Here is a 71,529-nt window from a genome sequence, read left to right on the forward strand (position 1 = left end):
ATCATGTTTTACCTACTTCATATAATGCTTGTTTTCTTAATCATTTGCCTATACATGTTTGTTCTACATCATTCAAATGCTCATTGTTTGAGCTTTGGCATAACAGACTAATCCTTCTAATTGAAGGATGTTGTTTGTGAATAATTTTGTTCCAAATATGTTTGTTTCATAGAATCCTTGTATGATTTGTCCCTTAGCTAAACTGAAAAAGTTGTCTTTCCCTCATACTGCTCTATTTGATCTTGTACAGTGTGATGTTTGAGGACTATATTTTGTGTCTACTGTTAAAAGTTACAGATATTTTTTAACTATTGTTGATGGCTCATCATGTGCTACATGGGTTTATCTTATTAAAAATAAATCTGAGGTTCCTCTTCTTATTAAAAAAGATTTTCAAGATGATCAAAAATCAATTTCATGTTAAAATAAAAACATTTCACACCAATCATAAAACAGAGTTTTCACTTTCTCAAAAAAAAAAAAAAAAATTCATTCTAAAGGAATTATACACCAACACAACTGTGTTGAAACTTCATAATAGAATTCTATTATGGAGAAAGAAAAAACCAGCACATACTTAATATAGCCTGAACCTTAATTTTTCAATCTCACTTGCTCATTCAATTTTGGGTTATCTATATTATGAATAGGTTACCTACTCCTCTCTTTAAACATAAGTCTCCTTTTGAGATTTTGTTTAGAACATCTCCAACCTATATTCATTTAAGGACCTTTGGTTGTTTATGTTTTGCTTCTACTTCACAAAGATCTTGGACCAAATTTGATCCTAGAGCTCGTACTTATGTTTTCATTGGATACCCTTTTGGAATCAAAGGATATAAACTCCTTGATCTTAAAACAAATCAATGTTTTAATCAAAGGATACCATTTTTCACAAACATGTTTTTCCTTTCATTTCTAAAAAATTTTTACCTATCTCTTCTACAAATCTTCTCTTTCCTTGTACATCTTCAACATTAGATTCATTTTCTCATGTGCCTTCAACAGTGCCCTCCTCTATTGATTCTTCTGCTACTTCACTTGATCATTTATCATTAGTTTCCTCCACCTTTATTCCTTCTACTACTAAAAATTTTGCAAGTAACCAGGAGCTCTTATGATTCTATTGGATCTTCAAGGGGTTAGGATTATTGGGGAAGTTGGATATCTCATCAGTTTCTCCACCAGGTTTTTTTTCTTCCCCTTCTCTATCACACACCAAATATGATATCTCATAATTTTTTTCTTATGCTGTCTTTTTTTTGCTCATAAATCATTACTAATAATACATGGACTGTTATTTCATTACTTCCTGATAAAAATCCATACGTTGTAAATGGGTCTACAAAATTAAGCATTGTGCTGATGGTTCAATAGAAAAATACAAGGTAAGGTTAGTTGATAAGGGTTATACCCAACCAGAAAATTTGGATTATTCTGAGTCCTTCTCTCTAGTAGCTAAAATGGCTATTGTTCAAACTTTACTAGTTATTGCTGCTATCAAAGATGAGCATCTTACCTAACTTGATGTTAATAATGTAGTTTTGTATGGGAATTTATCTAAAGAAGTGTATATGAAGTTCCCTCCTAGTTTCATGTTAAAGGGGGGTCCAGGGTTTGTAAGCTCAACAAATCTCTTTATGGTCTGAAACAAACTTCCAACAATGGTTTTCTAAGTTCTCATCTTCTATTCTTGACTTGGGCTTTGTACAACCCAAAGCTGATTATTCTCTTTTCACCAAGTCCTCAGATTCTTCTTTCATTGCCCTTCTTGTTTATGTTAATGATATTCTCATAGCTAGTAATGATGTGAATTCTATGGAGCACTTGAAGTCATTGCTTGATGATAAATTCAAACTTAAGGACCTTAGCCAGATCAAATATTTTCTTGGTTTGAAAGTGGCTAGATCTCCTGCAGGTATTTCTTTATGCCAAAGAAAGTATTCTTTAGAAATCCTTCAAGATGCTAGTTTGCTTGCTTCTAAACCAGCCTCTTTTCCAATGGAGCAGATTATTAAATTAGGTAAAAAAAGAGTTTTACTCCCTAATCCAAGTATCTATCGTAGAGTTATTGGGAAACTTTTTCACCTTACATTGACTCAACCAGATCTATCTTACTCAGTGCATAGACTCAAACAGTACATGGCTTAGCCTGGGCAGCCTCATCATACAACAACTTATAGAGTTTTGCAATATATTAAGAGTACCCCTGGTCATGGTCTCTTTTTTCTAGCTACTAACTCTTTGTCCCTTAAAACCTTTGCAAATTCAAATTGTGCTTCTTGTCTTGATAGTCGTCGTTTTACCAATCGTTATTGTATTTTTTTTTTAGGATTCTTTAGTTTCCTTGAAGACCACAAAACAATCCATTGTTTCTCATTCTTCAGCAAAAGCTGAATATCGTTCAATGGCATCCACCACTTGTGAAATCAGTTGATTTCTTACCCTTCTTTCTATCTTTGGCATATCACATTCTAATTAATAGTGTTCAACTTTTTTATGATAGTAAGGATGCTTTACACATTGCTGTCAACCCTATTTTTCATGAACGGACAAAACATATATATTGAAATAGACTACCACTTCATCCTTGACAAAATCCAAGCTGGGATCATCAAAACTTTCCATTTAGCTTGTCATCATCAACTTGTTGATGTTTTAACCAAAACCCTTGGTCACCAACAGTTTTAGAATTTAGTCATCAAGATGTGAGTTCATTTGATGTACTCTCTATCTTGAAGGGAGGTATCACATATATATTTTATAGTTTTAATACACGTGTCATGTAACTTGTAGTGATTTCATTTGTACAAGTGTTTTTCTATTATTTGTCGTATAAGTGTAGTGATGTTTATTTGTACATATCAGTATAAATAGTGCTTCTCTTATTTTCACTTGTAATTGATCATTCCGACTCTTCATTTCAGATCAATAAGATTTTTCCTTTTTCTTCTCAAACCTTCGAGACTCTTCTTCTCCCTTTAGGGTTCTGCCTCTTCAGTTACTCTAGAGTTTCGTTCGTTACAGTTACAAATAAATTTCAAAGATATTGTGTGGATGGAAGATAATAATTCATCAGTGTAAAGGTGAACCCTTTACTCGATGAGCCTTGCAAGCGATCCTTGCTTTGATGTTCAGATATGGTTGCAGTACTTCGAAAACACAGCAGAAAGAAATGGTGTAGTAGTAGCTAGTGGTCTGTGATCTTTGGGGATGTAGTAGTACGAGCGAATCCACTGCTGGGGCTTAGAATATAAACTGCAATTAATGACTTTATGAGCTAGCGTTGCTAAAAACGCATATAAAACACTGATGCTGAAGGCTGAAGCAGCAGCAATAAACAAATTAGCACTGCAGCATCGCATCACCATGATGAGTAGAGCTGAATTATTAACTATTGGCATTATCTTTATAATATATGCACATATCATATTGGAGCTGTTCTGCTATCACAATACCCGGCAATGTTGTTTTTTTTGTCTCTTTCATCAAAGCAGATTCTAGTGGCCACCATCATTATTCCACTAAACCTATTCACCATTTGCTGGGTTCAATATAGTTCTGTAAAGTTGTTTATATATGTAGTCCATTTTGATAAACTATCAATATTCTTGTCCCAATTTGAAGGCTACAAGTGAGTAATACAGATACATGAACTAAATACTACATTTATTCAACACGTAACACTTTCCAAAAAGTCTATACAATAACAATAAAGAATAATGATACGTATAGTCGTGGAGTGTGCAAGTATTGTGCAATCGTTTTGAAAAATAATAAGGTCTATTATTAAAAAATTATTTTTTTCATGTGAGTCTTGTATTTACTTATTTTTTTTAAAGAAATTACACGATGCTTGCATATTCCATGATTGCAAATATCATTTCTCAAAAGTAAATGTTTTAAAACCTACTAATTTTATGACGTGTCTCTCTCTCTCAATTGAAACCTTCAAATTTCACATAAAAATTTGAAAAGTGCTTAATACGAATATTTTAAACGGTTAAAAAAGGAAAATCAATCATCTTTGAGACTCTTTCTATAATATAGATTATGGTTGAAACGTAAGCACAGGGATATTAAATATTGGGAAAAAAAATAGTAAATAAGTGATGTCATCTCTAAATTGCTTGCACATAATATAATGCTTCTCTTCAGTTCTACTTTTTTAGCCTGAAGTAAGCGACATTAGATGATGTCCAAACAAGGAGGAAGAAGAGGACATGAGATATATTCAATATTAATTACATGCAAGGATTATATTATACACAGCAAGGATGTCGACTCTTCTAAAAAACCAGAAAAAAAGGTTACAGAATTAAAAATTTCTCATGAAACTGAAGATACTTCCAATATATATTAATTGCACAATGCAAGATAGGGGACTTTCTGCAGTACTATTCTTCATCGTAACATGGATTTCATCCAAATCCCAACTGAGAATATTATTGACATAGGATTCCAGTTTAATTGCATGGCTGCGAGTTAGGTAAACTCCATTAATCAATGTTCAGCGCCAGGAAAAAAGAAAAATAAAAATGGTCAGAATTCTGCTGTGTATGGTAGTAATTTTTACCCTTTTTTTTGTACATTCTATTGATTGATTTGTTAAAATAATTATTTTATATTAAAAGAATAAAATAGTCAATCACATTAATAAAATATATAAAAATAATTATATATAAAAATTAATAATTTAATTATTATTTTAAATTCTAAAAGTCCTTAAAATCCCATTAATTTGAAGCATGAATATTGGCATTTCAAATCTACCTGCAATAAAGTTCCTTAAATCCCAAATTGAAAGGCTCCCAATAAATAGAGGTAGATCTGAGGACCAATTAGTAGTGGATGGTCCCTGTGTGACAAAAAAGGATGTGAACTTTATGTGCAATCCAAGGGTCCCATATCCATACATCAACCCCATGATCTCACATCAATCAACAAAAAACTCCAAATGAATTAAATGGCAAAGTCTATTCCAAGCTGACACTGCCACAGATTCCCCACCTCTTCTTTATTCCTCTTAAGAAAGCGAAAATTTGTAGAACAAAGACCGAAATAAAGAGAAATTAAAAAAAAAAATTATAATATTGTTAAGCTGAAGATGATGATCGTCATTGGTAATGTTTTTTGTTTTTATTTTCAAGACAAAGGCAGCTGTCACTAGATTTTGTAAGTACGTACAAGTTTCCAAGCTGGTTAATGATCCAGAGTTGTGAAAGCTAGGCAAAGTGTCAAAAGAAATGGCCGGTACCAATTCTCCTGATGATCTATCTGTAGTTTGGCCTACAACCACGATTGTGTGTCCTCGACCAGCTTCTAAGTGCAGGGACTATAGACATTTAAAATGGATCTCCTTGGGTAGTTTGAAATTAAAAGGATATATCTCGTACATCAGTATGCTTGGTGCTTGGTATTGGATTTTATAGGGATATATAATTGTATCACCCATGTACCAATGTAGTCGATCGATGCCAAGTTCTCTCGAATGGAAGAGGTTGTTCATGTCGGTGATGATATTTATGTACTTTTAGGTGAATTTGTTGGGATATTTTCATAATATTTTTCTTTATTACATGAGCGATAAAAATAGTCGTACGTGCAGATATGCTCGGTCTATTTGATTCAAGCAAATTGTTAAAAGTTGAAAATGTTACAGTGAAGTCTTGAAATGATTGTGCCAAGTTCTCTCTAAAGAACACTCACTGGAGAGGCAAGAAGCTCATAAATTACTTGGGGAACAATGGGAAGAGCTTCTATTTAACCTTCCTCTTCTTATGAGTTCAAGTTTTTAGAACAATAGATAATTTCACATATTATAAGAGCGGCAAAGGTTCTAAATTCAAATCCTTAGACCCACTTCTTGAATGAAAATTTAACGTTTCCATCAGTTTAGCTTCAAAAAAATCTAATTGCACACACCAATAATTCTAAGATCACATTTTTGTCTATAACCCTCTAAAGTAATAGGTTATATATATGTATATACTAGTTGCTTGGGTATTATCTGGAATGATCATGTGGTGCATAGACTTCGGCATACATATATAATAGACATGCACGATGCACAATCAACCATATATGTCTGAAGGAAAGGGATCAAGAACAAAGAAAGGTAGTTTGTTCATGTCAATACCATCGATCTGAAAGGACCAGAGTCAGAGCTTCGCTCATTTCCATTGCCATCCACACAATACATACTTAAGCCCTTTATACAAATTTACACAGATTTATCTCTGCATTATTAAGGTGTACCGCGCTCTTTGATAATTAATTAAGGGGAAAATGGAGAGAGAGAGAGAGAGAGAGAGAGAGAGAGAGAGAGAGAGAGAGAGAGAGACGTTAATTAATTCGATGTCTCACTGTGCATAACTTTATAGCTCACACAGTTTCACCAATCCTTTTTTATTTTTTTTAATTTATTTTTTATTTATTTGTCTTTAATAAGCAGCAGCAGCAGCCACAGTTTCACTTTTACTCGACGCCTCAGTGGATGATGCCGTGGATGGCGATGCGTGGTGGCTTTTTTTTTCTTGATGCCAGGCAACGTTTCAGTTCTCTTTTCTCTCATCTTGCTTCATCTGTTGCTCCCTGCACTCTAAACTACAAAACGCTGTATCCCCCCTGGAATTATTATTCACCCAGACAATCCATCATTAAAATAATGAAACCATCACGAACCATAATTATATAACTCTTGCAAAAAATTAACAACTCGATCTCAGAGACAGCGAGAGAGAGAGAGAGGACTCCAAGGAAAAACAAAACTGTAAGATTCGAGAAACGTGAGCAGCTAGCAACGGGTGATGCTATAATTGTTGGGTTTATAACAATTTGGCTAGTTTCTGGATCTGATACACATATATAATAAAGATTCCGGTCATGGAATTACTATGTGTACGTGTGTATGTGTGTGATACAATAAATGCAATTTACCGGAGTTCATATTCTTATTTTCACAACCTACTGCACAAGATTCTCGCCTATTGCTGTTAATTTGCACGTATCATATCAGAAGAAAATATTGGACAAAGCCAAGAGAATTTTAAGTGCTGGATTGTTGAAGAAACAAACACCACAACCCTGAACACAGAAACGCCTTGACAATATCCGAACCACAACACAGATGGTTTCTTTTAAAAAACTTTAAAACCACAAACAATGCCAAAATCAAACCCAGAACGGTAGAGAACCCCGATAACGCTTGCTAAAGGAAAAAAGGAGAAGTCATTTGTCTAGTGCTTGCCTGCCTGCCTGTGAGTGAGCGTGAGACGGAGAGAAACAGAGAGAATTAGGGTCAGTACCTATACATGTAGATGTCTCGGCCAGGTGCGAGGCGTTTTTTACAGAGGCCACATGTATGCAGAAAGTGGGCAGTCTCCATGAAATGGTCAGCAGTACCGGAGGTACTTCCAAGCTGGGTTGATCTGGGAGAGTTCACCGTCGCCAAGAAACGTTGGTCGACGTATCCTCCATTTGGAACCAAGTTCATGGTCTGAGCCACCGCCGGCGCTTCTCCAATCGCTGTTGCATGAGGATCATTTACGGGGTTTTGAAGATCAGAATCCGGAGCTTCAAAGACGCTAGGATCCACGTTGATCCCGGTCATGCTTGTTGTTCTTCTTACAGGAGGGCGTGGACGCTTCCCCAGCAACATCTTTTTCTCTCTTATGCACAAAGAGAGACACACACAAAGCACAGAGACGATCGAAGGGAGTGAGCTTCCGAGAGCAAGAGAGGAGTTGATAATGGAAGGTGGGCGTGAAGATAAAGGGGATGTGAAGAGGCTGAGAGCCGATCTGAGCCGTTGCTCGCAGGCACCAAGTACAGGAAGTCCACGTCATTCTTCTGTACCTTTTTAATGCTCTTATTGTCTCTTTTTGTTTTAATAATTTTTTTCCCCCCGGTTTACTTTTCTTCCTCTTGCACACTAGTTAGAGGAGATCCAGTGTTCTGGCTTCTGATTTTAAGCCCTGCAATCTAAATTTCGATACGAGTTCAATGATTTGATGACAAGAACGAGATAAAAATCTGTTGTTTAGGCAATTATTATACTGGTGAATGAATCTCGGATACTTAGATCATTGTCTCACTCTTTGGCAAATTTTGTCCCAATTCAACACTCATGTGAAAATCATATCTAGTACTTTGGCAAATTCCATTATAATTAAGTTCGATAATGTTAATTATAACAATAAGTAAACCACCTTCCATGTTCAAAGTGTTCGATAAATATAGATATTAACCTCTTCTTATTAATTTAAATTGTTGTGATAAGTAATGATTTTATATAATATCAGTAGAATGAGAATAAAAATTCTGAGTTTAAATCTTGATTATATATTTTATTTATTTAATTAAATATTCTAAATATTGTGCCCATTTATTAAATCGGAATCTAACCTATAAGTGAGAATAAATGTTAAGATAAATATAAAAGAAGTGAAATAGCTACAAAGCGATTTCACGAAATACAAACTTATAAATTGACGTGATTTAATATAATATTGATTTACAATTAAAATAATTTTATAATCTAATGTATCACAATAAGTTACATCAATTTATAAATTTATTTTTATAAAATCTTGCATAGTTAAAGTATTTCTCTAATTATAAATATTAAAATCTGCATCTTTTCTTTACCCTATACTCCTCTACTAGATGACCAACTAGGGTGTTGGTTTTCGAAGTACTCTCCTGTAAAGCAAGTCTCATAGATCAGTCGTGATCACTTCGGGTCTAATTACCAACTGATGGGGTTTAGTGCATGGTAAAAGATTAACAAAAATAAAATAAAAATATCTTATAGATAATGATGAAGTTAGGGTGGAGTACACAGTTTCCCAATGATGTAAGGTTTATTAATTATTTTTTCTGCTATAATAAAAAAATGCATACATATATATATTAAACTATTTTTTTTCCATTGAGATTTGGTTCATTTGTTTAGGGTACTTTTACCAATCAAGTCTTATGAATGACATCCTCCAAAACCGGAGGTTGTAGGGTTTGATTAATTGAAAGAAAGAGTACTATGGTAGGTGCAGTATAAAGATAGTGCATGTGAAAGACTAAAACCTAAGAGCCATCAAACATGGGTTGAACCTAGCTATACACACACACACACACGGTGGCCCTGCCACTGTATTTGAGTGGACACTGGTTGGACAGGCGCTCGCAGCCATGAGAAGAGCCCCAACAACACCTTTTCTCTTTAGCCAATGTCATATTATCTTTACTCCATGCTCTGTGTCCTCTTGTCTTCCAAACTCTCGGGGCAGTTTCACGGTAAAAGAGTATCAATGGTTGTTTGAGAAATATTTTAACTATAAAATAATTATACAAAAATAATTTATAAGTCTTGATGTGGTATATCAAATTGTAAAGTTACTTTTATTATAAAATAAATCTAACGAACCTCACGTCAATTTATAAATTTAATTTTATGTAATCTTTTTATATCTGTAACATTTTAAGTATTTTTCACTGAATTTGAGAAAATTTGTATTCATTGGTGCAAACCCAATGAAAATAGCATGGTGTTTTGGCATTTCTGATTAAAAAAGTACCTCTTTCTGTCTTCTTTATCGTCTCAATTTGACACACCAACTCACATTAAAAACACCTCCATTCTTTCTCTCTTAGATTTTATTAATTTCTATTTGTTAAACTTTCTATTATCAATTGTGATAAAGTCTATAATGAATAATTGGAGAGGACATAATATATGTGGAGGTCCAAGTGGATCTAGGCCATTAGCCAGCCTCGCGGCCCATCTCAGTGAACAAGCTCTAATCCATTTCGGGAGCTCGGCCCGTTTTCAATACCGACGAGATAACCATCTGAAAGTAACATTGGATAAAAGCGGTTATCATTTGAATTAAAGTCTCTTTTTATTATAAAATATATTTAATAAATAATCTTAAGTCACACAAATTTATAATTTATTTATAAAAGTTTTATTAGGCCTGTTCACCCGACCCGGAAAGCAACATCCCGACCCGACCCAACCCGAAAAATACAACCTTCCGATGAAGGGGGCTTCCGAACCGGTGAGCTTAACATATTAACTGAACTGGAAAATTTTGGAAATTAACCGATTAACCGGGAAAAACTCAGAAATAGAAGAAGAAGAAGGAAAGACTACTCGGGTTCTCTAGATCCGAAGCGAAAGCAATCCACTCGCCATCCGGTGACCAACTACACATCGTATCTCTCCAGGGACCCTCTATTAGCCTGTAGATCGCACGTCGATCTCCTTCATCGGAGTATATAATGTACAGGTTCTTGGAACCTATACAACCCAAACAGAACACAATCCATTTGTTGTCGTTGGCTCAAGCATCATTTGGGGGGCTTTTTTTTAAGAACCTATACAGAAATGAAAGTCAAAGCCAAAAATAGAGGCCAGTTTCAGAATGAAAGATATAATAGAGGGAGGAAACACAAATCAACCGAACAGAACACAAGTAGAACAAAAAGCAGAGGAAATAATGGAGTAGAGAAAAAAGAAGCTCTCTCACTTACTTATGAAAGAACAAATCTTGCTTGAAAAAATTTGCTCGCCGGCGAGTAGGGCAGGAAGGTTAGAAGTGCTAATAGACAAAGAGAGAGACGAGAGAGTGTCTGTGCTTGGAGAGTGGAACTAGGAAGAAATGAAATTAAAGAAAATGACGTTTTAGTCGCACATATTGGTTAACGAGTATTAACTGAATTATTTTGGATAATAATCGACAGACTTCTGTTCCTCACCCGTTTTAATCGGTTCGGTTCATTTGAAAAATTCGGGCCGGGTCAGGTATGCAGTTTAAATTTACAGCCCTAAGTCTTATATTAACCTACCACATATCTTATTTGAAGAGTCTTAGCATAAGTGAAAATGCAAAGATAAAGGAGGGGGAAAAAAAATGACATTCACTTAGAAAAAGACAAGGGATAAACTGGTAATTAACCTGGTGGCTGCTTTTGATAATTTATTTTCTAAATTTTTTTATACATTTATTTATTTATTTTTAAAAGTGGTATACATTTCAGTAACAATTATGTGCACTTGGTCAATTCAGGGGTCCCTGTTGGGCCCATGTTCCATAGTTCTTCCTAATAATTCAAAATATAGTAAAGCAAACCAATCGAGCATGTAGGACCCTCAGATGCACCCACCAACATCGAGATCCAAATCATATTTACAATCTCCTCGCGCGTTAAGGAACGTTTGGGTAACTAGACACTTCTTCTCAAATATTTTTTAATTATATTTTTAATTTTTTTTAATTTCAAATTTTCAATTTTTATATCTAACTATTATCTATTTACTATAGTTTTTTAAAATTCTAAATTAACACAAAATTTAATGTAATTTTTTCAAATTTCAAAATAAAAATATTATACTTTATAATATTTTTATTTAATATTTTCTCTTTTTTTATAAAAATTTAATCAAAAAATTTAATTTAAAATATTTTATTATTATTTATAAAATGATAAAATATTCCAAATATAAAATGGAGGCCAATGTGACACTCTTCAATATCCTTTCTACAAATCAATATTTTTATTTTTTATATAAATAATATATTAATAATGGTAAACGAAAAAGACAGACGGGTTTTAAAAGAGACATTTGGACAGAGCGGCCTTTAATTATTGTTTAATTAGTTATTGGCTTATTCTTTTAGTTGATACACTTCTGTCCTATCATTTTCATTACGTAGTTAAGCTTAATATTAATTATTAATTAATGAAAATGACTAATAAAGAATTTTCCGAATCCTAAGCATATCTTCAAATGATCCTTATAATGATGATTCTTTCAAATTTTTATCAAAATTTAAGGTCTCCTTTGTATAGACACTTCAATTAGATAAAATATTTTTATTTAAAATTAAATAAAATATTTATTATAATATAATTTTTTAATATTAATTTTATTTTAAAATTTGAAAAAGTTGAATTATTTATAATATTTTATGTGTAAATTTTAAAAAATTATAATAATTATATAAAATGAGATGAGATGAAATGAAAGGAAATACGTAAGTCTTACTGTATTTAAAATAATATTATATTTCTCATTTTTTGTATCTATCTTCTAGTACTACTTATTTTCAAGTTTGAAAACATCAAATTTACATAAAAACTCAAAGAGAATCAAAATATTAGGTCTCAAAATTAATGAGTAGAGTTTTTTTCTTTTTTTTTAAACTGGGAAGCATATGGAAGGAATAAAGGTGATTATATATCTAGTTTGAATATAATTTTACTTAACATTTCACGCACCATGTATTACATATTTTTTCTTTTTTTTTTTCTTTTTTTAGTAAATATATAATATATAGATGATGAGTAAAATAAGTATTCAATTAGTTTAGTAAAAATAAAATTAAAATAATATAAATTAAAATTAAAATATATATAATATATAATGTGAGACGGTAAATAACAAAGCCAATAGCTCCCACCTCGTTCATGTGAGACACCTGAGGCCACGTATAGATCCATGTACAAATGTCTGTGGTGATGAGTTTATAAAGGGATGACCTCATCATGCATCATGTTGGCTGCATGAAAAACACAACGTACAATCTCTTTTTCCGAGTCGTTGGAGGGATGTTTGAGCTGTGCAGTGTATAAATATTGTGTAGTTTAAAAAAAATATATATGAAATATATATTAAAAAAATTAATTTTTAAATATTAGATATCATTTTAAAAAAAAAAATAGATAATATTTATATAATACACGACTGTATCTAATATCGTCTATTATTATTGCAGCCTCTGCTTGCTCATTGAGTCATTAATATACATACATGATAAGAGAGAGAAAGAGGAAGGTGTCAACACTCTGCATAAAATTAAAGCTAAATTTTTATGTACACCAGGTGTTTGGTCGAAGATTCAGAGGAGCAAGGTATTTTGATTTTAGTGAGCTGCAATAATTGGTGTTTCCTACCACCTTAAAAGCAGAGATAGAGGAGAGGGGCCCCCGCTGATGGCTCTATAAACGACACTACTACAGTCCCTCGTCCCATCGATTCCGATTTTCCACTGCATATTTTATGGGCAAAACTGAAGGCAGGCACATCATGCACTCATCAGACATATCATTGGGTGGCAATTACATGGTCTGCGTCATCAAATTTATATATATACATATATATATATATATACAAATTAACGAATGATGTTACTCATTATTTTTTTATTATTTTTTAATTATATAACGTGATATTAAATAATTAAAAATTATTTATTATATTTCACATGTACACTTATCATTTAATGCCATATCATAATAAAATAAGAAAATGATAAAAAAATAATGATAAATAGATTTTTTTATATTTCAATACATGGTATTTTACCTTTTCTTAGAGATTGAGGAAAAGAAATAATTTTCATTTGGATACTGAGGTGATTTTAGATGATTTGAGTTGACATGTAAATAATAGTATTTTGTAAGTTTTATTAAAATATATTTAAAAATAAATCGGTTGAGATGTGTGTTTGAATGTAAATAATAATCATCTGCCTTGTTTGATTATATATATGAAATGAGATAAAAGTTAAAAGTTAAATAAAATATTGTTAAAATATAATTTTTTAATATTATTTTTGTTCAAGTAGCTCTATAGCCACAGACGTGCCAAATGCAAAAAAATTTGTTTTTTTAATGTATTTTTTAAATATTTTTGAATATTTAAAAAAATAAAAAAGTCACAATATTATTAAAAAACACTACTTTAATCACTTTAAAAAAATGGAGTTGTTAAGATCTCCAGTCTGGATTCCCATTTGTGGGACTAACATTTCTCTTTTTGTTGGAATTTAAAAAAGATTGAATTGTTTATTATATTTTATATAGAGTTTGAGAAAGTAATAATAATTATATAAAATTAGATCAGATGAAATGATTTGAACCATATTGCTTCTTGACTGTGTTAGAATAGCTAGCTAGCTAGCTGTTGTGACTCTTTTTTTATTTTTTTTTTTAAGAAAGAACAATTTCATTAGTCAAGAAAAAGTTATTACAAACATCTATCAAACTAGATGACTTGAGAAAGAAAATCTGAAAAATAATCCCCCACCACATTTCAAGTGTGTCAACATTCTAAGCATGCCTAGCTAGTCTATGAACCACCTCATTGCCTAACCTACTAACATGCTAGAATTTGTGTTCATGAAACAAAACCAACAGCTTCCTTATTTCTATCATTAAAATATCAAGTCTTAATGAAAGCCCAACATCATCTTGAAGATCCTGAATAAAAAATAAGCAATCACTTTCAACAATAATCTTCTGAATTCTCATGTTAGCACATAGTCAAAGGCCTCTGAAAATTGCTAACAATTCAATATCTTCACCTCTACAACCTCATTCTCGACTTTGCTTGCTGCCATGATGATCTGCCCATTTTCATCTCTTAAAACAACCCCAATACCTACTTTATGCAAATCACAAAACATGGCTCTATCTACATTTAGTTTTAGAAAACCTAGTTCAGGAAGCTTCTAGCTACAGAAATTTTTTAACCCACTACCAATAGCCTTTTGAATTGCAGCAAACTCTTGCTTTTAAGGATAAAGCATGATCAACAACTTATCGAGGCTCAATGAGAATCTACTCATTCACTAACTTGTTTCTCCTAAACCAAAATCCCTAAGCTAACAGAAAGAGCACAACCATCTCTTCATCTCTTCCAAGTTCATGTATTCTCATGGCCATATCCATTACCGACATCTCCCCTTCTATCTCACTAATCATAGGAAATATGCTACTCTAGTATTTATGAATGTAAGAGTAATACAATAAAGCATGAGACAGAGCTTCAACACTTGCATTGCAGAAATAACAAGTATCTTGAATCAGAACCTTCCTTTTTTTAATATTGGACAAAGTAGGGAGAATTTATTTACATGCTTTCCAAGCTAAAATCTTAACTTTATGTGGGATCCTCATCTTCCAAATAGTTTTTCTTTTGCCTTGTAGCAGAAGAACACAACCCAACATTGGCTTGCTGCTATCTAATCATTCTATATAGTATATGCACTTCTCACACTAAAAAGACCAATCCTTTCATGTGCCCAAATCCACCTATATGGTTGTCCATCTAGAGCAATAATAATCTTTAGAATGTCATAGGCAACTTTTGGATTGAAGAGAGTTCTAACCTTGTCCACATTCCACCATCTTGTATTACTATCAATAATAGTATCAGACCATAGCTTTGTAATTTTACCATTACCAATCCACCACAACATCATTTGAGAAGCCATTTCTTTGTTGTCCATAATCCTCTCCATATGAACGAGGGATTATGGCCCAACCTAGAATCAAAGAATGAAACTTGTGGGAAGTATTTAGCCTTAGACATTTTATGAAGCAAAGAGTTTTCAGCCTGCAAGATCCTCCATCCTTGTTTAGCTAGAAGAGACATATTAAACATATGCAAATCCTTAAATATCAATCATCCTTTAGCCTTTGTTTCATACATCCTCTCCCAACAAGTCCAATGAATCCTCCTCTCATTCTTTTTCTGACCCCAACAAAAACTTACCATCATAGCCTCTAGCTCTTTACAAAAATTCATTGGAAAAAAAAAAAAAAAAAAAACAACTCATTGAATAGGTAAGGATAGAGAGGGCTACAACTTTTATCAAAATTTCCTTGCCCCCTTGTGACAAAAGTTGTTCTTTCTAGCTTTGTAATTTGTACCACACTTTCTGTTTAATATTTGCAAAAACCCTTCTTTTTAATCTACCAATCATAACTAAAAGGCCTAGATACTTTTCTTTTCATGTTGTTGAGCATTAGAGATCCCCCCATCCGCAAAATACTTTTCCTCACTTCTACATAAACATTACTAGAGAAAACCAAAGAAGTTTCTCTTTATTTATCTTCTGTCTTAATGCATTTTTATAGGTATCCAATAGCCTTTGAACCACTCTATTCTAATCAACATCTGCCTTACAAAAAATCAAACTATCATTACAAATAACAGATAATTAATCTAAGGAGCTCTTCTACAGACTTAAATGCCTTTCAACTCTTTATCTATCTCAGCCTTCTTCAATAAAGAAATCAAGCCCTCTGTACATAACAAAAACAAATAAGGGGAGAGAGTATCTCCTTGTCTCAAGCCCCTACTAGGAACAATTGGTCACTTTGGCTTACCATTACTCAACACAGAGAAAGTCACAGTGGTCACTCATTTCATAATCATATCAACCAATTTTTTTCTCAAATCCCAGCTTAGTCATAACAGTTTCTAGGAAATACCATTCAACATGGTTATAAGGTTTACTCATATCTAATTTAAGAGACGTATAGTCTTGTTTACCACATTTCTTATATTTCAAACAATGAATTAATTCATAAACAATAAGAACATTGTATGTGATAAGACAATTAGATACAAAAGCACTTTAAGATTCTGAAATTATGGCAGGAATTAGCACTCTCTTCAATCTATTAGCAAGCATCTTTGAAGTCAGTTTACGTGACTCTTTGATTGTGTTTCTTTTGTTGTTCTCCTTCGATGTCGTTATCAACGTAGGAATTGAAAATTGAATCTCTATGGCAAAACCTAACGGTCTTTCTACCTCAAGCAGCTTTTACTAAAAACTATAGACTAGGTTTAATTATTAGTTTATTTGCCTTCTGCTCAAAATTGAATATACCACATTATAAAACTGTATCACTTGGATTCGTTAATAACTATAAAGGCAACTAGCATTCATTACGAGGAAACTTTTATTCTCTTATCAAATCCTTAATTAATTACTCGCGTTTCTTGCATTTATTGCAAATCCATGTCGATTATTGATATATATATATATATATATATATGAATAATATTATTTATCATTTATTTTTTATTATTTTTTTATTATTTTATGATATAATCGTAAATGATTAGAGGTTATTTATTATATTTTATTTATAAATTTATATGATACCATGTTACGAGATGGTAAGAGAATAATTAAAAAAAGAATGACGAATAGATGAGAGAGAGAGAGAGAGAGAGAGAGGTGGTTTGGGCTTAAAAGACCTGCATCGAACACATGAACTCCTCGAACTCAACATCCACTTTCTTCCATTGAGCTTTGAATGGGAAGAAAGAGGGTAGAAGCCTGGATCAATGTAATTATTGTTCAAAGTTGTTGAAACAAATTGATTGGGCTTAGTAGGAGTTAAACCCGGAGCCCAATGGACTATGAGGCTAGATTCTTCTTTTGGTTTGGGAATTATGGTTCGTTAGAACAGAATCGGAACTGGCTCCAACATTTGGACCTCTGCTTCGACATGGACCGGAGCCAGAATAAAATATTGACAGCGGATAATCTATTAGATTAGCTTTTACTTTTTTAAATATTAAATTTGAGAGGATATTCCAATAAATTTTAAGTTTAGGTTATATTTTCGGTTATGATTTTGTATTGCGTTAGCTTCAACGATTTATTGGCTTTTACTTGCCCCCAACATAAGTCATATAACAGATCTATTCATTATCTATTTTCTCATTATTCTATGATGTGGTATTATATGATTGGAGATGATGATCTGACAATAGATGATTAGTTCACAAGTGAAATATAATAAATAATCTCTAATTATCTAATATCACATCATGAGATGATGAGAATTAAAATGATGAGTAGCATTACTCTAAATCATAAAAGGTATGACTCGTATGAAAAAAATGTACTTTTTCATGATAGGCTTAATTTTGTTTTAGGACTCCATGCCCTAAATTTATATTTAACATTAGTCATTGTAAATTCTACTCTACACTATATCAATGGTGATCATAAAAGGCCCAAAAGTCCTTTCTAGAGGTTTGGGACGGAGTGATCTCCTATCTCTATTGCTTTTCCTTGTATGTTTAGAAGAATTAAGAACTTCATTGAGAAGGAGGCTAAGCAAGAGAGGTAACAATATCACAAGAAACTCGCTTTCCTTTATATAATACATGAGCTTTGGAAACAGACGAGTTTTCGACTTTGGTAGAACCTTCAAGCAGGAAGTTGCGAGATGGGGATAAAAGTTGTAGCTCGAGCAATTCTCACTTATGAAATCCTTCATATTAAATACTAGGGCGTGACGGCTTGCTTTTGGTAGGGCACCCAAATAGATGATGTTCAAAAATTAATGCATTGAGTTAGCTTGGAGAAGATGTATCTTTCCTATATATATAGGAAAGTATATAATAATTTTTGGGCGAGCTATATTAACTAAACGTTTAACATTTAAAATTCTGCATTCACATTCTTAAAACTATTAAATTGAGAGAATTTTTCTTTAAATTACTCGAGTTGCACTTTCAAGCTGCGAGAAACTTCTTACCTAGAACATGTAAGCTCTTAGAATTAATCACAACTTTGATTTTGCAATGATGAAGAAAATAGTTCTACATACGTTATATTCATGGTCACAAGATGAAATCTGAGGTTGTGTGAACAGTAATAAACAAATATTAAAATTCTGGCCTCCATCCATGTAAATCAAGCCTGTGAAAAGCATCCATGTTAGTATCATAACTCTATATATAATTGAGGACATTCAACTTCTGTGGGAAAGTTTGCGCTCCAATGGATTGATCCGTGTTTGAAGAGAAGACAATGAGTAGGCGCACGAGTTGGGTAGCCTTTGCAAAATCTGTGGGATCATGTGATGATTTGATGGCATTATGCATCCACCCTTTATTTACCAAAATGTATTTGTGGATTAGATGGTGTAAATTGGATGGAATGAATGGAAGCCTTCCATTTAAAAATAAAAAATAAAAAATAAAAAAAGAGGATTGGCATGAATGAATAAAAGCAGGATATAAATTATTATTCTCACAACATGAATGCCACGACCTTAAAAGTAGAAAGCAACAAGAATGGGAGAAACAAGATGCTGTCTCTATTTTTGGGTAAATGCTAATTTATATTAAATATAGAGAAGATTACAAAGAATGGGATTAATTCCTACTTTGTGGAGGAGCAACCCCAAGTAAATCGGTACAAGAGGAAAAAGACACTGCAATGTCTAGACCAGACAAAAAACAGGACATTAGTTTGACAGAAAAGGGATATCGAGGCTCCTTTCCTTCCTTAGATACCGTTTATGTTGGGTAAATGTTATGTACTATTATTGAAAAAGAATCTAGTTTATTATTAAAAAATTATTTTTTTAATATATATTTCATATTTACACACGACTTTTAAAATAAATATTTTGTACTTACATACTTTATAATTATAAATATCATTTATTTAAAAGATTAAGGGCAAGCAAAGGTTAATTGCCGGGGAGGTTCTTGCATCCCTTCTTGTTCCCCAATTCTTTATACGGCCTAAAGATGGAAGAAAGGGCACTTTGGCATCCAAGCATTTCAAGGATATGATTAAAGTTGAAATAGGTAAATCCTGATTAGGGTGCTTTTGCCCTTTCCCTTTATCTTTATTTGGGAAAAGACAAATGACAAGCAAAAGCGTTTGACGGGCAGCTCATTTTAAGTCTATGGCATCCATAAAAAATTACAGCCACATTTGAGATAGATTAGCCTTCCCTGCCAATCCACCTATGTTCATACCCCCACATCCATAAACGTGTGTCATCTGCTTATCTCATACCCCCTTTCTCAATCTCTTCTTCCAATTTCATGTTTTTTGAACAAATTTGTTAGAAAAATCTTCTTGTTGGGCTTTTCTGCTTAGGTAATCCGGATCTCTGTACTCATCAAACAATGAACTTCAACAAAGTGGCGGTTCTGTTCTGTTCTGTTCACCCAGATTCCATGACATGGGTGGCTTCTCTCCCAAACTGAATTAAGATTAAAGAACATTATACTGAAATATTCAATCAAGGCTCATCAAGATTTTAAAATAAACAGGTTAATGAAATAAAACCAAGAACATTATATCCAGACAATCAATGAATTCATGATCTTTTGATGGAAAACAAAAAAGAATTGTGGCCTTACTGCACATCCGAGTCCCACTCTCCCTGTCCCATTACCACTGCAAATTGGTGTTGAAACCTGGCAAAATGTAGTACTGTTAGCTGTCACAAATCACAATTACCAAAAGGCATTTGCTACTACTTTTTACTCTTTTTTTTTTCTTTTCCTTTTCTGGTGCAGGAATTAGAAAAGGAAAAAACTCTGAATGCAGGCGCGTAGCGGACGAAATTGCGCACTAACGCTGACGTGGCTAAATGAAACGGGGCGTTTAAGGTCTTTTAAAACTGTTCGGATTAAATGAAACGGGCCCGTTTCATTGAAGCGGGAAGATGAAAATGGATTTCACCAAAATCCCTTTTCCATTTCGTGCCCGAAGCCCTTTTCCATTTCGAACTGCCAAAATCTTCTGTGTTTTCCAGTCCCCCGTCTGCAACCCCTCACCGAACCCCTCAGATGCCATCAATCTCCCCCCAAACTCACTTTCGACCGAGCGGCTGTAATACTCTGAACAAACCTGGTGGTTTGTTCTTCGAGAGCGTGATCTGATCGTGGACTCCGTGGTGCAGATCCGAGGCTCACGAAACCCTAGCCTTGAATAATAGGTGTCTCTCTCGTTCTCTCTCGCTTGATGGAATCTTTAATGACACTTTGTTTTCCTTAAATCATACATATATGTTGAATAATTTCTGCACCAATCCCTTTTCCATTTCATGCCCTTTTCCTCTCTTTTGATCTCCCTACACTTTCGACCTGCCAAAATCGTCTCTGTTTTCGAGTCTTCCGTCTGCAACCCCTTTAAGATTGTGAGATGACAGATACAGAATATGGAGTCCTTATGTTCAAGCCTCTTTAAGATTTGATAAAAACAGTGCTAGTTGTATATTTTATATTTTTACTTTGACTAAAATTGGTTGATAAGGTTAATAAAGGGTATGACACAGGACAGTTGATCCTTGGTTGGTGCCTTTGGTGGAAGTTAAATAGTATGAATCCCTTTCTTCCTAGGAAAGAGATTAGTAGAGTAGGTAGCTTAGTGAATTAATCATAAAATAGAATTCTGGGCCTTGAAAACAATGAAAAGTGATTTAATTGATGATATAGAAAAGTTTCTTGGTTCAGTTCTCCACCTTGATGATAGAAAAAAGGATTAATCTTGGTTATCCAAGTATGTTGTTAGAGGCAGTGTTCTATTTTGTGCATGGCTTAGTATGATTGTTGCCAAAAAAGATAATTTTATATCCGAGATTTAAACCCATTTTCGTTTGGCTTGAGCTCTCTTTGTGCCTTAACGTGGGATTACATATTTTATAAGAGGCAACTGCATCATTCCTCTTACGTATTTTGAGCATTGATGTAGGAATGTGATTGATGGTAAGTTTTTCCCTTTTTAAGGGAATTGGACAATGGACAAGTTGAAGACAAATTTTTTATTTAGCACTTAGATTTCCAAATACTTAATCAAGGTATCAACTCTTGTTAGAGTGGTATGCTTCGACTGCTTTACTCAGCTGTTCTTTTCTTCTATTCCATGATTGTCTTTTTGTTCTGATCTGTTATGTATTGGTTTTTTCCTTTTATGCATTGTGATATGACTTCGGAGATGTTGCAAGTGGGCTTGTGTAGGGAGGGCTACGTGTTTAGTTTATAATTTTGGAACCTAGTATTTTTATGGAAGGTTTTTTTAATCGGTAAGCAAAATTTTATTGATCAAACGAATAAGCAAGAGCCCAAGTATACGGGACATATACAAGAGCAATGCCTAAGCGTGCTAGTTTAGAGATACAAGGAATTTATGCTGCTAGGCACACAATGAAAATCAATTACAACCTCGGTGAAGGGAGTACAGTACTGAAAAATAGATTTCATTGCCCATACATTGATCGCACTGGATCTTTGAAACTTCTTTCGTTCCTCTCCCTTCAAGTATACCATCTTAAACATATTATGGGTACAATCTTTCAAATTGAGGCGATCTGAGAGTTACCCTGAATGGCTTAATGAAAAGCTATGGATAACATGAAATTTCAGTTTATGTTTTTGTGAAATGACATTAAGGCTCTTATTACCCTTACACATATGTAGAAAGTCCATGTATGAGCTTCCTCTTGTAATAATATATTTCGGGCAGGACCAACTTGGTTGATCCTTTTATATTAGGCCCATTGTGTCAACTTGAATCCCCCATGTTGTCTAAAGAAAAGGTTTCAAGTGAAGATTCTTCATCTTCACTTGAAACTCATACTTCCAATATCATGCCAACGTGCATTTGTGGGTCAGCCGCAAAACTTAGAACATCGAATACGCTGAGGAATCCGGGTCTATCATTCTTTGGGTGTTCAAAATATAATACGAAGGTACGAATAACGTGAATTACAAAGCTTTGCATTTGGGTTTGAGACAGAACAGTATATGTTAATTTTAAATGTATTGTTTATTTGTTTATACAGGGGTTACCCCACTGCAACTATTTCAAATGGGCAGATAGACGTCATGAGATAGATAAAGAAATTAAAAACATTGATTTTCAGATGTCTAGGAAGGAGGAATAGTTGATTGAAACTCCGGCAGCTCTTCGTCAAATTGAGGAAGAAGTTCGATCACGAGAGGAAGAGTTCAGACAAACCAAGGAAGAGGTTCAAAATGCCATGAAAGAGGTTCGAATTGCATTGGAACAAGTTCGAAGTGCCTTGGAAGAGGTTCGAGAAATAGAGGCTGAAATTGTCAAGAGGGAGTCCGTAGTCCGGCGTCAATGCAAACTTCTAAGGGTGTATTGTATAATTTGTATTATATTTTATTTGTACTTTATACGAGCACAGTGAATATCCTCTTATCGTAAAACTTAGTGTATAATTTTGAGGACTTGGAGACTTTCTGCTTTAGAACTGAAATTTGGATACTCCAATATGTACAAGAACTAGAGTTCCGAATTTTGAGGACTTGGGACAACAAAACTGAACATTGGCTAGTGATCCACCTCTAATGTTATATCTGATTGTGTACTTGCTGGCTAGTGAAAATTTGTGTGAAAAGAACTTCTGGTTTTGTATTGTATGATTGTGCATCTTGTGATTATAGTGCTTGCAGTTTCCAGAATTTTGTGGATATAATCGAGGCATAATATAGTACCTGGAACAGCTCATAATAGTGGCAAAATTCCAGCACGTTATACAGGTCAAAGATGCTGAAATATGGCCAGGGTTACAGGTCAAAGCGAAATAGGAGAGGTTGCCCAGATTGGTCCAAAAAACAACCTGCATATGTGTTTTTGTCTCCTAACACCCAAAATAGAATCTGTGTGAATTAGTGAAGACTCAATAGAAAATTTGTGTGAATTGTTTATGACTCAAAATAATATAATGCATCACGCCTACCCTTTTATTCTGGACCAAAATATGAACGTAAATGTCTCAGAACATATGTATTGCACCTGAATCCATGTCGGCCCCTGAACTAAGTACCAATTCACAAAATTGCCTAAACAAGAAATAATATAAATCCTATCCACCCATCATATTACATAAAATATTTACACCATCCCTATGGGTTCCAGGCATCAAAAAACTGCCTAACAAACCCCATTATATATCCATACATCTGTACATATAAATTCAACCAAAATCTTAATGCCACACATCAAAAAATAACCACTGTCACATATCTCCTAGCTTGACCCATCTTCTGGTTTTTTGTACTGTAACACTGCAACTGTCCAGCCATCCCAAAACCAACATATGTACACCCCATTAATATCTTGTGCAAGTCTAGCTCCACGCATCTTGCAATACAAAATCTGTTTGGCCATGTATGAAACAATGAGCTGATCCAACCCACATAATTACACAAAAAAATCTGTGGCGGCTACTTTTGTACAAAACTCTTGTTCATCTACCATTGCTGAACTGAAATGGGAACACCAAAAATCAAGTGACAAGAATAAACAATAAAAAAATGCCCAAGTATTAGTACCCATAAGGTAACTACATATTTCATTATAAAAACATTATAAAAAAACTCGAATAAGCGTGAAAAAGATTTCGTCTTCCCAAAATAGTAGGCCGTGCATTTGAGATACAAACCCCATGATGGCCAGATTTATTCCCACCGGTGTGTCTAACGCAAGCTATCCGGCTGGGTTCCATCCACCCCAATGGGCATCTGTGAGATATAATATTTTATCTTTTATCAAACCAACATATAATGGCAATATCCAAATGATAAAAACAGAAAATAAAAACATCAATTTAAATGAGAATATTTACACTTTCTTGAGTCTCATTCACGGCTAATCCATACTCGGAGGCACTAAAGTCCAACACCTCGGTAGTGTTGTGAGGCAGCTATCAAGAAATACAAAAAATGTTAGATCAAAGTCTTTCCAAGGTAATATATAATTTCGAAAATTATATTACTCCATCTCCTATAAGCTTCCATCAATATTTATAATATTACCTGAAATGGGACATCTTGTTGTCTCCCAATATCTGTTTGCCCAAATAAGTTCCTACACGTTCCAACAACTTCTCCTTCTAGTCCATGCGGCTACAAAGTACAAAAAAAATACAACCTATTATTTATTGAATAAAATATTTCGCTAGTTTACAATTAAATGAACAAATAGAAGCTGGTCTATTGTACGTCATCCCTATCATATTTCAGTGTACCTGTTTACGTTTTCCTTTCTGACTACCTTTCTTTGTCGTGGATTTCACCCGCTCAATCATTGATTTTTTTCTGAGAGACGGCGGTCTGCCTTTTCCCCTCACCACATGGGGACTCAGTGCTTTCTTCGAACTTGCTTCAGTCGTTGTATCGAGTGCAGACCTTACAACCTTCGACGGTGTGAGAGTGCTGTGGTAGCTTAAGTTCATTTCTTCTAGCTTGCGTAGCATATCCTCAGTGTGGTCATCACATGATGCTGCATTTGTGGGTACTTCGTAGCACATCTTGATGATTCGTGAATATCTCAAAACTTCAGGCCTCTGATCAACTTCGTCATAACTACTTCGTATAAGCGTGTAAGTCCGTTTCCTGTCTTTCCTCCATCGATCTAGTATGTACTTATTTGGAATCGATCGGACTTTGTTAACTCTCAAAATGCCCAAGACATGTCTACACAAAATCCCTCTCATCTCAAATAAGGCACAGGAACACTTCACTTCGCACTCGGCCTCATTAATGTGTGTTGTGTGGGTCACCTCTTTAATGAAACCATCGACATTCACTTCATCTTCTACATGGTAAGTTGCAATTACATCATCCTTTCGGTGAAGAGTTGGAAGAGTTGCAAGCATCCCTATCACTTCTTTCTGAACTTCTCTGAATTTATTGCAAGTATAAATGTCTTGAAAAATCTTCTCAAGTGGAGAGGGAGAGACGAGGGGAATCGTGAAATTGAATGAGTGGAAGTCTGCAGCACTTTCATTCTCAATCTTCTTCCTCAAGGCATTATCGAACTGATCGACAAACTCTTTCAAGTTTGTCTTAGCATGCACGTAGCCATCGAAAAACGCATTCATGCTCTCGCTTCGTTGAGTTGTACTCATTCCAGCCCAAAAAACTTCTTTCATGAACACTGGTGCCCAATACGTACGTTCATCGTATAAACTCTTCAACCAAGCATTCTCCTGCAAGTTATACTTCATAATGAACACCTCCCAAGACACCTCAAACTCCTCTATTGTGTGAGAGTCATATACACAATTTAGCAACTGACTCTTCAACCCGGTGTTGTATGCACTGTGTGAACCTAGCTTCTCAGGAATTTTTTTCAATATGTGCCAGAAACAAAATCTGTGCCGGCTATTTGGAAAGACGAGATTTATTGCATTTTTCATGGCTCTATCTTGGTCTGTGATAATAGCCTTGGGAGCTTCACCATCCATACAGTTCAACCAAGTATGAAACAACCATGTAAACGTTTCTGTATCCTCGCTCAAAATTAATCATGCCCCCAGCAAAATTGACTGGCCATGGTGGTTTACACCAACAAATGGTGCAAACGGCATCCCATATTTGTTTGTCAAATACGTCGTGTCGAATGTCACGACATCTCCGAAATATTTGTAGGCTGCCCTACTTCGGGCATCTGCCCAGAATACATTCCTCAACCGCCTGTCATCATCCATATCCATGAGTGAAAAGAACCCGTCATTCTTATATTGCATCCGAGCAAAATACTCACGGAGGGCTCCAGCGCCACCTTTCCCAAGTCGAAGGTGCCGTGCCTTGTCAATATAGTTACAACAGTCTTTTTCATTGAAAGGGAGGTTTTCAAACCCACTCGCTTCTTGCACAAGAGAGGCAAAACTCTTGTTCATTCTGATCCCAGCTTGATCATTTATATCTAACACCCTCTTATCAGACTCGCTGACTTCTCTATTACAGCGAAAGAACCTCGACTTCTGTGGACTTAGGCCGTGATTATGGGTATTGTTAACACTCGACAACATCAACACCCCTTTTCCAAATAAGGCATTTATCCTTGCCTTACAATCTGTCTTTGATGTCGGACGTGGTCTTGCGACATTAGACGTACGGTTCCGTGCCTTCCCACCACAAGCACAACCCACTGTCACATATCTAACACTCACATCCTCAAACCTATGACTCCTTTGTGTCATTATCCCAAAACCACATTGTTTCCCATACTTTTTGTAGTAAGAAAGTAACTCCTCTTCAGATTGAAACACCATACCCAACTTCGGCTCCTCTACGATTTCGGCCCCTTCAGTATGCAATACATTTGCCGGATCTGGCCCAGATTGGTCCTTTTGATTTGATTCAACAGTATCATGATACGAAGGCATAGACATACTTTTTTCCGTAGACTCAGGTGATATACTTTCAGGCTCAACGGCATGGCTTGAACTTGCAGAGTGTTCCCCAATCGGAGGATTAGTCCTTGAGTGAAATGGGAATATCGGACTTGCCTGCAGTTTACACCCACAAAATGAAGAAAAATTTTTTACACTCGCAATATAAAAATAAGCCCACTATCTAACAAAGGCTCTTATCACCTGACTTGTCCATGTCATTGGGTTGGCATTAGGACACGCCACAGATGGCGGTAACCATGGATGTGGAATTGGTGGATTGCTTGTATGCATATAATTTGACAAATCCGGATAAAATTGTATTGGTATCGCCTAAACATTTAAAACAAAAATGATTATGAATGACAGATATAGAGAATATTGCCCACTGGTCTATTGATAGTAAGAGGCTGTTGCACACAATGCCCAAGAATGGTCTTGTGGCAACTACTTCCCAAGACCAGTGATGATAATAAAAAAAAGTACGGAATTTAACCATTCACAAATATGTATGTACCTGCGTTGATGGATTTGTTGCATGTTCTTCGGTAGGAGGTGTAGTAGAAGATGCATACTCCTTCCCTTTCCCCATCTAGAGAATATTGAAATTCATATCATATAAATTTATTTAAAAGATATACAAAATAATGTTATATCTTTTGCAAATTGCACCCAATCCTCTCTATATTCAAACCATAACACAAAAATCACAACAAATATTCATTGTGTATTCATATCAGGAAAATGCTACACTGAAATCGGAACCCCAAAAAATTCTATATTACAAAAATATTAAAAATACAAGATGTCAAAATTTGTTTTAAATTCAAATCAAATTATTTCACATTCTATCGGAACCCATGTGATTCTAGTCTCAATTTATTATTCTCAATTGGGAGAGGCTTCCAGTTGAGAATGCTAAACACAAGTTCTCTCCAAATGACCAAAACTTATCAAAAACTGAAAAGTTTCCAGCCACCCCGTGGTGGCCAAGGTTTCACCATAGACCCCTATATGACATTTATTAGCAAAATGGATTTTTCGACATGCATAGATGACAATAAAACAACTTTTCATATAATTTATAGGGGTCTAAGCTCAATTCGGGTTGGAGTTCACTCTCTATTTGTCACTCTCTGTTTCTCGACTCCTTTCCTTTATCTGGACTATTTTTTCTTCTAAACCAAAATCAATAACACTTTATCAGGGAACGAAAAAACCATCTCCTTATGCAACAACAAAAAATTACTAAAAACTTACATGCTTGTTCTAAAAAAATCACTAAACTAAAAATGAGGAACCTTGCACTTTTCGAGAGGACGACGGGCCTTGCACTTCAGATTGCACTTTTCGGAATGCCAAATGTAAAACAGAAAATGAGGAACCCAAGACACCTCTGTAATGGCAGAAAATGTAGCAAAACAGAGACTGACGAGATGAAATACAGAAAATGATAGATGAAAATATAGAATGAGATAGGAGTTGGTCGCGCGAGTTAAACTGTTGGAAAATATAACTAACAGTCACCTCGGAGGAGGCTGTCGGAGAGGAGCCGGTCGCAAAAGAGGCCGGTCGTAGAGGAGGCCGGTCGCACATTACCCAGAACTGCAAGCCACGGTTGGATGACTTCGGTAACGTGCTTCGGAAGCTGGACAGTGGAAACGTGCTTCGGAAGCTTTACGCTTCCCTCCCTTTTCTGAATCAGTTTTGTATTTTTTTTTTTTTTTAATGACCGGCCACATCAACATTGGTGCGCAGTTGCATCCGCGGCGCGCCTGCGTGTAGAAGAACTGATTAGAAAAAGAAACCCAATCACCCCCAAGAACCGGATTCTATAAAGGAGCCGTTAGAGAGTCCGTCCCTCGGGAAAACCTAATGCCAAACATGTCAGCCAAACCCTCCTTTTTCCAATGAAAACGGGTATTCTTGTCTGACAGCTCTCACCCCTTGTGCTCTGTATAAAGCAATGTTTTTCTCTATGGTTTTTATAAGAAAAAAATGAGCTCCACCTTCCGCTTTGCTCCGTAATCCACCACCAAGGTACGGTCCTTGAACAGTAGAAAAGAGAGAGAACCCTTTCTGGACAGAAAAAATCAAGGCCCTCCATCTTTTTTTCCTTTTTACGATTTCATTAATCGTTATAAATGAACTGCAATGAATAAATGGCTCCCATGTTAGACACACATCTCGAGGCTCCTTCTCTGTAGTATTAACAGTAGCTGTAGCAGATTTTTCTCTCTCGCCCTGCATTTCACATTTGCTTTAGTACTAAATATTTATCTTTGATCATTCCAGCACTATGGAAAATCTTGGTCCCAGACTCCCCAAAAGGAAGTTGATACGCTGAGGTTCCCCCCCATTAATTGCTTTCGGTCTGTTCGGGTTTCCGTTAATGGCTTCGATTTTAGGAACCAACTACTTCTCTTGCTTTCTCTGCTTTTCTCTCTCTTTAATGGAAACAACTAGTTCCCTGTTCTTGACGCTGAGCAGTGTGTGAAAGGAAGTCCTACGATTTACTCTTATTTTCACGATCTGGATTTTTCGTTTCTTCTGAACCATGCCATTTCGCCAAGGGGGCTCCTTGTTTCGTGCAGAAGCCATTTGCCTTTTGGTTGTTGGGAAAGGTTGCTCTCTCTTCCTCTGTTCAAGCCCACAAGGTTAGGGTTCGTAGAAAATAAGGGCTCTCTGCGTATGCATTTTCTTGTACTCTTTACTGTAAAAAAGTTTTGAAGATCGTAAGGAAGTGGCTCTGCAAATTACGGTTTGTTTCATCAGGCGAGTTGTCCAAATTTCACTGAAATGTTGGTTGCTAAGCTCTTGGTGGCTCTATTGAACTGAAATTCTTCGTCATTTCGAGGGACTGTTTGTTTACTTGGTAAATATCCCGTGTCCAAATTCTTAGCTTCGTTCAAGCTTTTTTCAATTGGAAATTCAGTTGGTACTGCAGAGAGATGCATTTTGAAGCCTTTGGGAATGGGGATGTCGAGCTGGAAAGTTGAGTCTTTAGGGCTCTTTCTGGTTTTGTTCGTGTGCGTTTTTGTTTATTTTGTGAAATAAGATGAATCAAGTTTGTTGACCCGCATCCCCAAAATTTTGACGAAAAATGGGTTGTGCGAACTCCAAAACTGAGAAAAATGAAGCTCTCCGTCTCTGCAGAGAGCGTATGAGATTCATCAAGCAGGCTATTGATTCAAGGTATTCCCTTGCAGCTGCTCATGTATCTTACATCCAATCCCTCAGAAACATCGGCATTACTCTTCGGCGGTCCGCCGAGGCAGAGATTATAATCGAGTCGTCTCTGTCGACCTCGGATAAGACCCCATCACATTCGTCATACCCGTCTCCTTCTCCGTCACATGTTGCTGATGTCTCGGACTCTCCGTTGCACAATGAGAGCTCCCTTTCTCCGCCCGTGGCGGCTTTGAGTTATATGAGGTCAGGGGGTAGTGCTGCTGTGACTGTTATGGTCAGTCCGAGTGGTGGTAATAGTTTTGTGGATGAGGAATTGATGGCATTTCCATTCCCACCGCCACCTCCACCTCCTCTTGAGTCAGGCTCGTGGGATTTCTTTGACCCCATTGATGGTAGTGAGAGCTTTAGATTTATGGGGCACAGCGGATTGGATATGAATTCAGATGATATGAGTGGATGGAGACACTTCAAGAGCAATGGGGCTAATGAACTTCATGAAGGAACCTTTAAGGCTGGTGGAATCCCCAGTAATATGGCTACTCGAAATAATAGCAATTATGAATCGGTGGAGCATAATGCTCATTTAATTACCTCTAGAGGAGTTGAAGGTTCTGAACAAACGGTTTCTGGTAAAGTCAGCAGGCTAGAATCGGGAGGTAATAATATTAACGGGTCAGCTGAGACTTTGGCAGGTAATGTTCCAGTTGCTCTAGCACAGTCTGGTTCAAAGAGGGAGAAAACCATGGTAGAGAAGGACTTATCTGCGGAAAGAGAGGATCCTTCAGAATTCATTACTCACAGAGCTAAAGATTTTCTTTCGAGCATAAAGGATATAGAGAATCGCTTCTTTCGAGCTTCTGAATCTGGTAGGGAGGTCTCCAGGATGCTAGAGGCAAACACAATCAGGGTTGGATATTCTGAAGCAAAAGGTAGTCATTTTTTTAAATGAGAGAATTGCGTATTATCGCTCAAATAGTGATGTATTGTTTTCTAAATTTGTGTATTCTGTACTGAAAATCCCGTTTATAACTTTGTGGCTCAGATTTTTATGTTACTGAAATGTCTTCTGCTAGCTTCAAATAACAACTAAACTTTCGTAGGGAATTCATCTGCCTTGGCTCTTTTGGGGGCTTTCCATCTTGTTTGCTGCCGTTGGAAAACTGCACTTGCTACTCACGGTAATTTCTAGCTTTTCACCTAGCATAAACAAATTGATTTGCGATTCTATGGTGTTCTTAGGTTTTAGCCGTGGACATTTACATTCTATACAGTTTTAGTCATAATCCTTTAAATGCTAAAGGTCAATCCATTTATTTGGTAAACAATTTTGGCTGTGTTGAACCTTAGAAAAAAATTGGTATGGCAGTCATCTTTAAAGTAGTGGCAAGAAGTTGTATCTATGCTACAAAACATTGCGAGACTCTTTTAGGTAATAGTATATCTTAATAGATTGTTTTGCTTTAGTTTGGGATTTATCGTTTTCAATTAATATGGCCATCATCTGCATAATGTTCAACCTACTAAGACCCGACAGGCTTAATGAAAGGGCAACTTTTGTCATGGGCTACTACATTGCAACATTTCCTGCCCTTGCCTTCATATTCATTTTCCGTGCTTGTGTAGAATCTTCACAAAATTTAACAAAGGTTATTACATGGAAGCGAACAACATCTTCAAGGTCATCCTCATCCAGGATTCCTCTTGCTCCAGCATCAAAAGAAGATAATGATGACAGCAGAAATGATTTTGTTGAAGAATTCTGCATGATTGCTGGAAGCCATTCCTCAACCCTAGACCGGCTATATGCATGGGAGAGAAAACTTTATGATGAAATAAAGGTACTTGGTTGAAGCTACTTTATTCATATAAAAAGTCTAAACATCTTCTTGATCCTCTTGATTATCTGGGATCTGGCAATGCATTGAATGGGGCTTTCTTAAGTAATAAACTTGTCACAATCTCATGATTTGGGCCATAAATGTAAATCTAAAATGAGCCATTTTCAGGGAACTCTATTAACAATAGCATCTTAATAGTCCTCTCAAAATTAAGTGGTTTTATCTTGATTTCAGATCTAGACCACATTCTTGTATCTTGTTTTGGGAAGTTATATCTTTTATTTAGTTTATGAACCACATCCATGTAACTATCAAAAAAAAAAAAAATGAACCACATCCATGACATTCTAGTGTATTATGTCATGTTATTAACTTATACTTCAATGTGATGTAAAAACTAGTCTCAAAACCTGTTAAATATAAAAGATTGTTCATGGAATAATATTTCATTTCCTTTCATGATTAATAGTGTTGTCTTTTCTACATGGACAAAAAGTATAAATATACTTGTTTGTGGAAGAATGCACATGGCATAGATGCCAATTTTGTCAAGTGTTAGATATAATTCTTTGATATTTCGGAGCTTAATGCTTTTTAGTAATTGTCCTGTCCTTCAACTTATGAGAAGCAAAAGAGTCTTGTTTCCATCTTTTTGTATATGAGTTGAAAATATTATTGAAGAAAAGCTATAGGGGTTATACCCAAGTATAGAGGGAGTCTGTAGGAGATGCGCCTAAACCACAAGATAGAAAAGTGCAAGAAAATCCTGAAAGAATCAAAAGAAACATGAGAATTTGTCCGATGATAAAGAGATTTGAGGAAAACAACTCTTAAGTTCTTCCATTATCCTCTTGCAATCCTTAAGCTCTGATAATTTCTTTCCTTCCAAATACACCATGTCAAACATGACAAAATCGTTCTCCATATATTCACCCAACATAGATTTCCAATCTAGCCTTTCTAGCATGCTAGCATATCCATTACCTGTCGAGGCATGGCCCACTGCAGCATGTACATATAGTTATGTTACCTTACAATGAAGTAAAATATGGTGGACCTAAGAGGTCATTGAGAAGGAAATGCGCCGGCTGATTATTTAGCTAAAATGGGTGCTCAAGGTTCAACCTTTGTTTGGAGATCTCTTTTGCATGTTCCAAAGTACCTTAAAGGATTGATTCGAATGGATAAATTGTCCTTGCCTTATCTAAGAGGTCATTGAGTTGTTGCTTTCTTTTTGTTTCCGGTGTTTGGTTTTAGTTTTGGTGAGGATGTTCTTTGTTTCGGCATGTGGAGTTTTGTTTAATCTTTTATGCTTGTTTTGTAATTAAGGTATTCCTCCGCTGTAAGTGAGGGTTTTCTTAATAAATCTGGGAATGGGTCACTCTTGGACATGTGACCCAAAAAAAAAAGAAAAAAGGAAGAAGTAAAATATGGTGAACCATTTCTCTACTTTTTATGCACATACAGCACCAATTAATCATTAAAACACGCCACTTCCTTAGATTATCCAAAGGGAGAATCTTCCTTGATGTTGTCATCCAAACAAAGAAAGCCACATACACGAGCTGTTCAACCGTATTTTCTTACATGGAAAAGATGATCCAAAATTTGTAAAATGATATTTTAATATGATGCCAACTATATTTTGGCACTTGTGAATTTGAGTATCTATGGATTTGAGAGAGAATGTCTACTCAAAGTTCTCATTAGCTGGAGTTTCAAATATGCCAAGAAACCATCACTATCTAACTCAGCAGCTAGATGTCTATATTGTTGATTGATTTGGGACCTTTCTGAAGGCATTCAGTTCTGATGTGTCTGGATAATGTTGTGTACCAGAGTGCTGTTCTTTTTTTGTTTCCGCAGGATTAATGTATCATAAAATGCAGATGGGCCTCTTTGTTTGCTTGTTTGTATTTTAAGAAGGTTGTTAATTTCTTTGTTTGGCTTGCTTTTATGGAGAGCTAGTCGCAAACCCACATGGTGTGTGGTAACAGTTTCAGATATGCAATTCAAAAATAACTCTAAAAATATTTTTATTTTAAATTTTTTTAAAGAAATATAAAATTTTTAGATTCACTTTATACCTTGTACCAGTGAAAACTGAGAAATAAAGCTTAAGAGCCTATCTTTCTGAGCCCTTTTTTTCTACAATATCAAGTAATGAGGTTTTTCATGCCTCTATACTCTTTCTCAAGTGGATTTTTCTCTTCAAAATACATTTTATTTGTCATTTATTAATTTAAGTTTAAATAAATTAGAAATTTAATTGGTTATATTATTCTTCATTTAATAAGTCTAACGTAATGAAATATATGGTTTAATTTTCATATAGTTATAGTATAATAAGATAGTGGATGACGTGGCTTTATAGAAGTAAAGCTCCATGCTATGGAAATGATATGGTATATAGATGCTATTATTGGATTCTAGGACTGGTGCTTCTTTTGGCATCTTTTTGGTTGACTCGTTTGCTAATGGCTGCTGCATTTTGTTGAGGATGTGATTTAGTGCTACCGGGTGGATTGAGCATGGATGTCTAAATGCTACAGTTGGGGAGTTCTAGTTGTGTTGATTCATCTACTGGAAGTGATATGCACTTAACTGTTCTTTCTCTTATCTCTGTAAATGGAGTGGGTTTCATCATTGAAACTAGTTGCTCTGAAATTGTGATGGTTTTTATCTTTGTGGTTTGAAGTAGGTCTGGTCACTGCACTTGCTGATTTTGTTGACCTTGTTTTGTTTGGCCCTGCTGTCAGACTTATTTGTGGGCTGCATTGATACTCTGTTTTGTACTGCTATAGTTTTTTTTATCAATGGAAATCAATTACCCAGTTGGGGGGAGCTCAATGTTGGCTGGCAAACTGGTCCATTTTCAACTTTGGCATCTTCACTTAGGACACTTAAAATGGAACAAAAAGTTCTTAGAAAAAAGCACTTATAAATGATGCAACTCCTTGCTTCTGACTTTTTCACCTTTTGATTCTTGGTAGGCCAGTGAATCTATCAGGAAGGAGTACGATCGGAAGTGTGATCAGCTTAGGCAGCAGTTTGCAAAGGATTGTAGTAGTCCAGTTATTGACAAAACCCGGGCAATTGTGAAGGATCTTCACTCACAAATAAGGGTGGCAATTCACTCTGTTGATTCAATATCGAAGCGAATTGAGAAAATTAGGGATGAAGAGCTGCAACCACAATTGTTAGAGTTGATCATGGGGTAATAAATATTGTTTTCTACACCAAATTTATTCCTAATACTTTTTATTCCATCAGGAGTTTACTCCACACTAATTATGAGTTAACTACGTGACTATGTAGATTGACCAGAATGTGGAAGGCCATGCTTGAATGCCATCATGCACAGTACATCACCATCTCATTGGCATACCATTCAAGGACTTCCGCAGGAACTCCCCAAGGAAATACCCATGTTCAGATAATGTCTCAACTCCTATATGAGACTGAATGCTTTGGCTTAAGTTTTGCCGATTGGATTAACAGTCTCACATCATATGTGGAAGCTCTCAATGGTTGGCTGCAAAACTGCATCCTACAGCCACGAGAACGCTCCAGGGCCAGAAAGCCGTTATCCCCTCGTCGACTTCTGGCACCACCTGTATTTGTTCTCTGTCGTGATTGGTCAGCTGGGCTTAAAGCTTTGCCATCTGATGAACTTAGTAATGCAATCAAAACATTTTTATTGGAGGTTCACCAGTTGATGGAGCAACAAGCTGAACAACCGCAGAAGAAACAGGAACCTACTGATGCAGAAAATGGAGAACCAGAAAGCAAAGAAAATCAAAAGGATGATGATGCTTCTTCCAATTTGTTTAGCATAAAAACAAGTTTGACAAAGATTCTTGATCAGCTGAAAAAGTTTTCGGAGGCTTCATTGAAAATGTATGAAGATATTAGACAGCAAAGTGAAACAGCTCGAATTAGATATTTGAAAGGTGGGCCAACTAGAACATAAAGTTTATGCAATTATCGGAGTTTGTGGTTGGAATTAGATACTTGTAAATTTCATTAAAGTTGCAAAGTACTGGCAGGATCAAGTATTTGGGGAGTTGTGTGAGAGTACCAGTTTGGCTAGATTTTTGGAAGCTCAAGGTGGAAATCCTTAAATTTACGGGTTCGGATAACTTTTTCACACTGGAGTTTATGCTAAAATGTCTACTCACTTTTCTTACAAGCTGATTTGATAAAGGGTAATACACCTTGTTGCCAAAAGATTTACAGGCATGTTGCTTCGCCACTTGGTACCGGGTCATGTTTTCATAAATATGTTTGCCTATTGAAACCAAGAGGTTTTCATAAATGTTTTTTGAGAATGTCATGGTATCCAATTGTTACACTTTCTATTTTGAGACATGTTAAATATTACCTTCTTTTGTTTTTTTCTTTTTTAATTTTTAATTTTTTTTTTTTTTTAACTCTCATTTTCATCTTATTGTATTGAACCTAATGAAATAGGAGTAGGGTGCGGTGCAATATATTTTAGAAAAATGATATGTTCCTTGAGTTTGTTCCTTCAATTTGACCGTTTATGTTTTTTATTTTGTTTTTTAATATTTTTTTAAATTAATAGTTAAAGAAATGATTTTTAATGTATTAGTGATTTTTTTCAATTTTTTAAAAATGTTCGAAATAAAAAGAAAAAAGAAAAGAAAAATGTAATTTGCATTAGGGAGAGTACCAAGTGGGCAAATTTGGATGACATAATAGCACTACCCTATATTTTACATTAGAAAACACTAAATCCACTGATACATTCTCTCGATAATTTTTATCGACTCACTTTTTTATTTTTATTTTTTTCTACTTAATAATTAAGTAAGGTATTTTTAAATAATATTGTAATTTTTTAAACGTTTAAAAAGATTAAAAAATACATTAACAAAAAAAAAAAACAAAACAAAACAAAATAGCCGTCTTGGTGGGCAATGTCGAGCCAATTTTCCTTCTAAGGCAATAGGCGTATGATGATGTGACATGTTAATGAAGAGTAATATTAAATATAATTATAGCATGTAAGTTGTATATATACATATATATTTATATACTAAAATAAAGACCACTATTAAAATGTTGGTTTTTCTCCTCTCTATTTTTTATTTATTATTATTATTTTTTTCCTCTCTCCAGACGTAGCGCTGAGGCAAAAATCCATAGATGTTGGTCTACCATGAGCACCATGTTTTTTGTTTGAATTAGGACCTCCGTTCCACTTTGGGGTTGATTTTGTGTATATTTAAATTTTGTGATTTCTGCTTCGCCACTGAGATTTCTCAGATGAAAATTTTGAATTTTAAAATTAAATATTAAAATATTATATTTTAATATTATTATTATTTTGAAATTTAAAAAAATTAAGAAAAAATTAAATTTTTTATTATATTTTATATGAGGATTTAAAAAAATTATAATGATGAGATAAAAATTTTATATTTGAGATGAAAAATCTTAATGACCAAACAGTACCTAGTGATTTTCATGGTATTCACACAATAGTTGTGATACGCCGACTTGGAAGGGGTTGTGAAGAAGTAACGTGGGCCTAGGCCGTGGGAAGAGAAGGCTGGGCATAGAGATCTGAAGAACCTGTTGCGGGCTGAAGTTGGGGATCAGAGTGGGCCCTGGGCCTGGTAGTCTTAAGATCTTATTTTACTTTGTATTTCTTAGTTTACTTTCATATAAGGCCCATGGGCCAGTATAAGGGAACAGTTTAGATTACTATATACGTACCGAGTAGGGCAAAGGAAAAGCATCTAGACTATTCTGAGATTTCATCTGGTATTTCCTGTGGTGGAAGCTCGCTCCCCTTGAAGATAGAAGTTATCTTTCAATTCAATACAGCATCTCATATACTTCCATTCATGTATTCATCTTCCATTTCCATTATTGTTCTATTACAAGGATGCTATCCGCTTGTACTCTGGCAGGTAACAGCCCTAGTACAAATTATTTTTCATAATTAAAATTTTTATTTCGAATTAAAAAAAAAATAATGGTGATGATTACAAACTAGAATCAATCAGGTATAACGTAATTGTTTAAACTTTTGAGTACATTATTCTTCCCAAACCTCTATGAGATGCCAACATGGGTTTCAGACCAATGTGATCTTGACCACCTATTTAACATGCTGGGTGAATCAAAACACTTTGGACATCAGCAATCATTTCGAATGGCATTTTATGCTCCACCCCCACCCCCCGGCATATAGGGATTAGAATCCCACGTACTGGGTGTACTGAGAGTAAGCATCAGACTGCATGGCAATAGGGGCCCGTGTAACATGATCGGGCAGATCAAATGCATCTATAAGTTCCCCTGCAATATTCCTCACTTGGAAACTCAAGTATTCTGCGAGCTTGTGGATTGCCTACAAAACAAAAATATGCAAAGATCAATTATTTAAGATATAACGAATAATGAGACAAAAAAATAGGTAAACATTTTGTTCTTCTTCTGAAGTAAGAAGGCAGGTCAAAATCTTCCCCATGCTTCAATCGCATTCCGTATGTATAATATATCTCAATAACGTTCTTAAAAATTTATTAGCCTTTATGGTAGAATACCTTAGCTTTGTTGGGTGCCACATAGTCAACATTACGGTAGGTTCCTATGTCCTTCCAGATTCGATCCAAGGCATAAAGATCGCAAACAAGTTTCAAAGCAGCTCGGGAACTGGCATCCGGACAGCTGCCAATCACACCAAATTAAAAACCCAATATTCATGAAGGAAAACGTAAAAGAATATTTGAGACTCAGATTTGGAGAGGAGATACCTCTTCACCGATTCAATAAATCTTGCGAGGATGACAGATTCAATATGTGACTCAGCAAGCGTCAAAAGGTGATTCAAACACCTGTTCCAAGCACCGAAGTTTCCAAGAGTTTTGGTGTGTTTGTTTAGCCTCACAGCAACACTATGAAGCAATCGAGATGTTCGATACTGCAACAAAAAATAAATAAAACACAATCAGCAATTTATGTAAGCCATAACTGTATGGATTCATTGTTTACAACAATTGAAATTTGTAAATCACAGAACTGAGATAAAACTCACTCTGAAGGCGTCCAACTGGAACTTAGGATCCCGCAAATGGTCCTCACTGTCCCACCTAGCAGTTACTGGATTTGGCTGAGACAGATAAGTGTTCATGGATTCTCTCAAGTAGTTCCATGTAACTGCAAGTGTCCCACCTTGGAATTTCTCCTTGTATTGCTTCAAGAGATCAGCAGCCACCTGCATCACAAGGGAAAGGTTCAAGAGTTTAGTTTCCATGCAAGAGGAGAAATTAAGGTTTACAAGTACTGCAAACACATATACACAGCCCCATACGAAATTATGGTGAATGTTAGCATCCAGACAAGTGTTACTCAAGATTGGCACTTATGTACTTAACAGTGCAATGCCATAAGAAAGGGTTTTTTCCCAGAATATATTAACCCTGGCAGGGTGCTCAGCTACTTCATCTTTCACTTATCGCTCAAATAGTGCCCTTCTATTCATATTATTTCATATTTCCCCAAACCCAAGTCTGCATAGAAAATTTGTTCATACAGCAGTCTCCTATGTATAAATGGAAGCTAGAACCCTAGAAGGTACCACAGCATAATCTTATCTATCGGAAGCACACCTCTACTGCCTTGGAATGGCAAAGGGTGAAATGTTCAGGCAGGTCACCCTGAACTTACACTAAAGGACAGGCTATTCAGAAAATATACACGGAAAGCTTGAGTTCACACTGGCTTTTCAAACCTAATTTGGGGTCTTGATTTTTCAGGCACCTCACAATATCAGCCACTCGAGTAGCATGATGTTGATTTTTTTAGCCCTGCTCTGTGTTGCCACCTGACTGCACTTTGGAACAGCACAAGGCAGGGTGGGTCCATCTGGTGGAGAAGTGCTAGTCTAGTACTAAACTAACCCTGTATTCGTTCCTAACACTTGTCCTTCGGAACATAGCACCATCAATTTAGGTGCTCTCATGCTTTATCAGATACAACAAACTTGGAGTCTGCATCATGATTCATCAAAGTCTTAAGCAAAATGTGTAACAGGATGGGACTTGTCTGCAACCTGTTGTAGCAGCACTGTATTGTCCCCTTCAAACGTCTGAAAAATGTCATGATCATTCCTCAAACTACCAAACCGGTTCACAGCAGCATACCCATGACCTCCACAAGCTTCCCTGCAGATGCTCAGTGACTTCGCAGTGTAAGATGTCACGTATGCCTTGAGGCCCGCCGAAAGTGCATGGACATCGCCAACCAATTGTTCATCATGAGACTTCTTCATCTCTGAATATTTTTCCACCAAATGCAGAGTGGCAAAGTGGAATGCATACGTTGAAGCCAGCATTGGCATGAGCTTGTGCTGTTGAGACTGGTAATCAAGAATACTGACTTCTGGCTGCTTTGGGGGGCCAAACTGCTGGCGCAATAAAGAATATCGGATTGCAATTGTAGCAGCTATCTTGAGGACACTAACTGAAGAATATGCAAGACCAACCCTCCCACCTACAAGTTCCCCTAATGTGGCAGCAAATCTTTTATTTATCGTTGGGAGGCTACTTGTATATTTTCCATCTCGGGAGACATCTCCAAATCGATTAAGGAGATTATCTCGAGGAATTCTGACCGAACGGAATCTCAACGCTCCATTATCCACACCATTCAAGCCCACTTTGTGGCCACAATCATGAATTTCAATCCCTGGAAGTGTTTGGTGGGTCTTCAAATCTCTTATTGGAACGATGAAGGCATGCACTCCCATATCAGAAACTCCTTTTGTATTGTGAGTTGGCAACATCAGCTTAGCAAAGACAGTGGCAAACTTGCCATGAACTGCAGCATTACCAATCCACCATTTGATGGCCCCATCATTGGGTGTGTCAATTACAAATTCATCTGTGATTGGATCAAATGTAGCAACCGTTTGGAGGCCTTGAACGTTTGAGCCTTTTAAGCACAAAAACAAAATACAGCTTAGATTATATATGCATGCCAAGAAAAGTGGTAATGATGAAGAACAGAGACCTAAGAAACATCAACAAGAAAAAATGCATATCGACCATATCAATAACAAAACCATATCGAATCCATTTTTTGGGGTGGTGTGGAGAGAGAGAGAGAGAGAGAGAGAGAGAGAGAGAGAGAGAGAGAGAGAGAGAGAGAACAAAAAAGAAGATGGTGAAAGCAAATAACGAGTGACTTCATTCTCTGATATTGATACGGTGAAATTAATGTTCCAAATCACAAAGAAACTTATACAAGCCAACGGGCTTAATCTTAAAACGTCGCAGGCAAGTTGTAAAGTGCCTGTTAGGCAACTAACATAATTTACTTTAAGATCAAATTTCATCATGTCAACAATTAGATTCAGGACAAAAGATTCCATGAAATTAGCAAAAACTGCAAAGTTGGTTCTTTGTTGTTAGAGCTGGAATACAATAAATTCCTCGACAAAAGCAACAAGGTTGTATACAACTATGGCAGGAAGATCTCAAGAACACAACAGCAATAGAATGACCATCTTAGTTGCAGGAAACACAAATTCAAGTACCAAAGCAATAACAGATAAGGAGGCAAGCTTACCATGATGTAGTTCTGTCATAGCAAAACAACCCGGATATTCCATATTGTCAATACCATCATAGTACTTAACCTTATGTTTCTTAGTTCCTAAATTGAGCACAGAACCTCCCCAGAGACTGCAGCAGAAGTATAGATAATCAACACAGGAGAGCAAGACCGTCGTACAGTTCTTATTTTGGAAAGAAAATATAACTGGACAATAAAACACTGAAAAAAATGGACAAGAAAAGATTCTGCGAATGTTACATCCCAAGTAAATACATCAACTGAATTCAAGCACCATGTAGAAGCTAAGAACTTGTTATTTTAAAGAAGACTTAATAAGCCAAAATTTTTGCAATCCAGAGTGCCAGGAAGGAAGGGGAGGGGGGAGAGAGAGAGAGAGAGAGAGAGAGTGTGTGTGTGTGTGTGCATCTAATAATGCTGGTCAGGTCGGTCGGTTTTCAACCAAAGCTAGCATTTTGACCATATGAAGCTTACAGCCGAAGACAGTGCAAAACTAGAATCAATGAACAAAACAGAAGAGACATTTCGAACAGTCCAATTTCTGCTCATCTTTCTAAGGATACAAATGAGGAACCTGCCTCAATATCAACCATCATTTGAAGATGTAAAATAAATATTAACAAAGTCTTTGGGTTAGACTTGAAAATTTGTGTTTAAAATAAATAATTTCCCATTACTTTGTTCAGTTTTGGTTTTATAATGGACTGGGCATAAGAAACTTGAGAACTTTTAATCAAGCATTACTTGATAAGTGGCTGTGGCGCTACCATAGAGAACCAGATCCACTTTGGAAGTTGGTGATTGAGAGTAAGTACAGTGGTTTATGGGGCGGATGGTGTACCAAGGAAGTCAGAGGGGCGTATGGTGTGAGGTTATGGAAATATATTAGGCAAGGTTGGGGGGTCTTCTCTCGGCACACTAGTTTCCATTTAGGAGGGGAATAGAATCAAGTTCTGGCACGACACATGGTGCGGTAATTGTCCGCTTAAGGAACTCTTCCCGACATTGTTCAGGGTTGCAAGTGCCAGAGCGGCTTCGGTGGTAGAGGTCATGGTTGTAGTAGGGGATCAAATCCAATGGAACATCAATTTTAGTAGGGCGGCACAAGATTGAGAATTTGACAGTTTTGAAACCTTCCTGAGTTTGTTGTACTCAATCAGACCAAGCAACCAGCCCTTAGACTTATTGTGGTGGATACCTTCAGTCAAAGGTATGTTTACGGTACGCGCGTTCTACAAGTCCCTAACACAAACGCATCACTCTCAGTTTCCATGGAAAAGACTGTGGAAACATAAGGCACCCCTCAAAGCTGCCTTCTTTGTGTGGTCAGCTGCCCTAGGGAAGATTCTCACAACGGACAATCTGAGAAAACGAAGGGTGATCATTGTAGATTGGTGTTGCATGTGCAGAAACGGGAGAGAATCTATGGATCATCTTCTACTACACTGCGAGGTAGCTAGAGGGTTGTGGAATGAGGTTTTTAGCAGACTAGACTTGGGTTGGGTTATGCCGAAGACCGTAGTGGCAACACTAGCTAGCTGGACTAACCTAAGGGATAACAACCAGATCAAGGCTTCATAGAAGATGATTCCAATTTGCATCATGTGGTGCGTTTGGCAGGAGCGCAACACACGGACATTCGAGGACAAAGAGAGATCGATGATGGAGCTTAAAGCTTTCTTTTTTAGAACTCTTTGTACTTGGGCTATCGCCGTTAATTTTAATGGCCAAGATTTACATGATTTCCTTATTTCTTTAGTTCCTAAGTAGTTAGGACAATCTTTGTACTGAACGAGGCTTTTGCCTATTCTTTCATTAATATACTTCTTACTTTTCTCAAAAAAAAAATAATGTTATTTTCTGTTTTTTCAGTTCAGTTTTGAGTTTTGTATTTACCACACCAGAACCAACTGAACCTACCAAATTTAATACCAAATATATAACTTAATAATTGCATTGGTGAATATGTTGTCATTGAAATTTTGTCATTATTGGGTTGGTTGATTTTTGGTATTTTAATTGAATTTGTCGTAAACTTCCAACCTGAATCACACCATAAACTGAACCCAACAGTTTCAAACTGATTAGAATAGGTTTTTATGACTTTCCTGTTGACTGCAGGGTACAAAAGCACTGAACTAAACGAATTGGTTTGTTTAGGAAAATATACAAAACCTGGACCGAACCAAGCTGATGACAGCCCCATGCATATTGCCAAAGAAATGGTAGTTCAGGAGATTTTTTATATGATACCTCACACTGAGTAAATCCTTATCTCAAATGAGTAATGTTAGATATAGTCATAGGATGTGCAAGTCCACGTGCAATCTCTTTCAAAAAGTGGGGGCCCACTATGAAAAAGTTGATTTTTCAAGTGGGCCCCTAAGAATGTCCCACCTTTTTTTAAAGGGATTGCGTGAGCTTGCACATGACTGTACAAATCATTTTTTATCTCAGGATATGAGTGCTGAAAACTATGAAGATACAATTACTAGCTAAGAACATTACCACTGAAAGAGTGGCCTAGGTGGGATCTAACCATTCAAGACTCGGCCTAAAATTTAACTAATGTGATTCAAGTAACCTCAATCAAATTGAGTGTTTTTTTTAACCCTAAAGCAATCGTAATCTAAAAGGCAGTTGAAAAAAATCATGAACAAAAAAAAAAAAAAACTGTATCATTAGGAAAAGTATGCACAATGAATCAGCTCAAAACCATGGTAATCAAATATCCACTATCAGCTCAGAACATTGTAGTTAAATTAAGTCTTCGTGGTTATAACTCCAGTAGACATACAAATTGTTGCCACAACAAAACTCACCAAATGTTAAATCAAACAACACAAGATCCACGTTTTAAAAATTCTCATAACCAACAATTCCACCAAAATTTGAGAAGTTCTGATTCAATCATTGAAAAAAATACTAAACACGCCCAAAAATAGATGAGGCTGAGAGAGCAATCACCTGTATTGCACACCCATCTTAATCCCAAGAGACATGTCCACGCTCCCCACAGCCTCCAAGATTGCAAAGTACTTAGTCGGTTCGTCGGCCACGTACTTGAAGGGCCTCACCCCGGCATCTCTGACCAACGCGAGAAGCTGCCTCATGCAGAGTTCGCGGTGGTCGTCCATGGAGATCTCCACGGGGGTCTGAAGCTCCGGGCGAGCGTTGAAGAAGTCGAAAACCTTCTCCTGGATGTCCCTGTGCTTCCCTCTCATGAAAACGGACAAGCTTTTGGCGTCCACGTTGAGCTTCGTCCTGGCAGCGCAAGTGAGAGTCCGGAGCTGCAGGTTGCCAAGCTGCCGCGGCACCGGGGTAAGGTGCAAGGACAGGCGTTGGATTCTCCGGCCGATTGGTTGATTTTCCTCGTCTTCGGTCCAATTCCGATTTAGATCTAGCGTATCCATTTCTGCCGATCGCACAGAATTCGCAGAGAGAAAGACGTACGGGAATTTTTCTTTTTCCTAAGCGAAAGACTTATGGGAGCTAATCGTAGGTTCCTCTGCCATTTTTATAATACAAGCAACGGTAGCGGAGCCTGGAGGTGACGTGGCACGAGCCATATAGGAGAACGTGTCGAAAATGTATTGGCCGGAGGAAGTTGGCAGTTATTTTGTATTTTTGTTTTTTTATTTTTGGCGCGCCTTTCAACGTTGACGAGTGCTCTCTGTTTTGGATCAGATTGATTTTGCACGATAGACGTAACGTATTCATTGATACGACTCTTTCTATTAAAGTAAATATATTTTTATAAGATGATATTATAAGTTATTTTATAAAATATTTTTTATTTAAGATATAAAATTATAAAAATGATAATATATGTATCTCTCCTATGCATAGCATACATAGAACCCAAATATTTTTTCCTTTTTGTTTTATGAAAATAATTTTTAAATTTTAAAAATATATAAATACATGTAAACTTTGTTAGACTTCATGCCATCTACAAAACATTTAATATTCTCTAATTTAATTATAAAAGTATTTAAATAAAAATATTATAGATAATATTAATTCATATGGAATAATTGGGTAGTCAAGTTTTTTTTTTTTTTAATTATTACTAAAAAAACAATGGAATATATGGAATTCAAAGCAATGGAATGGATAAGGTTAATGTTTATGGCTTACGGATTAGGATAACTTTGGGTGGAATATACGTCCAACTAATTAAAAAAACAATAGCTGCGGGAGAAAAATCGATGGCACATCCCTTGTTGGTGAGATGAGATTTAAAAAATAATATATATATATATATATAAAAGAAACAAGCATGCTTTTTTTAAGTTTTTAGAGTAATTTTTTAATAAGAAAAATATTTTAATTATAAAATTATGTAAAATAAATTTAACGTATGATATAAATTTATATATTTATTTTTATAGAATCTACTTATGATTATGATACATTTTATTTATTTAAAATTCTTCTATTCTGTTAAGAAAAAGAAAACAGAGAATTGAAGAAGAAGGTCTTGTCCTTTCCGAGAAGGCTGAGGCGGTGGTCTAGTTTTCTTTGGCAATTCTCAGCTTTTTATGACAAATTCAAGCTACTCAAGCATGGCGGAAGAGTTGGAACACTTGTGGGAAGGGTTTACTCCTACAGAGGAAGAGCAGAAAGAATTAAAGTTCACTGAAGTTGAGATAAGAAGAGCAAAGATTAGAGGACAAAATTGCTTGATATTACTTATTCTGATAGACAAGAACATGAAGAAGGAAGCTTTTAAAGCTGCTATGACAAAAATATGGAATCCAGAAGGTTGGTTATTCTTTAAAGAGGTTGGACATAACAAGTTTATAGTTGATCAATTTCAGAAAAGGATGGATATGGAAAGAGTTCTAAATGGAAGACCTTGGTTTTTTGATAAATCTTTGATCTGTATTCAACAATTTGATAGTAATACTCCTCCAAATGAGATGAATTTTAACCAAGAACCTTTCTGGGTATAATTACACGGATTGCCTTTGGCAGTGATGACTTATGAGGGTGGGGATCTTGTAGGGTCAACACTGGGGGAGTTCATGACAGTTGATGTTGATGAAGAAGGCCTAGGTTGGGGTAAGTATCTCTGGGTTAGAGTAAACCTGGATGTAACTAAACCCCTAGCTAGAGGAAGGACGATCAGGGTGGAGGGTAAACAAAGCTGGACAGATCAAATATGAGGCTACCATTATTTTAATTTTTATGTGGGGCCATAAAACATGTTAATAGGAATTGTGCTATGGAAAAAGCTCGAAGAAACACAAAAGGAATTGGCATAACTCAATACGGTCAATGGTTGAGGGCTTCTCCTGTCATAACAAATGGACTTGGGGATAAAAGAATAGCAGCTCGTGGTAGAGTCCAGACTGAATTTTTGGCAGAAACAGAGGATGGTGAAGAAAGAAGAGAAGCTAGTCTCCATATAACTGACAAGCCTGTGAACAACAGAGCTTCAATTGAGACTAAGATGACTCAAGGTGACAACTCCAACAAAGGAAAGGGTATTTTGCAATTAGAGTTTAATCAGTCCACTGAACATACTAAGAGAGATCAGAAAGAAGCTATAGAGGAGAATCAGTCGGGTCAAAAAAGCAAGGGGGAAAGATGGTAGAAACAAGTAGTCTTTTGACAAGCTGTCGTGCCAGTCCTAATAATAATTTCAATTCTTTATGTCAACCTGAGGATGCTGTTATGAACTTAGAAGAAGCTGTGGAAACTGGGATTGAGAAAATAGGTTGGAAGAAAAGGGCAAGACAAGCTTTTATGAAAAGGAATGTCGAAATGGAAATTGTGGAAACTGAAAACAACAATGAATCAAGCAGCAGAAAAAGGGAGTCAATGGAATTAGAAACCAATACTTAGCAGGCTGCTTTCAAGAAACCAAGACACATGTTTAATCCTGAAAAGAGCTTAAATCAGGAAAATATGGTGAGGCTGCTGAGACAGCAATGAGATGTATGAGTTGGAATTATCAAGGGCTTGAGAACCCTCGAACAGTTTAAGAGCTTCACTTTATGGTGAAGCAAAAGTGCCCAACCATCATTTTCTTTATTGAAACAAAGAACAAAAGGGAAAAGATGGAGAGAATTAGTAACAAAATTGGTTTTGATAGAAGCTTCATAGTAGTAGAGGTTCAAGTGGTGGGATTGCTCTTATGTCGAATTCTAATACTTACCTAGAATTGGAATCTTATACAAATTTTCATATATCTGTAACTGTTCATGACTCAGAAAATGGAAATAAGTGGTTGCTCACAGGGTTTTATGGCAATCTTAATATAGCACTAAGAGAGGGAAGTTGGCAATTGTTGAGGAAATTGAAACCACTTGAAAACAAATCATGGATTTGTATGGGTATTATAATGAAATTCTACAGCATCATGAGTAACATGGGGGTGTTTCTAGGCCTAATATTCAAATGGAGTCCTTTAGCAAAGCTTTACAGAATAGTGAATTGTCTGATATGGGATACAAAGGACCTAAGTTCACTTGATCAAACAACAGGGAAGGCCTAGATTTCACAGAAGAAAGACTAGCTCGAGCATTGGTTAACCCCCAATTTTTTAGGATGTATCAAGACGTCTATATCCATACAATATCAGCTTGCACCTCTAATCATAACCCTCTCATCATCAATTTCAATACTCATTTTCAATATGGCAGCAGGAAAAACAGAACTTTCATATATGAGTTTATCTAGGGCCAAAAAGATTAATGCAAAGGGTTAGTATCTACTGCCTGGAAAGAAAATATCACCACTGGAAGAACAATCACAACAGTTACCAGCAAGCTTAGTAAGTGCAAAAACAAGCTACAAGTTTGGTGCAAGGTCTAGGAGCAGAAATTCAAAGGAGTAATTGAGGGGAAAAAAAAAAGAAAAAAGAAGCAAAACTGCAACAGCTTCAGCAAAGTAGTACTGGCAATGATATGCAACAAATTAGCAGCTCAAAAAGGAAGTGATAAGGGGCCTAGAGGAAGAGAATTTAAAATGGAAACAAAGAACTAAACAAACCTGGCTTCAGAAGGGGGATAGAAATACCAAATTTTATCACTTGTGTGCATCTCGGAGGAGAAAAGCTAATTACATCAGCATGATTCAAGATGAAAGGGCTACAATTACAATACTCCACAAGGGATCAATCAAGTGTTTCTAACATATTTCACCAATTTGTTTACAACTTCTAACCCTTCAAGTCAAAGAGAATGTTTGGAACCAATGCAACAACTAGTGACTGAAGAAATGAATAATAGTTTGCTCGAATTTAGGGGTGTAACGGGTGTAACCGGTCAAGTTAAGTCTGGTTTTTGATAAAATCTAGAACCGAACCAGTAGGCACCGGTTTTGCATTTTCGAAAACCGATTACGCACCGGTTTTTCTCCTAAACCGGTACTCCAATTTTACCGGTTTCTGGTCCGATTTGGTTCAGTTTTCAGGTTTTAATAAATTACAAATTTGTCATAAAAAATTATGTTAAAAAAAAAAACTGATTTAAAAAAATATGTTTTATTAAAAATCTATTACTATTTACAAAAATCTGTTTTATAAAAAAATCTGCTATGTAAAAAAATTCTGTGATAAAAAATCTGTTATGTAAAAAAATTCTTCGATAAAAAATCTACTTTACAAAAAAATTATGCTATCTAAACAAAATTCTGCTATATAAAAAATTGATATTAAAAAAATAAATAAATAAATAAATAAAATGAAAACAAGAAACCTAGTGTTAAAAAAAAAAAAAAATCTACTATAAGGCTATAAGCCTTTAAATAAAATTGCTACAAAAAAAAAAACAAAACAAAACAAAAAAAAAACAAAATCTACAATAAAAAGAAAATTATGCTATAAAATAAAATAAGTCCAAAAGTCTAAATTACAAATCCAAAAGTCTAACAAATTATAAGTCTAAATTCCAAAAGTCTAAATTACAAGTTCAAAAGTCTAACAAATTATAAATCCAAATACCAAAAGTCTAAAGTACAAATCAAAAAGTCTAACAAATTACAAGTTCAAATTAAAAGTCCAAATTACAAATCCAAATTAGAAGTTCAAATTACAATAGCATCCAATAAGAAACTTTACAACTAGAACAAATAGCTAGTAGCTATGCACCAAGCCACCAACTCCAATAGTTCATTCAACAAACCTTGCAATTGTATAAAAATAAATCAAGCAGTTAATTTCAATAAAAAGTTAATAATTACATTAAATGAAAAAAAAAACTTTAGTAAAGATTTTATACAAGTTATCCTACCTTAAATTTAATTATCACCAACCAAAGAAGTAAGTCTTGAAGAACTCCCTAGGTCTTCCATGAGCTCTACACAAAAGGGAAAAAAAAGTATAATAATTAAAACAAATTACTAATATGATATTCATTTTAAAGAAACTTAAAAAACAGGTGAATGATGCTACATACCTGTATCAAATTCTCAAACTCCTCAATATCATCCATTAAAATGCGAATGTTAAACAGGGTAGAAGATGAGCAAAGCCAATTTTGTGTACAAATAAGGACTTGAACCATAAGTGAAGATAGACTACGACAGAAAGAATCAAGTACTCAACATGCTGTGCTAAAAGCCGACTTAGAGGCCACTGTAGATATCAAAATTGCAAGAACATCCTACACAACTCTTGAAAGCACGGGGTATCTAATGCTGTTAACCTTCCACCAATTCAACAAATTGAATTTCGCATTATCTTCTTCACATTTTTCAACTAAATACCTCTCCAATTTAGATTTAGTCTCCAAAGAGTTCTCTGAATCCAAACGCTTCTTAATTTTTGCACGGATAAATGATCTCATTGATCTGAAATCACCTTGACCTACCCCAGGATCTGAACTTATAGTACTAGCCCATCTCTCACTTGATTAGCTCATAGTTTGATCTTGTGCCCCAACATCACTTCCGTCATTTGCACAATAACTATCGTATAAACGAGTCAGAGCATCTTTAACCGGATCCAACAACATAAGAACTTTCGAACTATTATCCTCATATAATCCTTCAAAAAGAATATTTAGACAACGCATTTTATATCGAGGATCAAGAACCAACAAAAGATTCATTTTTTCAATATTTCCCCAATACTTCTCAAATTTAGATTTCATACTAAACGTCTTTATCCTCAAATTATGAGGCCCCTCCGCATACTCCAAATTAATTGCAACATGAATTGTCGCTAGCTCAAATACAAAACAATTGCAAGTGACATAATTGGCCCTCGAGAAATGCCAGGTTGCATCATAAAAAAATTTTAAAAATTTTATAAGCAACCTACTCTTATTCCAATCATCCATAGTTGGAGGCCCTAACTTGGATGCTCCTCATTTACCTAACTCACTAACACCATCATCATCTTCACTATCATCCTCCCCAACAATTTTATCATATCCCAAATCTTCATCCTCTAGCTGTTGAAATTCTTTTTGAAACTTTTCAGCCTTATCCAACATCGTATAAGTGGAATTCCAACGAGTTGGTACATCTAAGCATACACTACTTTTACAAGTAATATCCTCACTATCACAACATTGTTTAAATGTATTCTACCTTTGTGGAGATGATTTCACATACTTCACAGCCTCTTGAATTCATGCAATTAATTGATCATATTCTTTCAACTCATCTCGAACAATTAAGTTCAAGATATGAGCACAACATCTCATATGCAAGAACTCATGTTCCAAAATCTTATCTTTTTTATTTCTTATCTTTCTTTTGATATACGAAACGATCCCATTATTTGAACTTGCATTATCGAGTGTAATTGTAAATATTTTGGGCATCCCTCATTCAAGAAAACACATTTCGATTTTTTTTTTCCTAATGTCTCACCCTTATAATTTTCCACCTTACAAAAACTGATAATTCTTTTGTTCATTTTTCAATCTTCATCAATAAAATGTGTGGTGAGACACATATAGTTAAAATTTTGCACGGATGTCCATATATCCGTGGTTAAACAAATGTGATATCCCTTAAGAGCACTTTTCAACTTTTCTTTCTCTCTCAAATAACGTTTAAAAATATCTTTTACAACCGTTACACATGATGGAATCCCATTCCATTTAAGTTGCACAACAAGCGTAAATTTCTTAAACTCCTCTCCTCCCCTTCCACAAATTTAAAAGGAAGCTTATCAATAACCAATATTTCTGCTAAGACTGCTCTACAAGTCTCAACATTAAAAGTAATAGATACAAGCCCTCTACTACTTTCTCTATACTAGAAACCTAATACCGATTGGTTTATATCCACTTTTCTAAATGGAGACTTCTTACATGTTTTTTCTAAGTGCTATAACATTGATTTTGTACTATTTATATTAGGATCACAAGCATAAGTAGTCCCACAAAAATTACATACAGTTCTAGGTCTTGAATTATCCTCAGTTTTAATCTTTTTAAAATAGTCTCAAATTACAAATCTTTTCATACCACTCCTAGAACTAGTAGATGGGTTACTTACATTAGATTTGGGAGAAAGCAAATCATTAGTCGCTGTTGATTCTATGGTCTTTTGGCTCCTTTCCATTAAAGGTCTCATCCTGCTGGGTGTTTTGCCTGGTGTTTCAGTTGATTGATCCATCTATAGAACAATAATAAATAGTATTAATATTAGACTATCAGTATAGTTTTATAAAACATATTACAATTTATATAGATTACAATCACACACTTTATCAAACAGATTACAATCACACACAATTACAAAAAATGTCCAAAAAAGCAAATGGTAGTGTTGGCAAATTACTCCAATACCTATAGTCCAAAAAACAAGCAGCCAATGTTAGTAGTAAAACATATAAAAGGCTTATGAAATAATGGTCTGGTGAATGATTAAAATAGTTAGACAGATTCACAGTAAAAACACGGCCAGTTTAGCCCCAACATGTTCACAAACTGATTTAAAAATATGAACACAAGTTTGATTATAGAATGTACTTATCAAATCATAGGTTGTTTGCATGGTCAAAAGTTTTGATTTAAGGTATTATTTAATTTAGTTTTATATATTTTGAGCTTTGACCAAGATCAATTTTAGTGAGAAGTTATGATAAAAAAAAGTTGGTTTTAAATACCCAAAAAGAATATTCTATTGTTAATGTTGTGAAGTTGATCTTTGAGTATGGAATAGTTAAATTATCAAAATTAGATACGTGTTGCAACCCTATCTGTTCTAAGATCTATTTTAAGATCTAAAACAATTAATCATTCATCTTCATCAATAAAATAAGGATCAAGATTTGAGACGTTATTCAAAATATTTTCTTTAATATCACCACCATCATCATCAACATCAAGACCAACATTATCAGATCAGATCAGATCTATCATCTATTATCAAATTAGATCTATTGTATAGTTAAAATTAGATCCATTATATAGTTAAAATCATACCGTATCAATAAATTACTCACAAGCAACACTACAAACATAGCTTTAAATATATATAAATTTGTTTATGAATGGGGTCAAGAGGTGAAACCATGTAGAAAGCAGCAGAAATTTTCAAGAGTTAAGATACAGAGGATAAATTGTAATACAATGCCTACAGTGACATTAAAGCCTTAAAGGGGATTTGGGATTCTGGCATTGTCGAAGCTGCACCGTTAGTTGTGGAGATCAATGTTGGTTGTGCCGCTGTGGACGTTGGTTGTGGAGGACCTGCAACTTTGGCGCGGAGGACCTGCAACTCTGGCACGTGGACTTGGAGAATGGATCAATGGAGATTGGAGAATCTTGTAGCCGCCGCACCTTTTTTTTCATTGAGGTGAATTTGATTTAGTAAAGGGAAGAAGAAATGGGTCCAAGGGTTTCGTAAGGGCCTAAGTGGAATAATTACAAAAAAGAATTGTGAATTTTGGATATTTACAAACAAACCAAATTAAAAATTTAAATGGAACCGGGTCTTTTTTACACACCTAAGTATAACAACTATATTATATATTAGTATAGTAGTATTATAAATTCACGTGTCATTATAAATTTATAGATTATTAGTGTCTGTACATTAGTATTAAATGTAATTATAAATTAGTATTACAAGTTATTACATTAGTTTATTATACATTAGTAGATGTTTACATACGTCATACACTATTATTAGTCAATTTATTATACTCATATAGTATAAGTATATTATATTTATTTAGGAACAATAAATCGTTCATACTATTATTGAATTTAAATAACTATATAAGTTTAGTTATAGTTATAATTGTATAGAATATCTATGATGAATGTATTAGTATTAAATATTATTATAAATTAGTATTACAAGTTATTACATTAGTTTATTATACATTAGTAGATGTTTATATACATCATACACTATTGTTAGTCAATTTAATCTCACCATGGAACCTATCCTTCGACCCCCTGATTGGTCACTTCCTTTCGAATTAATGTATGATGCAAGTGACTTTGCTGTGGGGGCTGCACTTGGACAGTGAAGAGATAAATTGCCATATGTCATATACTATGCTAGTAAAACTTTGAATGTTGCCCAAAAGAATTATTCCACCACAGAAAAAGAATTACTAGCTATAGTCTTTGCATTGGATAAGTTTAGATCATATCTCCTTGGTTCACCTATCATAATATTCACTGATCATACAGTTTTGAAAATTTTTATTATAAAAAAAAGACACCAAGCCGAGATTGGTAAGATGGATACTTCTATTGTAAAAATTTGATCTCATAATAAAAGACAATAAATGAGTAGAAAATGTGGTGGCGGATCATCTTTCTCGCCTTACACCTGAAGTTTCTGAGGAGTTTCCTTCAATTTCTTATTCTTTTCCTGATGAACAATTATTTTTAGTTGAGACTTTACCATAGTATGCTGATCTTGTAAATTTCTTGGTCACAGGAAAGACTCCACCTCATTAGAATGCTCAAGACATCAAAAGGTTGAAAGCTGAAGCTAAGTATTTCATTTACAATGATCCCTACCTTTTCAAGTATTGTTCAGATCAAATCATTAGGAAGTGTGTGCCCAATAATGAAATTTCTGGTGTTTTAAATGTTTGCCATACGAAGCTTGTGGTGGGCATTTTTCAGCCTACAAAACAATGGCTAAAATTCTTCAAAGTGGATTTTATTGGCCAACTATGTTCAAGGATTCCTTATGTTCAAGGATTCCTTATGTTCAAGGATGCCTTAAGTTTTTATAAAGCTTGTGAGTCATGTCAAAAATTAGGAGGAATCATTAGAAGAAATATGATGCTTATGCAACCTATACTAGTGATTGAAAATTTTAATTGTTGGAGAATAGATTTTATGGGACCATTTCCTTCTTCTTATTGTTATTTATAGATTTTTCTTGCTGTTGAATATGTTTCTAAATGGGTTAAGGCAGTTCCTTGCAAATCTAATGATCATCAAATTGTTTTAAAATTTTTGAAAGAAAACATTTTTGTAAGGTTTGGCATGTCTAAAGCCATAATCAGTGATAATGGCACCCATTTTTGTAACAAGCATTTCTCGGCCTTAATGAAGAAGTATGGTATCCATCACAAAATATCTACTCCCTATCATCCTCAAACTAATGGACAAGCTGAACTAGCAAGTAAAGAGATTAAAAGCATTCTTGAAAAAACAGTTAGCCCAAACAGGAAGGATTGGCCTTTGATATTGTCTGATGCCTTGTGGGCTTATAGAACATCCTTTAAAACCATTTTGGGCATGTCTCTATATAGACTACTGTATGGTAAGGCTTGCCATTTGCCTGTAGATCTAGAACATAGAGCGTATTGGGCCATTAAGTAATGTAATTTTAACATTGATGAAACTGATTGTGGGAGAAAATTGTAGTTGTCTGAGTTAGATGAGTTGAGGATGGATGCCTACAACAGCTCTAAGTTGTCCAAAGAAAGAATGAAGAACTTCCATGACAAACACATCCAACATAAGACCTTTGAGCCTAATCAACAAGTGTTATTGTACAACTCTCAGTTACACTTGTTCCCTGGTAAGTTAAGGTCTCGGTGGAGTGAGCCTTATGTGGTACAAACTGTTTTTCCCCATGGTGCTGTAGAAATAATGAATCATCTCAATGGTAACATTTTTAAGGTTCCAGTCTTTTATTTCTAACTTTGCACCTGAGGAATCTACTCTACATTTGCTTGATCCTAATTGATGGTTCTAATCTACCCATTTCTTTTCATTGTTTTCTTTTATTCTTTAGTTTTCATTTTTATTTTGGCTGCATTCCTTTCAAAGCTATCCAGGTACTTCCTTTTCCTATTTCCTTTCATTTTTCTTTAAATATTTAGTTCTTCTTTTAGTTGTTTTGCCCCTTAACTTCTCTCTTTGTGTAAATTCATTTATTTCTCTTGCATCATTGAGGACAATGCTACAATCTAGTTGGATGGTGGAAGATAATTTATTTTTCTGTTTGCATGCCTTAGACATATTTTGGTCCACCTTGGGAGAATGCTAGTAATGAGTTGAAAGCAGATTAAATTCTCTATTCTTGAATTTTACATGCTGGAAAGTGAACTAAAAAAAATGATTTGTTGAGGTCATGGAACATGTGGAATGTAGTGTAAATATGAGTATATGTCAAAAGAGAGACTTATCCATTTTATTTAGTTGTTAAGTTAAGGGAAAGATGTTAAAAGTTTTATTAAAACAATATGAATATAGTTGGTCTCTTTTCACAAATTGTGAAGAGGTTATCACTAATGCTTGGCAAATGCATGGGAGCACCAATGGAGGTCTAACAAAGATTAACAAAAAAAACTTGAGGGTTGCTCGCAGGTTTTGAAGCAGTGGAGTTACAAAAAGGAATTAAAGTCTTGAGCTAGTATAAAGCATAAAAGAAAATCACTTCAAGCATTACAACAATATATTATAGTTGAATTAGTGCAGCAACTAAGAGGTTTACAACAAGAAATAGATGACCACCTAGAAAGAGAACATGTGAAATGGAAACAAAGAACAAAAGAGAACTGGCTACATAAAGGGGATAGAAACACAAGATTCTATCACCTATGTGCAACTCAGAAAGGGAAGAGGAATAACATATCCAAAATCATTGATGACACTGGAAGAACCCTTTCATATCCCAAGTAGATTGGGGATGCTTCTACTAAAATTTTCAAATGGTTTTTTGCAACCTCTAATCCTAGACATATGGAAGACTCTCTAAAGACAGTCACAATAAAGGTTACTCAGCAAATGAATGAAGATCTCTTGGCACCTTTTAGAAAAGAAGAGATTGATGAGGCTTTCTTTCAAATGGGACCACATAAAGCACTTGGTCCAGATGTGTATGGGGCTTGCTTTTATAAAAAATAATGGTCTATGGTGGGGGATGAGGTAAGTGAGGCCATCCTTGCTTTTTAAAATTTTGATCAAGACATGGAGGATATCGATTTCACCTATTTAGTGTTGATTCCAAAATGTAGTAGTCCAGTAAACATTACTGACTATAGACCTATTAGTCTATATAATGTTCTCTATACGATCATCACTAAATTGATGGTCAACAAGCTCAAGCATATCCTCCCTTCTATAATTTCTCAAAACCAATATGCCTTTGTTCTTGGAAGGCTAATATCTGACAATATATTGGCTGCCTATGAAATTTTGCATACTATGAGAACTAAGATGAAGGGACAAAAGGGCTACATGGCATTGAAATTGGATATGAGCAAGGCCTATGATAGGATTGAGTGGAAATTTCTGAAAGAGGCTATGCTAAATGGGGTTTGATGCTAGATGGAGTGACCTTATTTTGAGGTGTATCATTTCCTCTTCTTTTTCAGTTTTATTAAATAGAGTCCCTCAATAATGTTTTAAACCAACTAGGGGACTTAGACAAGGATGTCATTTGTCTCTTTTCTTGTTTATCATATGTGCTAAGGTGCTGATAGAACAGCTAAAGGAAGCATAACAGAAAGGCAAAATCACAGGGGTTACAATTGCTGGGGTCAGATTAAGATGAGTCACTTACTGATGATAGTTTGTTATTTTGTAGAGAAAATATGCAAGAGTGGGTCAATTTAAATTAGATCCTACATTGCTATGAGCAGGCCTCAGGACAAAGACTCAACAAGGAAAATACCTCCTTATATTTCAGCAGCAACACAAATCAAGAAACAAAAAATCACATACTGCAAGTTGTTGGTCTGAGAGCCTCATCAAACATGGAGAAATATTTGGGGTTGCCGTTTGTTATAGGAAGATCAAAATCCATAGCTTTTCGAGGAATAGTTGAGAAAGTGAGTAAGATAATTGAGAATTGGAAGGTCATATTTTTCTCACAAGTTAGTAAGAATATCATAATTGGAAGGTCATATTTCTCTCACAAGCTGGTAAGAATATCATAATCAAGGTTGTTGTCTAGGTCATCCCTACATACAGTATAAGTGTGTTCCTACTTCCAAAAATTTTATGCAATAAGCTGAACTCACTTATATCTAATTTCTGGTGGGGTATACAGGACAATGCTGCAAAAATTCACTGGAAAACTAGGAAAGTTTGAGCCAAAGCAAAATAGTTGGAGGGCTTGGTTTCAAAGATTTAGTGACCTTCAATTCTACTCTACTGGTCAAATAGGTCTGGAGAATTCTCATGAACCTTACAACCTTAGTAGCTAGAATTCTCAAGGTTGTCTACTTCCCACATAATTCTATTATGCATGCAAAAATTAGTTTTAGACATTCTTATACATGGAAAAGCATCAGTTTATCTATCAACATAATTAGAGAGGGTATGATTTGGAGAGTTGGCAATGGAGAAGAGGTTAGGATATGACAACACAATTAGATTCCAAGCAATGAATCTAGTACCATACTATCTCCTATGAAGATCCTAGGACCAAATGCCAAGGTAGCTGAGCTAATTGATCCTGATACCAGGTGGTGGAATGTTCAGATGCTTAGAGACATATTCTGGAAAGAAGAGATGAGGCAAATTTTAAAGATGCCTGTAGCACAGACCAGATCTAAAGATAGATTGACACAAAAGCATACTACTAATGGGTGTTTCTCAATCAAGAGTGCCTATCACCTATCCAAGTAGAGACAAGATCAGAAAAAAATGAGAAACTTCAATAGAGGGAGAGCATAATGAATTATGGAAGCAATTATGGCAAATGCAAACTACAAATACTGTCAAAATGTTTATTTGGCATGCATGTCATGATGTTTTACCCACTAAAAAAAATTTATGCAATAGGAAAATTGTAAATGACTATTTATGTCCAATCTGTGAACAAGTTGAAGAAACTCCAGGTCATATCCTTTTGACTTGTCCATCTACACAGGATGCATGGATGTTAGGAAGTAAAAAATTTTAAAAAGCTGCAATCACATAAGAAGGGTTTGGAGCCATTCTCATGCAAATGCTTTAGAGAATAGGAGCAACAGAAATATACTTGTTTGTAGAAATAGCCAAATTTTTGTGGACAAGAAGGAACAAAATGTTATTTGAAGATAGTTTTCTACACCCTTCAATTTTAATGAATAGAGCTACATAGGCACATCAGGACTTTCAACAGGTGCACAACAAGCAACTCAATTCTAGACCTTATGACAATCAACTGTACTCTACTCAGTGAGAACCTCTTGGTGTAAATTGGATTAAAATCAATTGGGATGTAGCAGTAAGAGAAAGAGGCAACAGAATCGGAGTTGGAGTGGTAGTTAGAGACTGTGAGGTGATTTATTGGTTTCATTTATGCAACCATTATAGTCTTGCTCACAATCTACAATGGCAGAAGCTAAAAGTTTAATATCAGCTGCAAATTTGTGTAAAGAGCTTAATTTGCAAAATATAGTATTTGAAGGGGACTCAATTCGGGTTGTGAAGGCAGTAAAACAACATAAACAGCAAAATGGTACATTTGGATGCCTTGTGGAGGATGTTTACACTATCTTGGCTGATATAAGTTGGGAGATTAACCATGTAAAGAGGAATGCAAATCAAGTAACTCACCAGTTAGCACAGCAAGCACTCCACCAGAGTTATGAGATTATTGAGACTGATCTCATCAATCCATGTATAATAGCTAAAGTCGTGGCTGAATGCCATAGACAAGGTTTCTGGTCTAATGTAATGGCTGTAGGCCAATGTAATGTAATGGATGTAGGCCATAACAACATAATAGCTGTAGGCCATAGTAATGTTTGATGCAATGAAGGTTTCAAGTTTAAAAGAAAAAATTATGGTACTTTATTATTATTAAATTAATAATCTTTATTGCAGAGACCCGTTGCCCGTGTCTAGTCCCAAAATTCTGCGTTCAAACTTAGAACGCGGGCCTTCAGAGTTCGAAAATGTTTCCCCCGCCTCCGCCTCGGGCCCTAAACAGTAAACGAAACAGCAATCGCGCTCTCGCTCAAGTCCGATGTAGTGTTTGCGAGTGACCTAAAACCGCATATTCCTTCTCGGTTTCAGTTCCACTTCACTCTCAAAGCCCCGAACGAGCAACTCTTGTTTTTTTTAAATCAAATCTCGTCAATCTATACAAGGTCGGTATCGCTCCCATCCCTCCTCATTTTTCTTTTTATTCGTGAGTTATGGTAGTCGATGTTTCCACATTTTAATCATGCCCTTGTACTCACTATCTTTTAGATTTTACTCACCTTCACCGTGTTTTCCCTACAGTTGATTGGAACATTTTGTGCTTACGATCTGATACTGTTGAAATTGAATTCTGATAATTTTTTCTGGTTTGTGCTTTTGTTGTGTAGTGAATTCTCTGTTCTTGAATTTTGGGCTAGAGTTTGAATTTATTTGATTTTTTGTCCAATGGAAAAGTGGGTTTTTGTCGTATAGAGCTTACGATCTGTTACCTGCAAGTGAGTTTCAAGATGAGAGGAGATAACTTTGCAGATGGGTTTGGTAAAACCCGTCCGGCTCTAGCCGATGTGACTAATAGGAAAAGGGCGTTTTCTTCGGTTATGGGTGATCTGGGGCTTAAATCTGTAGATGGGTATGGTAAAAAAGTGGATGGTGAAGATGGGAATTCACAGTTCGCAAAGAAAGTTTGTCTAGGAGTTGAGAATTTAATCAAAGAGAAATGTGAAACAGTGCTTGCAGTAGATAGTGAAAAAGATACGCGTCACACTCATAGTGAAGTTGGTATCTCACGGGAGAATGTTGCATCTGCTAGCGCAGCATTACCCGATGAATGTAAGACATCAGGGTTGTTTGATGGCAGTGTGCATACTGTGAAAGACGACGCAGTACTGCAAAGTGTTGTGGAAGCTGGTGATGCATCGAGGGATAGTTGTGCATCTAGCATTTTGCTACCCGCATGCTCTGGATCATGCAAGAAGGATCATTGTGGGGCTGGAGGGAAGTGTGAAGATGGGGAAGGACACAGTTCTGGTGTTATTCAAAGCAAAATGGCGAGTGAAGGATTTGTCACGCGTGTTGGCAAGGAAAACGAGAATGATATTGGTGTTGGTAAATTGGCCTTAAACAAGTACGGGTCTACTGAGTGGCCAAGATTGTCCAAGTCACAGAGTTCAAAATTCCCTGACTTGGAGAGATGCACAGGAGTTAAGGGTGATGTGTGTGCTAATTTAAACGCTGGTGCCAACATTCCCAAAGGCTGCTCTTGTTCATTTTGCTTGAAAGGTAACCACCCAACAGGGAAACTTATTTTTATTGGCCTATAAGTTTTGAGATTTGTTTCCACTTGCTTGATTGTTCTGATTATGAAATATAATTCCTTACATCATTTATCGTACTAAAATGGTTATGCCATTTTGCAATTTGATAATCAGCCGGTTATATTTGGTTGGATCTCCATTACCAGGATGTCAAGGGTCGAATAGCTGGTATGTTTGTCCATGGCAGCTGATCGGCTACTGTCTCTCAAAATTTATTCTAGTTTGTATTTTTTTTCTTTTTACAAATATTATTTTGTTTCCTTTATTGGTATTGCTTATATCTTTCCACTAGTATTGAAGAAGACTCAGAAAGAAACAAGCATCTTGGCTCAACAAAGTTGCAGGGGAAAGGATATTAACGTTGATGGCCAAGGAAACAGCAACAAATTATCAAAATTAGAATCTGATTTAACAGGTCACTGGAGGTCACTATTTCTACATATGGGGGATATGCTTGTCCTTGAAAGGAACCATCTTGTGAGTGCAACTTATGTTTCTAACAGCTTCAGTTAAAATCTCTATATGAAACCATTTTCTAATATAGTTAAATTTGTATATTTTTCAAAAACCACTTTCATTCGAGAGACTTCATGGCTTTGGTTTGATTTATATGAATTATGTAAAAAAAGGATTAATCTCCTGACTAAAGAATGAAAGTGAAAAGATCTAGAGGACTCATGTTATCATAAGAATTTATGAATCCACTTCCTGGCTATAAAGCTTTAGTCGAAACCAGCGGTGACTTTTGTAACTTTGTGAGTTAATGCTCAAACCAATGCCTTTCTACCAGCATTGATGTTTCCTTGTAATTGGCCAATGTCTCAAGATCATCCTTTATACATGAAATGAAAGTTCTTTTTTCTTTCGTTTCCAAACCCTAGTGTGTTGAATATGCTGACTTTTCTTGACAGCAATCCAACTTTGTCGCACTAAAAGATTTGAGAGAAAACTGCAAGACCGATCTGGACATGCACAATGGAATGGCTACAGAGAAACATTAGCATCCTGGTGATTGTAAGAATGAGTACTTTATCTGGTAATATGCAGAAGCATGTGCCCACATGTGAGCCTAGGTGGTTTGCAGAACCTCTAGTTCTTACCATTCTTTTGGAATCTGTAAAATTTCCATTAAACATGTTGAATAGTATTGTTTCCGTTGGTATCATGCATGAAAAACCATTTTCCTGCATAGGAGAATGACAATTTTGCTTTTCCTCTACCTTGAAGTTGAACCATGTTTTTTGGCAGTGCTATCTACCTCTTTAATTTGTTCAGCATCTTCACTTGGTTGAACTATGGCCAGAATCATGTTAATTTTACCAGCTTAGCAATTGTGAGAATGTTTTAATTATTGTTTTTATTTTCCCTTTGCCATGATTAAGCTTGTGAGCCATTAAAGAACCTTTTTTTACTTTATTGACATTTATTTTTACGGTCAAATTACTTTTGTGTTGGTTATTGTGCTAGTAAATGAGTGGTGGTGAGAACTGTCAGTAAGAAGACCAAAAACGATTCTATAAAAACCAATTTGCTATACCCTTTGAAGTTGGATTGAGCGTTTGGTTTCACTGGAAATGAAATTTTAAATAACATTTGTTGAAGTGTGACATAGGTTCAAAGGCAAACAAGAGTAATTAAACCGACCACTGTCAGAGTAGGGGTACAATTAGTCTTGGTACTGAAGGTAAAAGTTCAAATTCTAGAGCGGGGTTTTGGAACGGTTTTGGTGTTTGTAGTAAACTTGTACTTCTATAGTCTGTCGTAGGAATGGTAATACTTGATATGATTGATCTGTTCAGTTAGGGTTTTGGTTCAAGTGATTCTGATTATAAAAATCTTAGAGCATCTATCTAACGACAAGGGAGGTCGGTAAACTGTTTGGAAATTACCATAATATGGACCAGTTTGTTTGAACTACTCTGATTAGTTAGGTGAGGTATACTTGGTTCTTCAGAATGTATATCCTGTTAAAACATAGATTAACTTCCTGAGCAGAGAAAGATAGTTCATGTCTATTCTTAAAGTGGAAGTGAGAATGCTTGTTGCACATTTATAATGCTTCCTGACCCGTGTGATATCTGCTGCCAAACATGGTTATGAAGCCCTTTGATATCATTATAAAGAACAAGAACTTCTCTTTCTCAAACAATGCAAGTCCTCATTTACCACCTATACTCTTACAGGTATCACAACTGAGCCCTGCTTGGTGTATGTTTGCTGCAATATAACCTTGAGCTCTATGGAAAACTGTAGTAGATTCAAAATAAGGTGGTGCTTGGGGTGAGTAGTATTTGAGTTGTGGAAAACCTTGGAATAGGATCGGCCGTTTTCACTACACACCTGTAGTGCGTCTTGGGTGATGGAAAAATATCAGAAAGAGGATGGGTGGTTTTCACTAGTTGGACGGTCTTTACCAGACACGCTAGACTTGTGATAGGCGATGGCACTAGAATCAAGTTTTGGCATGACCCTAAATTAATCGTTGACTTTAGACCTTTCATTTAACTCCAACTCAGGCGCTAATAGATTTATAGAATAATTCAGATCAGTTGAAGTCATCTCAACATTTAAATACATCCTAAATGAATATATTGGGAGGGATGCTATAGGTTGAATCGATCTTCCGTTGCTGTTAATTATGCAATTACGAGTTTATCAACTCGATCTTCCGTTGTCTTTTCTGCATTTGATTTTTTTTTTTTTTAGTCAACTTAAAACATCATATCCTAAACCCACAACTACCCTTATTGGCTGAAGTCTTGTCACTATTGTTCGATAATTGCTTTGCCGTTACTCTCAGGAATTTATTCCTTTTTTTTTTTTTCCTTCTTTTCTTCCGCGAAAAGGGCTAAATTACAATAACAACATATAATATTTAATTTAAAATGTTATCATATTCGAATTGCCAGCATGGTAATTGGCATGAGACAAACTGCAATTGCGTTGTTTTTTTTTTTTCCTAATTAATATAAATTATGATTATATAATTTAAAAATTAATTATTTGAAATATCTAATAATTTTAAGGATTACAATATCTAGTAACATTATCTTATGTATGTACTTTTTTTTTTGTGAAAAAATAGGTTGGCTTGGATTAAGAGATGAGATGAGATAATTTTAGATAAAAGATAAAGTTAAATATAATATTGTTAGAATATTATTTTTTAATATTATTATTATTTTAAAATTTAAAAAAATAAATAATTTATTATATTAAAAATTTAAAAAAATTATAAAGATGAGATGAAAAGTATTCCGAATATAGACCGGCCTAAATCATTTCAGCATGAATGTAATGATGAAGTCCACTTTTTTCAGGCAGCTAATATTCTCGAATCTTCTTCGTTGTTGATAATTATTCAAATACTTTCAGCCATTAGGTTGGTGCTCAGAGTTGACAAATGGTGAAGTCAACTTATTAAACAATTGAATCAATTTTTTATAAAGTTAATGGGAATTATTGGAGCTGAGAAAATGGTTGAGTGAATCATTGAATTAAGCATTATGATATGGGTGTCTATCCAATAATGCATTTGACTAAATTCTCCTAAAGCATACCTCAACAATATTTTGTTTTCTTCTCACTTAATAACAACACTAGTATTGGGGATTAGGATTAGGATTAGGATTAGGATGGCCTGCATTGCCTGTATCATTTATATGCTTAATTGGCAAACCACCCATCTTATCTCTATAGTTTGATGGAAAACGCATCTAATTTTATATCATTATATGTTAAATGGATAATGATCTTATGTTACTTGTTGTCATCTATATATATATATATATTATTTATTTATGTATGGGATAGCCATATAATTCATTTGCTATATCTTCTCGAAATTAAAATCTCGTTTGATTACACAATTTAAATGAGATGAAATGAAATATTTTGTTAAAAATTAAATAAAATATTATTATAATATAATTTTTTAATATTAATTTATTTTAAAATTTTAAAAATTTGAATTATTTATTATATTTTATGTTAAAATCTGAAAAAATTATAATAATTAAATGAGATAAAATAATTTAATATTTAATATCCAAAAGGGCCTAAGTTTTAGTAAAATATTAGAATATTCCAGCATGCATCTTCTCTAATGGATAGCCTGGCCCGTTTATAGAACGAACGTGGGGTGCATTATACAAACCTAGGCTACTCCTCCCATTCTTTATGAGTCATGCCAATTAGAACGATATATCTCGTTGTTTTCCCGTTTGACCTCCTTTAATTATTGAATTATTTGTCTCCTTTTCAAAATAGTTATCATGATCATGCTTTTAATTATACTTATATATATATATATATGATATTAATTATATATTAACAACTCTACACATGACATGATTCTAGCTAGCATGAATTGGTTTCGTTATCTTCCCTTTAAAACTTTCTCATTTTTCTTAATTAACAAATTATTTATCTAATTCATCAGAAAAAGCTGGGAATCTTTTTAAGATCAAATTGTATACATAGTCATTTTTTCTAATTCTTTGCAAAGAATTTAAAAATAAAGGGATGTTACTCATCATCCTATACTACATATTGTATATATTTTAATATTATTTTTATTTTATTTTATTTTATTTTATTCTTGTTAAACTAATTAAATTATTTTACTTATTATTTATATATCACATATTTGTTATATGAAAAATAAAAAAATAAATTAAAATAAGTGTGATGTGTATCTCATGTGGTGTGTGAACATAATAAGTAGAATTATTGAAATATATATATATATATTCCTAATCTTATAATAAATGTTATCAATGTGTATATATTGACGTGCTGTGTAATTGATGAACGATGAAAAAAATAAGAAAATATTTTGTCGAGAATCAGATATTAATTTATTATTTAAGTAGTTTTATTAGAAAATATGTCTATTACTATGAACAGTGGAGAAAACAAATAAACAAGGCTTATATACGTACATGAACATGATCGTGAATAACACGCAAATCAAAACTAACGTGATTTAGTGTTTTGGATCAAATTAGGTTGACTTGATCTCTATGATTAGAATATTAAGATGGCCCAATACAATGATTCGACACTGATTGTCGCTAGCTACAATAGAGATTTAAAGAAAAACATTTTAGTAAAAAAAAAATTATATAAAAATAAATTTATAAATTGATGTGATTGATTATAAATATAATTTTAATAAATTTTATAAAATTATATCAATTTATTAATTTATTTTATATAATATCTAATTTGTATATGTAGCTTTAAAACATGGAGATTAACAAACCGTTTGGAATCTTAAAATCATGTGAGCGAGGGGTTAAACTCAAAGCTAATCACATGAGAAAGCCACGTGATGTGTCCGCTAGCTAGCTCAGTACCATTACTCCACATGTGCATGGGGGCCGGGGGATGGGGTTGTTGGCATGTTGCTGCTCTGATTTGTCTTAGGAATCTAACGTACTCCTCACTTAAGTCTTCTGTCTATGTGCCCCAGCTTGATTACACGTTAAGTGGAGGGCGAGGACGAGCTTCGCACTTTTGCCAAAATCAAAGAGCAGACATGTTTTTGGGAAACAAACAAAACAGGTGAAGACTTTCTACTCCTTTGATGCAGAAAAACCTTAAATTAACAGAAATCATGTTTACGTCTATCAAAGCTATAATTCCTGTATACAGTAATGCGTTCACATGATCATGTTGAGGGTCTTGGCATCTTCCTATGCAATTCTCGAATAGTGGTTAACTTTTGTCATGCATGCATGCACTGTACGAAAGAAATTATTAACATTCTCAGATTTCTTTCTACCGCCTCGATAACCTATGTATTTTACATATTTCCAAATATTAACGGCAATTGGTTTGATTTTTGAATAATAATAATAGGGTTTATCTATTTATTATTTTTTTATATTTAATTTTTTTAATTTTTAATTTAGTTTAATGATTTAGAAAGTGAGTTTTAGTAAAGTCATATATTTTTTTAATTTTTTCTTAATGATTAAAGATGTTAAAAAATATTTAAAAAAATTAAAAAAAAAAATTGAAATGAACTTGAATAGTAGGATTAACATTCCTACCTACTCAGATTCAAAGTTTATTGTTCATGATAATTCCATCGTAAGTACTTAAACGGTTCGTTCAAATCCCATACTTGTATTTGGAATTGTCTAGCTATGATATTATCTATAACGACTTCAAAGATATAAAGAGATTTTTTAAATAGTGAGATGAGATGAGATAGATTTAAATAAAAGTTAAATAAAATATTATTATGATATTATTTTTTAATATTATTATTGTTTTAAGATTTAAAAAAGTTGAATTATTTATTATATTTTTTTGTGAAAATTTAGAAAAATTATAATGGGAATATGAGATGAAACGAGATAGGCTGAAAGTATTTCTCAATCTAAATGACCTCTAAGCCATAATATCTATATTAATCTAAAGTGAGCAGTAAATATAAAATTATAATTTCTTGATGTCACAATAATTAAGACAATAACTTTGGCCTTAAGTTTGTTTATTTTTCTAAAATTGTTTTTTTTAATAGGTATTGTTGTCTAGATAACTAATACAAGAGAGGGGTGAATTGAGTTGTATTAAAAAAAATAACAATTATAAATCAAATATATAATATAAAATATAAACAAAATATGAAATAGCAATAAATATAAAAAGTAAGGGTAAGAGAGAAGCAAACTCAGTATATTAACGAGGTTCGGCCCCACTGCCTACGTCCTCGCCTCAAGCTACCCCTTGAGAATTCCCAAATTCACTATTCAACCTCCTTCAGGTAGAGATAGAAACTTATTACACCTTTGAACAACACCGCTACAAAGGATCCGTGTAGAACACCCTCTACACTTGCAATCACCTTACACGTGGTGATTCAACTATTCTCCGTGTAGAACATTTTCTATACGCACAATGGTTATACACACCATTTTCTGATACAAGAGCTGATAGTGGGTAGGTTATCAGAAAACACTCATCAATGAGTGAAATAAAAATAATACAGCGCAAACTATATCTCTAAAAATGAACAAGGATTAGAGCTTAATGCTTAGAGAAGAGAGAATGAAAGTTTTGAATGAATGTTGTATGCTCTGGATGTTGTTAATGTGAAGCTCTCAAATGATCTATTTATAGGCATATAAAATTTCATATTCAAATTAAAAAAGATTCACGTGTCAAAGACAATATCATTCATTTTTTTCAAAAAATTCAAATAAAAGGTTCTTCTTTTTCAATTGTCAAAGACAACATCATTCATTTTTCAAAAATTTCAAACCTAATCTTTTATTTTTGGCATATGACAAAAAGGACACACTTTACTTTTAAAAAAAAATTCAAACTTAATCTTTTACTTTTGGTATATGACAAAAGGAGCACACTTTACTTTTCAAAAAATTCAAACCTAATCTTTTACTTTTTGCATATGACAAAAGGAGCACACTTTACTTTTCAAATATTTTAAACAAAATCATCTACCCTTTGCATAAGTCAAAAAAAGCATCAATCACTTTTGAAAATATTCAAATAAAACATGCATATGTGAAAGATGACAATCAATCATATTTAATATTTTCAAAGTTCAACCCTTTAATCAAAGTATGCACATGTGAAAGATGACAATCAATCATCTTTCAAAAATTTCAAATTTAATTTTCAAAATATTCATGCACATGTGGAAAATTTATTTTAATACTTTATGATAAAATATTAATTTTGAGCCTTAATTCTAATTTCGAATTTTTAAGAGATTTACAATATTACTCTATCACTTTAATGTGAACTTGTTCTCTTCTTGCTCATACTTGTTTCCTTGATATGCTTGACTCCATTGTGTAGACAATTTGAACTTGAGACTCCTTTATTCTTTGAATGTATTTGTTATCATCAAAATCCATGTGTAGATATATAATTACACAAAATTTAAAATCTTAAATTCAACAGGTATATTCTCAAATCAAATATGACATCATAAAAAAATTTAAATTTCAGCAAAGTATGAGTATTGGTCTATATCTATTTACTCTCTATATAATAATAAAATATTCTTAATTTAATAATTTTTTAATTTTTATTTTTATCACATTTTATAGTTCTACTAATTAAAATATTAATAATAATTATATTTTAATTAAATTAATAATTAATATTATATATTGAGTGTCTTAAGTATTTTATTAATTAAATTTATTTAAATTTAAATTTTATAATGAGAATGCTCTAAAACGTTTATGTTCTAAAGAGTAAAGTAATTTTAATTTTTTTATTTAAAAAAAAAAGCTGAAAAAAATTAAAAGAAAATGAGTACTTTGTTAGAACAAAAAGAATATGAAAAATAAACGTCAATTCATATACTCTGCAGGGCTATTAAAAAACTTTTGGTAAAACTAGATCTTTCATTAAATTTTATAATGAAGCTACAAGTTAAATGATCAATGGTCTTTTGGTAAAATAGAATTCATTATTAAATTTTATAAAGAAATAACATGTGTCAAGAATTTAAAGAGCCTTTTAATAAAATAGAATTTAATGGACTTAATAGAAAAATAATAAATGTTATTATTTATAATAGATAGTTACTTAGAATAGATATCATGGAGTTGAATTGGAAAAAATGGATCATTTCACATGTATTTAAGGATTCGAAACCTGGATCCATGAGACAATTTCATGATCTGATGTCATGTCAAAAAGAAAGAAGACAAAAAAACAAAATATATGAAACGATGGCAGATGGTAATTTTTAAACCGCAAATAGAAACAATGGTGGATTTTGACGTGGAGGAGATGAATCCAAATCTTAAGTCAAGAGAGGTTGTCACGACCACGTCAGCTGGTCACAACCAGAGAAGACTAGGAGCATAGACATTAGATGATGTACCAGCACGGTAGCACCAGACCTTGAGAGAGACAGAGGGATAGATATGACAGAGTAGGCCGTAAGCACTAGGCCAGGTGCTTTGCGTGACCTGGAAGTGATATCCACGTAGAAAACTACGTGTCATCGACTCAATGTAGGCCACCCACCTACCCTTAAAATTAAAGGTCCATGTCCCACATCCGAGAAAATTTCAGTACCCTTTCGCTTACTTCTTACGCAACTTCGAAGGCACGACTTTGATTACATGCATTCCCTGGTTTCTCTACGTTTTTCACTTCAAATTTGACTGACCATGGTTAGCTTAGCCCTCTCTTGCTTGCCATCTTCAAAGTTCAAATTCAGTAAATGAAAATAATTATTGCACAAGTTGTTCGGATGGCTTCTATTAATTTAAATTTGACTGGATTTATATATATATATATTATATAAATTGTATTTAATAATTAAAATAATATAAAATCCAAACCGACTTGTACATATTTATTTAATTCTATATTATTGTTGTAATTTCTAGCGAAGATTGTAACACATTTTACTAACATTTAACTAGAATAAAAATCTCGGGGTGGATGTCTCCGATGTTTAAATTAGAGAGGAATAAACTTCTTCTTATGATAAAATCCAAAATAGTGGGAGCCCCCTAAAACACTTAGAGCAGTCATCGAAATATCTAAATCTAAAATTAAAATTGCTTTTTACCTATTGTATCGGATTATGCAATAACAAATTTTGTAGCTTTTAATTATAGTAATTGGAAAGAAAATATCAAATTTGATTACAACTATACAATCATCAAATTCTTATTTTATTAATTTATTGTAACTCTCATTCTCTCTTCTCCCTCTTGCATAAATATATCCCATTAGCTTTAATTCTATTTTGCACCAAACCCAATAACTTTAATTCATGAGTTAAATTAATTAAATAATTAAAAAATTAAATTCATGATAAAATTAAATATTCAAATTAAATATTTTTTTAAGTTAATGTTATTTTATTACTATATAATAAACAAATAAATAATTCAATGTAGAGATTTGATGTAAATAAAATAGTCAAAGTTGAATTCATATCATATTATTTTATTATTATATAATAAAAAAATAACTATTCCAATATAGAAATTTATGTGAATAAAATAGTCAATATTTAAATTCACCTTACATTTACTAAAAGTGTCATTTATATATACATAATCCAATAACAATGCTTTTAAAGCTCAGTATGAAACGATCATTTCGGAAACACAATTCTAGAGATGACAATCGGTAACATTCATTTCAAAACACGACCTTATCTCCATGAATCCTAATCGTGATGGATTCGATCGATTGTGGTTCCGATTGAGTGTGACTCTTGGGCTTTATCCTCAGCACCATATGGTGCATTTTGTCAAGTTTTATTCATTAGTCTACTTACTTCATGTGGATCCCTCATTACCATGTATTTGGCCGCCTTCCTCGCTTGCTATGAAGAGTCTCCTCATGACTCACTTACACTTCTTGATCTGCGCCTACAACATGTATGGAAGTAATATTTGAGTCTCCACAATTTTAGTTAAGAGATAAGGTTAAGAAGAGATAAGAAAAAGGGATTCAGACTCCTAA

The 71,529-nt window shown here is 34.5% G+C and overlaps 6 protein-coding genes across 7 annotated transcripts; 2 read left to right on the top strand and 4 right to left on the bottom strand.

Annotated features, from left to right (window-relative positions):
• Window positions 1–6,104: 6,104 nt before the first annotated feature.
• LOC122308515 (FCS-Like Zinc finger 6-like) lies at window positions 6,105–7,758 on the bottom strand. Its single transcript, XM_043121881.1, has 2 exons — window positions 7,308–7,758; window positions 6,105–6,627 (listed from the first exon to the last, which is right to left on the bottom strand). The coding sequence occupies exons 1-2, from the start codon at window positions 7,658–7,660 to the stop codon at window positions 6,555–6,557; spliced, it is 426 nt and encodes a 141-aa protein (XP_042977815.1). The 5' UTR covers window positions 7,661–7,758; the 3' UTR covers window positions 6,105–6,554.
• Window positions 7,759–23,398: 15,640 nt separating this feature from the next.
• On the bottom strand, window positions 23,399–27,433 carry LOC122308020 (protein FAR-RED IMPAIRED RESPONSE 1-like). Its single transcript, XM_043121170.1, has 6 exons — window positions 27,290–27,433; window positions 26,977–27,105; window positions 24,622–26,889; window positions 24,410–24,499; window positions 24,220–24,297; window positions 23,399–24,115 (listed from the first exon to the last, which is right to left on the bottom strand). Exons 3-6 carry the CDS (start codon window positions 25,840–25,842, stop codon window positions 24,071–24,073), a joined length of 1,434 nt encoding a protein of 477 aa, XP_042977104.1. The 5' UTR covers window positions 25,843–26,889; window positions 26,977–27,105; window positions 27,290–27,433; the 3' UTR covers window positions 23,399–24,070.
• LOC122306244 (protein FAR1-RELATED SEQUENCE 5-like) lies at window positions 25,903–27,364 on the bottom strand. Its single transcript, XM_043118679.1, has 3 exons — window positions 27,290–27,364; window positions 26,977–27,105; window positions 25,903–26,889 (listed from the first exon to the last, which is right to left on the bottom strand). The coding sequence occupies exons 1-3, from the start codon at window positions 27,362–27,364 to the stop codon at window positions 25,903–25,905; spliced, it is 1,191 nt and encodes a 396-aa protein (XP_042974613.1).
• A 1,222-nt stretch (window positions 27,434–28,655) lies between the features above and the next one.
• On the top strand, window positions 28,656–36,057 carry LOC122307526 (protein ALTERED PHOSPHATE STARVATION RESPONSE 1-like). Its single transcript, XM_043120447.1, has 6 exons — window positions 28,656–28,812; window positions 29,068–30,893; window positions 31,065–31,142; window positions 31,588–31,802; window positions 34,796–35,019; window positions 35,121–36,057. The coding sequence occupies exons 2-6, from the start codon at window positions 29,876–29,878 to the stop codon at window positions 35,773–35,775; spliced, it is 2,190 nt and encodes a 729-aa protein (XP_042976381.1). The 5' UTR covers window positions 28,656–28,812; window positions 29,068–29,875; the 3' UTR covers window positions 35,776–36,057.
• A 1,585-nt stretch (window positions 36,058–37,642) lies between these two features.
• On the bottom strand, window positions 37,643–44,910 carry LOC122307661 (acyl-coenzyme A oxidase 2, peroxisomal). The gene is made up of 7 exons (XM_043120689.1): window positions 44,382–44,910; window positions 41,409–41,524; window positions 39,892–40,772; window positions 38,875–39,054; window positions 38,594–38,760; window positions 38,384–38,507; window positions 37,643–38,187 (listed from the first exon to the last, which is right to left on the bottom strand). Exons 1-7 carry the CDS (start codon window positions 44,825–44,827, stop codon window positions 38,032–38,034), a joined length of 2,070 nt encoding a protein of 689 aa, XP_042976623.1. The 5' UTR covers window positions 44,828–44,910; the 3' UTR covers window positions 37,643–38,031.
• A 14,700-nt stretch (window positions 44,911–59,610) lies between these two features.
• LOC122306740 lies at window positions 59,611–62,263 on the top strand. Of its 2 annotated transcripts, XM_043119251.1 has the most exons (5): window positions 59,613–59,895; window positions 60,118–61,009; window positions 61,159–61,212; window positions 61,337–61,521; window positions 61,956–62,263. In XM_043119251.1, the coding sequence occupies exons 2-5, from the start codon at window positions 60,238–60,240 to the stop codon at window positions 62,043–62,045; spliced, it is 1,101 nt and encodes a 366-aa protein (XP_042975185.1). In that variant the 5' UTR covers window positions 59,613–59,895; window positions 60,118–60,237; the 3' UTR covers window positions 62,046–62,263. The 2 variants fall into 2 exon arrangements, with proteins under 2 accessions (XP_042975186.1, XP_042975185.1); XM_043119252.1 differs by lacking the exon at window positions 61,159–61,212 and having other exon boundaries at window positions 59,611–59,895.
• Window positions 62,264–71,529: the final 9,266 nt, after the last annotated feature.

Source organism: Carya illinoinensis, chromosome 4 (genome assembly GCF_018687715.1).
Source record: "Carya illinoinensis cultivar Pawnee chromosome 4, C.illinoinensisPawnee_v1, whole genome shotgun sequence".
In the NCBI taxonomy this organism is placed as follows: domain Eukaryota; kingdom Viridiplantae; phylum Streptophyta; class Magnoliopsida; order Fagales; family Juglandaceae; genus Carya; species Carya illinoinensis.

What these genes read in the sequence shown, in the direction of transcription:
- LOC122308515 (XM_043121881.1), bottom strand. Translation starts at nt 7,660, where the DNA reads ATGTTGCTGGGGAAGCGTCCACGCCCTCCTGTAAGAAGAACAACAAGC. An exon ending in CGAGACATCTACATGTATAG is followed by an intron (nt 6,628 to 7,307) that starts GTACTGACCCTA and finishes TAATAATTCCAG; the next exon opens with GGGGGATACAGCGTTTTGTA.
- LOC122307661 (XM_043120689.1), bottom strand. Translation starts at nt 44,827, where the DNA reads ATGGATACGCTAGATCTAAATCGGAATTGGACCGAAGACGAGGAAAAT. An exon ending in TCCAGTTGGACGCCTTCAGA is followed by an intron (nt 38,761 to 38,874) that starts GTGAGTTTTATC and finishes TTTTTGTTGCAG; the next exon opens with TATCGAACATCTCGATTGCT. An exon ending in TGGCACCCAACAAAGCTAAG is followed by an intron (nt 38,188 to 38,383) that starts GTATTCTACCAT and finishes TTTGTTTTGTAG; the next exon opens with GCAATCCACAAGCTCGCAGA.
- LOC122306244 (XM_043118679.1), bottom strand. Translation starts at nt 27,364, where the DNA reads ATGGGGAAAGGGAAGGAGTATGCATCTTCTACTACACCTCCTACCGAA. An exon ending in CAACAAATCCATCAACGCAG is followed by an intron (nt 27,106 to 27,289) that starts GTACATACATAT and finishes TTAAATGTTTAG; the next exon opens with GCGATACCAATACAATTTTA. An exon ending in CAATGACATGGACAAGTCAG is followed by an intron (nt 26,890 to 26,976) that starts GTGATAAGAGCC and finishes TGTAAACTGCAG; the next exon opens with GCAAGTCCGATATTCCCATT.
- LOC122306740 (XM_043119251.1), top strand. Translation starts at nt 60,238, where the DNA reads ATGAGAGGAGATAACTTTGCAGATGGGTTTGGTAAAACCCGTCCGGCT. An exon ending in TTGTTCATTTTGCTTGAAAG is followed by an intron (nt 61,010 to 61,158) that starts GTAACCACCCAA and finishes TTTGATAATCAG; the next exon opens with CCGGTTATATTTGGTTGGAT. An exon ending in TGTCAAGGGTCGAATAGCTG is followed by an intron (nt 61,213 to 61,336) that starts GTATGTTTGTCC and finishes TCTTTCCACTAG; the next exon opens with TATTGAAGAAGACTCAGAAA.
- LOC122308020 (XM_043121170.1), bottom strand. Translation starts at nt 25,842, where the DNA reads ATGGATGGTGAAGCTCCCAAGGCTATTATCACAGACCAAGATAGAGCC. An exon ending in AGAAAGGAAAACGTAAACAG is followed by an intron (nt 24,500 to 24,621) that starts GTACACTGAAAT and finishes TGTACTTTGTAG; the next exon opens with CCGCATGGACTAGAAGGAGA. An exon ending in TGAATGAGACTCAAGAAAGT is followed by an intron (nt 24,116 to 24,219) that starts GTAAATATTCTC and finishes TATATCTCACAG; the next exon opens with ATGCCCATTGGGGTGGATGG.
- LOC122307526 (XM_043120447.1), top strand. Translation starts at nt 29,876, where the DNA reads ATGGGTTGTGCGAACTCCAAAACTGAGAAAAATGAAGCTCTCCGTCTC. An exon ending in TGGATATTCTGAAGCAAAAG is followed by an intron (nt 30,894 to 31,064) that starts GTAGTCATTTTT and finishes AAACTTTCGTAG; the next exon opens with GGAATTCATCTGCCTTGGCT. An exon ending in TTGTTAGAGTTGATCATGGG is followed by an intron (nt 35,020 to 35,120) that starts GTAATAAATATT and finishes GTGACTATGTAG; the next exon opens with ATTGACCAGAATGTGGAAGG.